At 37.1% G+C, this 72,089-nt stretch overlaps 4 protein-coding genes and 3 pseudogenes across 4 annotated transcripts; all 7 read left to right on the forward strand.

Moving 5' to 3' along the window:
- On the forward strand, positions 3,622–4,536 carry OR5H35P (olfactory receptor family 5 subfamily H member 35, pseudogene; annotated as a pseudogene).
- OR5K20 (olfactory receptor family 5 subfamily K member 20) lies at positions 15,564–16,490 on the forward strand. Its single transcript, NM_001390372.1, has one exon. It carries the CDS (start codon positions 15,564–15,566, stop codon positions 16,488–16,490), a length of 927 nt encoding a protein of 308 aa, NP_001377301.1.
- Positions 16,491–18,890: 2,400 nt separating this feature from the next.
- On the forward strand, positions 18,891–22,134 carry LOC100138923 (olfactory receptor 5H1-like; annotated as a pseudogene).
- A 13,873-nt stretch (positions 22,135–36,007) lies between these two features.
- On the forward strand, positions 36,008–36,946 carry OR5H36 (olfactory receptor family 5 subfamily H member 36). Its single transcript, NM_001390374.1, has one exon. The coding sequence runs from the start codon at positions 36,008–36,010 to the stop codon at positions 36,944–36,946; it is 939 nt and encodes a 312-aa protein (NP_001377303.1).
- Positions 36,947–41,740: 4,794 nt separating this feature from the next.
- On the forward strand, positions 41,741–42,670 carry OR5H30 (olfactory receptor family 5 subfamily H member 30). Its single transcript, NM_001390375.1, has one exon. The coding sequence runs from the start codon at positions 41,741–41,743 to the stop codon at positions 42,668–42,670; it is 930 nt and encodes a 309-aa protein (NP_001377304.1).
- On the forward strand, positions 47,419–47,940 carry OR5H50P (olfactory receptor family 5 subfamily H member 50, pseudogene; annotated as a pseudogene).
- Positions 65,342–66,271, forward strand: OR5H32 (olfactory receptor family 5 subfamily H member 32). The gene has a single exon (XM_002684675.1). It carries the CDS (start codon positions 65,342–65,344, stop codon positions 66,269–66,271), a length of 930 nt encoding a protein of 309 aa, XP_002684721.1.
- Positions 66,272–72,089: the final 5,818 nt, after the last annotated feature.

A 72,089-nucleotide genomic window follows, 5' to 3' on the forward strand; every position in this document is an offset into this window, starting at 1 on the left:
CCACTCAAATTTCCCATTCCACTTCTCTACCCACTCTCAATTCCCTCCTCTCTCTCTCTTTTCAAAACTTTCATAATATTGCTCTATAAGGAAAAAATGCATTTGCCTGTGGGTGGTAAACAAATGTCAACTGTTGTCCACATCTTAAATACTTTATTCCATTCTCTTCACTGCTGTGTCACTTGCTTCCCATTCCCTTCTTATTATTCTCTGATCTCAACTCTATCCCCGAATGGAGACTGCTCCCACTAAAAATCTCTTAATTCTCACACTCAGTGACTTCTGTTCACTCCCTATCCTCCCAGAGAAGTTGTTTTGCTTTAGACACTCTATTTTGCTTTGTCCTTCTTGAGTATTTTCCTCTCTCTAAGTTCCCAACACTCAGCTTTCCAATTCCCACCTTCTCTGTTCACTCTGCTCAGCATCCTTTTCTTGTCTTTCCTTTTCTCCTCCTTTGTGAGTCAGAGCTCTTGGTTGCAAGATGAAATGAGTTAACTGAATAAAAACTGGCTTAAACACAGAAATGTTAGGGGAATTGGAGAAATCCACTGGAGAAATTGGCAAGATACAAAGAAAGAAGTCAGACAGTCAACAGCCAAAAACATGTCCCAGCTCTAGCTCAATAAGATCACTTGTCATTGCCGCTGAACTTGAATTCCACGACTCACTATCGATGGCACTGCTATGTGCACAGGATTCATGTTCTGGTTCCTCAGTTGATTTTGCAATCAAAGCAACCAAAATTCTCTCTGTCCCATGTTTGACCTCTGTCTCCCCTCTCCAAATCCCAAACCCAGGGTAAATGAGTTGTTTTTTTTTTTTTCCCCAGCTATACCAAGTCCCCTCCCTCTAGGTGCCATGGATGGGAAAGTTAGTTTCCAGAAATTTTGGCTTCTAGAAAGGATGAGAGCTTTAGTCTCCACCAAGACTAATTTGGTAGAAAAGAGAATCAGATGTCATCCATCCAATAAATTATGTATATTCATATTTAATCTCTTTATATAACTTCTTCAAATTTATTTTCATTCCTTCCATTTTTTACTTTATGCACACTGTTCAACATATCAGCCATAGTAACTGCTTTCATTCACCTCAATGACACCCAAGTCACTATTTCTATTAAACACTTGTAGAATCACACTATGTTTATCTCACTCAGATGTTCAGAAGATGCCCCTTGCAAAAACTAGCTACTGCATCTGAGTCTTCAGTCTCAGTTTTTAATGAACACCTAATCAGTCACCAAGTGACTCTCTTACTAACCACTCCTTCACATTTAATCTGTCACCAAATCTCATTGATTCTATATTCTGATTTATTTTTAATAATTGTATTTACTTATTTATTTTTGGCTGTCCTGGTTCTTTGTTGATGTGTGGGCTTTTCTCTAGTTGCAGAGAGCAGAGGCTGCTCTGTAGTTGCAGCGTGTGGGCTTCTCATTGAGGGGGCTTCAGTAGCTGTGGTTCCTGGCCTCAGTAGCTGTGGTTCCCAGGCTCTAGAACACAGGCCCAACAGTGGTGGGTCATGGGCTTAGTTACTTGGTGGCACGTGGTATCTTCCTGGCCCAGAGATTGAACCAAGGTTTTCTGCATTGGCAGGTGGATTCTTTACCGCTGAGCCACCAGGGAAGCCGTGGTTTATTTTGATCTATGTTCCTGTCAGATGTTCAAGTTGGATTTAGAAAAGGCAGAGGAACCAGAGATCAAATTACCAACATCCATTGTATCATCAAAAAAGCAAGAGAGTTTCAGAAAAACATCTACTTCTGCTTTATTGACTATGCCAAAGCCTTTGATTGTGTGGGTCACAACAAACTGTGGAAAATTCTTAAAGACATGGGAATACCAGACCACCTTCCCTGACTCCTGAGAAATATGTATGCAGGTCAAGAAGCAACAGTTAGAACTGGACATGGAACAAAAGACTGGTTCCAAATCAGGAAAGGAGTATGTCAAGGCTGTATATTGTCACCCTGATTATTTAACTTATATGCAGAGTACATCATGAGAAATGCTAAACTGGATGAAGCACAAGCTGGAGTGCTTGTTCAAGATTACTGGGAGAAATATCAATAATCTCAGATATGCAGATGACACCATGCTTATGGCAGAAAGAGAAAAAGAACTAAAGAGCCTCTTCATGAAAGTGCAAGAGGAGAGTGAAAAAGTTGGCTTAAAACTTGTTGATTCAGGAAACTAAGATCATGGCATCCAGTCCCATCACTCTTGGCAAATAGATGGGGAAACAATGGAAACAGTGACAAAGTTTATTTTTGGGGGGCCCCCAAATCACTGCATATAGTGATTGCAGCCATGAAATAAAAAGATGCTTGCTCCTTGGAAGGAAAGTTATGACCAATCTAGACAGCATATTAAAAAGCAGAGACATTATTTTGCCAAGAAAGGTCTGTCTAGTCAAAGCTATGGTTTTTCCAATAGTCATGCATGGATATGAGAGTTGGACGGTAAAGAAGGCTGAGTGCCAAAGAACTGATGCTTTTGAACTGTGGTGTTGGAGAAGACTCTTGAGAGTCACATGGACAACAAGGAGATCCAACCAGTTCATCCTAAGGGAAATCAGTCCTGAATATTCATTGGAAGGACTTATGCTGAAGCTGAAACTCCAATACTTTGGCCACATGATGTGAAAAATTGACTCATTTGCAAAGACCCTGATGCTGGGAAAGATAGAGGGTGGGAGGAGAAGGGGACGACAGAAGATGAGATGGTTGGATGGCCTCACCAACTCAATGGACATGAGTTTGAGTAAGCTCTGGGAGTTGGTGATGGACAGGGAAGCCTGGCATTCTGCAGTCCACTGTGTTGCAAAGAGTTGGACACAACTGGGCTACTGAACTGAACTGAACTGACATCTCTGTCTTCTCCCTCATCACCCCAATCACATCACACATGAACAAGAACTTCACATACTTTTAATCACCTGGGGAGTACTGAAAAATACATGTTATTTGACCACATTCATGATCTTTTGGATCAATTTCTAAAATAGTGTCTCAGACAATATTCTGCATGAAAAATTACCCCAAACAATTTGGACATGTAATCTAATTTGGGAATAACTGGACAAGAGTCATAGCTTACTAAAGAGTATTTATGACCCAAGATTCTTCTTCCTACATTCTGTTTTCTGCAACCAAATATTTAATTTCAAAAATAACCATTGATGACACGCCACATCTTAAAAGTTTTCAGTGCTTGCCTAATGATTAATGAATAAAATTGAAGATTATTCTTATGATATTCAATTCACTTGATAACCTAGGCCTTTCCAACATTTTTAAAACCTGCATTTATCTCAAACACACAGAATTTCCATATCTCATTAAATAGTTTCCCCATACATTTGTTCATGTTCAGAATTTCCTTTTTCTAAATAAGTTTATTCCTGTACATATTTTGAACTAAAATAATCACATTTTCCAAATATAACAATTTTCCCCAATACTTTTCTCATATTAAAGTACAAGTAAATAAAATCATATTCAGGCTAGTTTATGGTTTTGTTTATATTAGCCTAACTGTTTTTTTAATCTTCCGATATATAATCTTCTTTTCACATTTATTGCATTGTTTTTCGAGGCCATCTATTAAGGATACGGAAATGAAAAAAGCAACATTGCTGACGGAGTTTTTTCTCACAGGACTTAAGTATCAACCATAGTGGTAAATCCCCTTGTTCTTGTTCTTGGTGATATACTTCATCACCATTGTAGGAAATCTTGGTCTGATTGTTCTCTTCTGCAATGACCCTAACCTTTACATTCCCGTCTTAATCCTTGGAAAATTGGCCTTTGTTGATGCCTGGATATCCTCCGTAGTGACTCCAAAGATGCTGGTCAACTTCTGTACCAAGAGCAAAATTATCTCTCTCACTGAATGCAAGTTACACATTTTTTCCCCTTGCAATCAGTGTAACCACAGAATGCTTTTTGCTGGCAACAATGGCATATGATTGCTATGTGGCCATAGGTAAACTATTATATTATCCAGTGATTATGACAGATAGACTGTGCATCTGGCTACTAGCTTTGTCATTTTTAGGTGGCCTTTCTCATGCCACACTTGATAACACTTTTTAATTCAAATTAACCTTTTGTAATTCCATCATAGTATAGCACTTTTACTGTGATATTATACCATTGTTTCAGATGTCCTGTACTGACCCTTCCATTAATTTTCTGATAGTATTTATTTTCTCTGGATCAATACATGTATTCACCTTTCTCATGTTCTTGTGTCTTATTTGCTTGTTCTCTTTACAATTTTAAAAAAGAAGTCTGTTGAAGGCGTGAGGAAGACCTTCTCCACCTGTGGCACCCACCTGCTATCTGTCTCTTTATATTATGTGCCTCTTTTCATGTATGTGTGCCGTGGATCTGCACAAGCAGATGATCAGGATATGATGGATTCTCTATTTTACACTGTTATAATTCCTTTGTTAAATCCAATTATCTACAGATTGAGAAATAAAAAAGTCATAGATTCACTGACAAAAATGTTAAAAAGAAAAGAGTAGATATCATACTAATAAATGTTCTTTTTTCATTAAAACAACACAAAATGTTACAGGTTAGATGTTGTGACATGCTGATTAGTGTTCAAAGTTTTCTACATTTATAATTGTCCTATTATTTTAATAACTTAAGATGTTAGTGCCTAATAAATTCTTTAAAGCATTTGTTCATCTTATTCTAAAATATATAAGGTAGTTAATTGTTTATGTCATATAAAAGTAATTAAAGTAGAAAACAAATGGAAATATTTCATGTTTGAATGTTCTTCAATGTGTGACTTTATAAATGCATTAAGTACTAAGCTAGTGGAGTTCCTCTGAATAGTTTATCATGTATTTGATACTCACACAACTGTAGAGCCTCATATCACATGTAACTCCACAAGTAGGCAGGTTTGTGTTTGAATGAACAGAAGTATTCCCAGAATTCTGCCTGCCATCAAAAGGTATTACTTTCTACTTTATCTGACTCATCACAAATCTTTAGTAGGGATGAACTCTCATATAACATAGAGAAATAAACAGAAATTAGAAAATAATGAGGAAAAATGGCATTAGAAGTAAGATATTAAGTCAGAGCTACAGTGTAAAAGATGCCCTTAGCTAGTATGCTTTTTAGAGAAAGGCAAAGAGGCAAGTTGTGTCTCACTGTCTATGATGCTTTCTAAGGACCTTTCTAGCTTTGTTTGTATTTGAAGGTCAATCTGAAAAACTTCACTAATTTAGAAAACCAACAGATTACAATGATGATTTAAATTGGATAGGCATAGAAAAGGAGAAAAAAATGGAAAAATAGAAAGAAAATGGTCAATTTTTCTAGAATTAAAAATAGGCAAAAGATTAAGATTTGAAGAACAGTGGTATATTGTTAACAGTTAACAATAACAGTAATTGTTGTTGGAGTGTGTTGTTGACAATGAGGGGCTTTAAATGTATATTTGTTGTTGTCATTGTTCAGGTGCTAAGTCGTATCTGAATCTTTGTGACCCCATGGACTGAAGCATGCCAGGGTTCCCTGTCCTTCACTATCTCCTAGGCATGTTCACTGAATTGGTGATGCTATCTAATCATCTCATCCTCTGTTGCCCTCTTCTCCTTTTGCCTTCAATCATTCCCAGCATCAGGGTCTTTTTCAATGAGTCGGGTCTTCGCATCAAGTGGCCAAAATACTGGAACTTCAGCTTCAGCATTAGTCCTTCCAATGAATATTCAGGATTGATTTCCTTTAGGATTGACTGGTTTGGTCTCCATGCAGTCCAAGGGACTCTCAAGAGTCTTCTCCAGCATCACAATTCAAAAGCATCAATTCTTCGGTGCTCAGCTTCTTTATGGCCCAACTCTGGCATCCAGACATGATTACTGGAAAAACCATAGCTTTGGTTATATGGACCTCTGTCGGCAAAGTGATGTCTCTGCTTTTAAATATGCTGTCTAGGTTTGTCAAGCACCTTTTAATTTCATGGCTTCAGTAATCATGTGCAGTGATTTTGGAGCCCAAGAAAATCAAATCTGTTACTGCTTTTACTTCTTCCCTTTTATTTGCCACAAATGATTGTATCAGATGTAATTATCTTAGTTTTCAGAATTTTGAGTTTTAAGCCAGCTTTTCACTCTTCTCTTTTAGCTTCATCAAGAGGCTCTTTAGTCCCTTTTTAGTTTCTGCCATTAGAGTGGTATCATCTACATATCTGAGGTTGTTGCTATTTCTCCAAGCAATCCTGATCCCAGCTTGTGAGTCATCCAGCCTGGCATTTCACATGATGTACTCTGGCTTCTCTGATGGCTCAGATGGTAAAGAAACTTCCTGCAGTGCAGGAGACCCAAGTTCTATCCCTGGGTTGGGAAGATTCCCTGGAGAAGGGGATGGCTACTGGCTCCAGTATTCTTGTCTGGAGAATTCCATGGACAGAGGGGCCTGGTGGGCTACAGTCTGCAGGGTCACAAAGAGCTGGATATGACTGAGAAATTAACACACACTCTGTGTATAGGTTAAATAAACAGGGTGACAATATATGGTCTTGTTGCACTCCTTTCCCAATTGTGAACCACTCAGTTGTTCCATGTAAGGTTCTAACCATTGCTTTTTGACATGCATACAGGTTTCTCAGAAGAAGGTAAGGTGGTCTGGTATTCCCATGTCTTTAAGAATTTTCCACAGTTTGCTGTGATCCACACAGTAAAAGCCTTTCATGTAGTCAATGAAGCAGAAGTAGATGTTTTTCTGGAATTCCTTGCTTTCTCTATGATCCAATGAATGTCAAAGATCAAATAACTTTGAGATGATACAAGGTTATGTAGCTCAGTGAGCAGATGGGAAGAACATGGAAATAAACAAGAATTTGGATGTTTGTGCCTTCAAGTCCTTAAATGTCCATTTTATCCCACTACATACTCTAAGAATAATAAGTTATTCATCTTCAGCTCCACCTTTCTCTTCATCTCACCACTGACTCTATGTATATTCTTTCTGATACCACTGAGACCTTCACCTTCATAACTACATATCTTTTTGATTTACAAAACTCAAGTTACTTTTCCTCCCATTCTGGGGATCCTGTCTTACTTCCCGAACACAGCTGCCAAATTATTCTTTGTATGCAGAACTCGGAGCAAATCATATATTAGACATTATAAATGTTGTCAGAATATGATTTTTTTAACTTCTGAGAAGATATTAATACCATTTAAATGACACTTATTTGAATGAAATGATTAACAGATTGTCATGATATTTCCTTCTACTTTTCGATATAAAGCAAGAAACTTGCTAAATGTACTGTGAGTATTTGTGTTAACATAGGGTTTTCCAGTTAACAGAACCAATATGATATAAATATATAATTTATATATACATATAGATATCTATCTAAATGTTTATCATATAAAGAGTTTTATTATAAGATATTGGCACATATAATTATAGAGACTGAGAATCTGCCCTCTGCAAGCAGGAGACCCAAGGCAATAGATGTTCATAGTTCAAAGGCCCGAGACAGTAGAATCAATGGTATAGATTTCTGTCCGAGTCTGAAATCTTAAGAACCAAAACCATCAAAGACATGAAAGAGCAATGTCTGAGACAAGTAGAGAGAAAATTCAAATGATCCACTGCTTTTTTTGCTGTTGTTGTTAAATTAGGGAGAGGCATCTGCTTTACTCAGTCTATTGCTGCTGCTGCTAAGTTGCTTCAGTCGTGTCTGACTCTGTAAGACCCCACAGACAGCAGACCACCAGGCTCCTCCATCCATGGGATTTTCCAGGCAAGAGTACTGGAGTGGGGTGACACTGCCTTCTCTACTCAGTCTACTAACTCCAAACTAATCAGGTCTGGAAACACCCTCACAGACACACATCCATAGGTAATATTTTTCAAGATATCTGGATATCCCATGGCCCAGAGAAGCTGATACATAAAGTGAGCCATCACAAGTTTACCTGTTATCAATTTGGCACCTATACTTAATTCCTTACCATATTTAATCTTCAAATAAAGACAACAAGGTCATAATTCTGCCTAACATGATACAACTATGCTGTGTACAACTGAAAATGCACTAAGTCTTTCCCCAGATAAGAAGGTAAAATCCTTAAGTGATGTTTACTCTTCTCCTCAATATCTGGGGACTTAATACTATGATGTCTAATTAACAATGCTTAATTACAATGATATATAGTTAATACATCTTATGTTATGTGACAAGGGATAGGGAATAATAGTGGAAAGAAAACAAATATATTATCTGTATATGTATAAACATACACACACACGTATTCTTACCAAAACAGAAAGAAAATACATACATGCCAGAGTCCAGCTCCAGCAGCCAGGGGATCAGCCTGAAGGGATGAGGTGTTGGCAGGAAACGATATAGCCTCTGACAGGAGGTAGGGGACTACATGTTTATTTCAGGCATCAGGTTCTCTTTTATACTTTTTCAAAAGCATTAGGTCAGATGTTTGACATTTTCAGTTCCCCCTCACCCAGATTATTGTTTCATTGTTGCCCTTCCTGCTTCAGCGATTCTCTCAGAATCCTGTTTACTTGTGATTACATTGTAACTCATGCTTATGTCTGGGCTGCATACCACATTCCTCAGTTTATTTCTTATCTTTCTAAATCCTGCTTGCCCCTAGTATCTGAAGCTCACTATCTCCTAAAAAGGCTTCTAGCTATTCTTAATTATTCCTAAACCAAGCTCAGCAAACTTCCTTTGCCATAAACATATCCCTCACAAACAGGTCTTAGATAATAGTCCTTCCCATGGCCTCAAGCTGTGGCCTACCTGCTCATTCTGGGACATTCTTTGTAAAAATTCTTAAACAAATGTCAATGGTTACTTTATAGATTATTTTCTGGGCACAACTGCAGAAGGCTTTGTGCTTTCTCAAGCTTCTCTCAAGAACAATAAGCATCTTAACATTCTTTCCAACCAACTCAACTGAAGAAAGGAAGAAACAAGTCAGAATCACAAGAGCTAACTCCTTCATCCCAGTCTGTGCCTGCGGAATGAGGAGAGTAGGCTGGGGCCGTGCCTCCATTTTGTCAGTAATGCCTAAGGTGGCTCCTGACACATACAGCAGCATTACTGTCTTCATATCTGTAACTAATGACATGGCATTTAAAACTTTATACATTTATACATTCTTCCACTACCAGTCATATTCCCATTGACTTCAGGAAGTACTGAAGCTAATTATTGCTATTTACCTGGTGGGGTGACACAAATCTAATGACCCAAAGTAGCCTGAGGCATTAGAACTCCTGCCCAACTGGTTTGTTAAAGTTTGCCACTGAGCTTAATCATAGGAAAGAACCTCTAAGAGAGGTGCTATAAAATTTTTTATAAGAGCAATAATAATTTAAAAGAAATTTCAATATCTAATATGATCTAAAATCTTAAAATCTAGTATCATTTCTATCATTTAGTCTTATTGTTTTGATTTCCATTTTTATGTTTTATAATATGCATAATATTTTAGCAGTGTGGTATGTCTATCTAATTTATAAATAAAATTTTTATGTTTAGAAATATACCAAATGACTTTACTGACATGAATGTACACCAAAAATGGTTTGGAATCTCTCGTATTGTGAAGCAACCAGCAGTTGGAAAATAGGTGAAATACACGAGGAGATGAGACAATCTGGGGGAAATTCTAGAATGAAAGAAGAATGAGATCAAGTATAGAACTCAGGGGAACATTAATATAATTAAGGAAAAAGAAAGAACCACAACTCAGCATATAATCTGTTCCAGCAGATGGAACAATCAGGAAGATTGAAGCAGTGAGTCTTATCACAGAAGCCAAAAGTTAAGATTTTCAATAGAGTCAAAGCCTACAGTTTGGTTAGAAAGGTAATTAGATGTTCTTTGGAGCAGGCATTTAGAGTTAGTTGTGACTTTACTGAGAAACAGGGTTTGGTAAATTGGAAAGGACAGAAAAAATCAATGGAAAGGAACCAAAACTTCCAATCTAATTCTCCATTCCCTTTATATTACCTGTTCTCTTTATATTATGTATAAGTAAACTTCTACCACTCTAGTTTGCTATTAATCTTTTAATTAGGTCTTGCTTTTTCAAGTTTCTAGGCTTTTAACATTTGATTCCCTCATGCTAATTCTTTCCTCATGTGCTTTGCTTATAAAATCCTAATTTATCTTCAAGGTTCATCAGGAATGACAATTCCACTTAGAAATCTTTTTTTTTTTTTTTAATTTGTCCAGGTCACAGTTAACTTTGTTCACTATATTTTAATACAGCTTATTTATACTTTTTTATATCACAACCTAAATTGCATGGTAGTTAGCAATGTAAGTGTCTCTGTCATCACTAGGAGATTCTTATCAGAAGCATTTGTAAAACTTGAGAAAGTCTTATCCCCCATGCTCATATTCTGTGCTCACTTTACCCACCATTTTTTCCAACACCATGTCTATTGCAAGCACTTGATTAAGGTTAAACTGAACTGAAATTTTAAAAATAAAAAAACACATACTGAGGATCTAGCTCAGTTTGTGAATGCAGGTTCCAATTACATATGACACAGTCAGTGACTTGCTGACTTAAGCATATATAGTCAAGACTTAAAATCAAGACACATACAAGTCGTACTTGATCAAGTAGCAAATGCAAAATAAAAACAAGTATCATGTATACTTTGGTCACCTGATATGAAGAGCCAACTCATTAGAAAATACTCTGATGCTGGGAAAGATTGAAGGCAGGAAGAGAAGCAAATGACAGAGGACGAGATGGTTGGTTGGCATCACCAACTCAATGGACATGAGTTTGAGCAAGCTCTGGGAGATGGTAGAGGACAAGGAAGCCTGGCGTGCTGCAGTCCATGGGGTTGCAAAGAGTGGAAAAGACTGAGAGACTGAACAGCAACATTCTTGTATATTAGGAAAAGAAAAAATAAATTTAAGGACCTAGGAAAGTCCTTAAGGAGGAGATTTGATTTGAGATGAGGATGGTGTAGTTCTTGGAGTAGAGAGGAAGACAGTGTTTTAGATGAGGGAAGCATAAGCAAATTAATTAAACAGGTGCACAGAACAATGAAGGGAGGCACATGGCCGAATGCCCTGAGGTGAGAGGAATAAAGAAAGGTGACAGGGAAAATACAGACAGACTGTGTAGCCTCTGAAAAGACAAAAATTAAAAAAAAATGGACTTGTGTGAAAAACCAATGGAAGACCTTGCAAATTCTTGAGTAGGAGAGTATAATTTTTTCATTCACTGGACAAATATTTGTTGAACACCACAAAATGTCACATATTGTTTAAGATGTTAGAAATATACAGGGGTGAACATAACAGAGAAATCCCTTTCCTTTTAAGTCTATATGCTAATGGTGATTGGGTGGAAGGAGTGACCGGCTGACTCCTTGTGATACAATAACAAATAAATACGTAGCATATCGAAGGTAATTAATGGAATGAAGGTTCTTGAGAGTCCCTTGGACTGCAAGGAGATCAAACGAGTCAATCCTAAAGGAAATTAACGCTGAATACTCATTGGTAGGACTGATGCTGAAGCTGAAGCTCCAATACTTTGGGCACGTGATGTGAAGAACCAACTCATTGGAAAAGACCCCGATGTTGGGAAAAACTGAAGGCAGGAGGAGAAGGGGATGAGATAGGATGAGATGGCTGGATGGCATCACTGACTCAATGGACATGAGTTTGAGCAAACTCTGGGAAATAGTTAAGGACAGGGAAGACTGGTATGCTGCAGTCCATGGGGCTCGCAAAGAGTCGACACAATTTAGTGACTGAACAACAGCAAAGTGGAAGGAAGGGGAAAAAATAAGGTAAAAAAGATAATAGCAGCTGAGGGAAACTGAAAAGGTAGGAGAAACATCTAAGTAATTCATATGTAGGAATAAATAATGATATTACAGTTTTCAAAGAGGTTTTTAAAAGATATTGGGACAAATGTAAATAACAGAGTAAAGTTAATGACCCTGGCTGAACCTATCACATCTTTTAGTCTCCTTTCAAAATTCTAATAATCTTTCATAAGGCATATTAATTGTTTCAGTAAAAGGTAAAATTAATATTAGATTGTTTTCAGCTCATTTAAAATTTATGCAGATAATAAACAGCATTTAATAAGAATATATATAATAATTATCAAGGTGATCATCAAACAACTTTAGTCTTATAAGGCATCTATTTATGTGTAGGGGATTGAATCTCCCCACAGAAATACTCTCATGTCTGCAAGGAAATCCCTTAGGATTTGATGGAAAATTTTAACTTTGCATTGTAAGGAACATAATTATTGACTCTGACCTCTTTGCAGTATCCTGACTTTCATTCTTTTAATCCCAAATGTTTTAGAGACCAAAGTTTATATTCTGAAATTCTGTAAGACCTAAGCCAAGAAGGAAACGTGAGGTGCTACAAAACATTCTTAGTGAAATTTAGGTAAGGGGGATATTCTAATTTATTTTTACTTTTAGTATTAACATCCATTTATATATTTATCTGCAATTATTAAGCATTTTTGGTTGTTATTAGGTTTCAACTATGCCATTATCTTTCCAGCTCTTTTCAAAACTGAATTGTGGAAAATTCAGGATGAGATTCAAACTGTTATTCACAATGACTTTTTCAGACTCAGGTAGAACTTCAAAATATACAGGTAAAGATAAGAACTCTATTAAATAATTCAGGCACTCACACTGAACACTTCTAACTTAGCTGAATAATTAAGTGGATTATTTTTAGTACTTTAAAACAAATAACCAAAATTTTCAGTTGGTGTTTTTACTTTGATGTTTTGATTATGGAAAAATAAAACTATTTTGACCAAAGAATTCATATTAGTAAACCTAACAGTTAACAGTGTTAGTGGATCACTAAATGATAGCTTTTTAAGAAGAAAACAAAATTTGTCCTCAAAAATTACATTAAGATTTAAAGGGTTTTCTCTTCTAAGTTTTTGAAAAACTAAAGTATAAAAGCAAGCTTACTATTATTTATTAGCTTTTATTCCACTGTGATATACTTTAGAAAATCTTACACAGTTTTTTTAGAGTCCGAAAAATAGCTGATGAGTAGATTCAAATGAAAGGATACCTTCTTTTAAATTAAATATGTATATGGTATTTATCATAAAAACATTATTTAACATATATAACATGCTGATTTGATACGTTTGTATATGGTAATATGATTGTCACTGTAACATTTAGGACTCTGTCATGTCACATAATTGTCATTTCTGTGGTGGGAATAATTAAGATCTAGTCTCAGTACTTTTGATGATTATGGTAAATATTTTTGTCTACATTCACTATACTGTGTATTAGATTCCAGGATTTATTTATCTATTAGTTGCAAATTTGTACCCTTAAACATTACTCCTATTCTATTACTCCTTATCCCCTAGTAATACCATTTTACTCTGTTTTATAAGTTTTGCTTTTTTAGATCCACATGTGAATTATACCATGCAGTATTTGTCTTTCTAATCACTTAGCATAAGGTCCTCCAGGTCCGTTCATGTTTTCACAAATGGCAGAGTATCATTCTTCCTTGTGGCTGAATAATATTCAATTGTGTGTGTGTGTGGGTGTATGTACACATACATACACACACCACACTATCCACCTTGTCTTCTTTATCCATCCATCCTATGATGGACACTAGGTGTCTTGTCTATTGTGGATAATGTTGCAATAAATATTACAGTGCTGCTGCTGCTAAGTCACTTCAGTCGTGTCCAACTCTGTGCTACCCCATAGACGGCAGCCCACCAGGGTCCCCCATCCCTGGGATTCTCCAAGCAAGAACACTGGAGTGGGTTGCCATTTCCTTCTCCAATGCATCAAAGTGAAAAGTGAAAGTGAAGTCGCTCAATTGTGTCTGACCCTTAGCGACCCCATGGACTTCAGCCTTCCAGGCTCCTCCATCCATGGGATTTTCCAGGCAAGAGTACTGGAGTGGGGTGCCATTGCCTTCTCCGATTACAGTGCAGATATCCCTTTTATAACTTGTTTTCATTTCCTTTTGATTATACACCCGGATGTGGAACTTAGGGATCATATGACAGTTTTATTTTTAATTTTTTGAGGAAAATCAATCTTATTTGTAATGGTTGAACCAATTTACATTCCCACCAATAGTGCATAATGGTTCTCTTTTCTTCACATCTTTGCCAATACTTCTTATTTCTTGCCTTCTTGATGACAGGCATTCTGAGAGGTATAGGGTAATTTCTTGTGTTTTTGACTTGCATTTTCCTAAGGATTAGTGATACTAAATACCCTTTCATGTGCTGTTGATTACTTGAATGTCTTCTGGAAGAATACCCTTTTAGTTCCTCTGCCCACTTTTAAATCAGATTTACTTTTACTATTGAGTTGTGTGAGTTCCTTATATATTTTGGATATTATTCCCCAATTTTTGAATGATGAGGTTTGAAAATTTTTCTTTGTAGACTCTTCTTCAAAATTAATAGACTCAACTTGCAGGAGAGGTCACTAAGGATCACTGATAGGATTCTGAAAACAACTTCACCCCTTCTAGGTCACTGGGATGGAGGTAGGGCTGAAATCAATACTGTTTTCTCCTTGTAGCACAGCACAGCTGTCATAAGTACAAGTCACAGTTAACTTCAAAATGTCTATAATTTAATAAGCAAATTGTGCCTTCAAATATAAAAAGGTAGATTATACATAAGACATTCTAGATTGTGTTGCATATACAAGACATGCTTGAGAGCAGACAAAATGGAGATCAGTGTGATCTGGGTCATTTAGTTAAAACTTTCTTAAATAGCCTTACATGTAAATTATGCTTTATATAAAAAGAGTAAATGATTCAGATACATGGGTAAAAGCACCAGAAATAATCATGGACAGAGTCAGTATTTATGGAAATAGGTATGACACTGGGAAAAGGAATAAAAGATATGCTAATCAATGGATATATAATTCCTTAGCTACCAAAGAATACTGTTTTTTTTTTTTTTTAAGAATACTGTTTTTAAAACTGAATAGGGAATAGTCCTCCCCTTAATCTTAGTAATCTTCATGCAACTCCTAAGGCAAAACTTTAACCTGTCTATTGTATTTTTTTTTCCAAACAGGCACTCCATGGGGAGATTGTATGAAAACTTTTGCTCAATGAAAAACATATATATAAAGAAAAATTGATTTAAAATTTATTCTAAAAAATTTTAAATACTGACATTGAACTTATTTGAGGACACTGAAGCAAATATGGATACTTTAAATTTGCACACTGTACTTGTACAATTTCATAAAGACAAACTTTTCCCACTGTAAGCATCCTCCCTGGAATTATCAAAACATTCTCATGAACCTGAGGTTTAGATTTGAGGTCATAGAGGCTGACATGTTAGAAGTCTGTGTGCCTGTATCACAGAGACAGTAGGAGAATCTGAAGAAGAAGCTCTTCTCTTTGTTGTAAAAATAAAAATTTTGAAGATAAAATAATACATGCTCTAAATTAGAATCTTATATTTCCATAATTCTTATCTCAACAAATAAGGTAGAGATGGCTGAGAATAACTGCTCCTTGGCAACTGAATTTATCCTCATAGGATTTACAGAACACCCAGATCTGAGGATTCTTCTGTTTCTGGTGTTCTTTATCATCTTTCTGATCACCATGGTGGGGAATCTTGGTCTCGTGGCATTGATAGTAACAGAGCAATGTCTTCATACACCAATGTACATCTTCTTGGGTAATCTTGCTCTCATGGATTCCTGTTGTTCCTGTGCCATCACCCCCAAAATGTTGGAGAACTTCTTTTCTAAGGACAAGATGATTTCTCTCTATGAATGCATGGTACAATTTTATTTTCTCTGTCTTGCTGAAAGTGCAGACTCCTTTCTCCTGGCAGCAATGGCTTGTGATTGCTTTGTGGCCATCTGCAAACCACTGCAGTACCACATCATGATGTCACAGAAACTCTGCATTCAGATGACCACAGGGGCATACGTAGCTGGAAACCTGCATTCCATGATTCACGTAGGGTTTCTGTTTAGGTTAACTTTCCGTGGGTCTCATCAAATCAATCACTTTTTTTGTGATGTTCTTCCATTATACAGACTCTCCTGTGTGGACCCTTATATCAATGAATTAATGATATTTATCTTTGGAGGATCAGTTCAAATATTCACTATTACCATAGTAATAATTTCTTACCTTTATATCATTTTCACAATTTTCAAGATGAAATCTAAAGAAGGAAGAAAGAAAGCTTTATCTACTTGTGCATCCCACTTTCTCTCTGTTTCAATATTCTATGGTTCTCTTCTCTTCACGTACATTCGACCGAATTCAGTTAATGAAGAAGACAAAGATTTACCTGTTGCTATTTTTTATACTCTAGTGATTCCTTTATTAAACCCTTTTATTTATAGTTTAAGAAATAAAGAAGTAATAAATGTTATGAAAAAAATTATGAACATATCATAACATTCTGAAACAATTACCATGCCATGTGGACAGCTGATTGCAATTTGAGAAAACTTTTTTCAAAATCAAAGAATATTGAGAAAATGGGAAATGACAACTTTCAATATAAAATATTAAATTAGTAAAACATGATTAGTTTCTGAGCTGAATAAACAAGTTCAGAAACAAGACTTTCTGCTAAAATGCACTCCAAAATATAAGCTACTAGTTTTCATCAGGGATAAACTAAATAATTGCTCCTGAGTAACACAAAACTGTGTTCCATTATGATTAGTTCCAACAGTTACGATTAGTTTCAGAGTATAATAGTTACAATATTGCTGGCAAATTTCTGCAATTGGAAGCCATAATCTAACGAACTCCTCATACCTCAAGTTCTCAAAAATTAATTCCTTCTTAGGCAATACTGTGTGACAGAAGTAAGCTATATATTTCCATTTGAATATAAATTTTGAATTTAAGATATTATATTTGAATATGAATTCACATAAAACATGCAATTCATGGGGTCGCAAAGAGTCAGACACAACTGAGCAACTGAACTGAATTGAACTGAACACATATATATGGAATCTAGAAAGATGGTACTAATGAAATTATTTGCAGGGCAGCAGTGGATACATAGACATAGAGAACAGACTTATGGGCGTGGAGGTGGTGGAGAAAGGAGAGGGTGAGATGTATGGAGAGACTAACATGGAAACCTTCATTATCATATGTAAAATAGATAGACATATAGTAAACAGGAATTTGCTGTATGACTCAGGAAACTCAAACAGGGGCTCTATAAAAGCCTATAGGGGATGGGATGGGAGGGAGATGGGAGGGAGGTTCAAGAGGGAGGAACATAAGTGAATCTATAGTTGATTACCAACAAAATTCTGTAAAGCAATTATTATTCAATTAAAAAATAAATTGAAAAAAAGAGGGACAGACTCAGCTCAAAGCCCAGTCCTCCTGGTTCTGATTCAGCAACTTGGGATTGTATACCCCTCCCTACCTCCAGAAATTGAGCAAAGAGCAAGTTCAATCTCACAACCAGTGTAGGCTCTAGAAACTACATCTTTAGCCCCACCTTGTACAAAATTACTACTCTGCTTATTTAATTATATGCAGAGTTCATCATATGAAACGCTGGGCTGGATGAATCACAAGATGGAATCAAGATGGCTAGGAGAAATATCAACAGCCTCAGATATGTAGATAATATCATTCTAATGGCAGAAAGTGAAGAGGAACTAAAAAGCCTCCTGATGAGACTCAGAGAGGAGAGTGAAAAAGCTGGCTTAAAACTCAACATTCAAAAAACAAAGATCATGGCATGTGATCCCATCACCTCATGGTAAATAGCAAAAAAGTGGAAACAGTAACAGATTTTATTTTCTTGGACTCCAAAAAACAGAAGACTGTGATTGCAGCCATGAAATGAAAAGATGCTTGCTCCTTGGAAGGAAAGCTATGATAAACCTAGACAGTGTATGAAAAACCAGAAACATCATTTTGCTAACAATAGTCAAAGCTACGTTTTTTCCAATAGTCACGTATGGATGTGACAGTAGGACCATAAAGAAGACTGAGTGCTTAAGAATTGATGCTTTCAAATTGTGGTCCTGGAGAAGTCTCTTGAAAGTCCCTAGGACTGCAAGAAGATCAAACCGGTCAATCCTAAAGGAAATCGATCCTGATTATTCACTGGAAGGATTGTCGCTGAAGCTGAAGCTCCAATACTATGGCTAGCTGATGTGAAAAGTCGACTCACTAGAAAAGACCCTGATGTTGGGAAAGACTGAGGAGAGGTGGGGAAGGGGGCAACAGAGGATGAGATGGCTGGATAGCATCACCAATTCAATGGACATGAATTTGAGCAAACGCCAGGAGATAGTTGGAGGACAGAGGAACCTGGCATGTTACAGTCCCTGGAGTCTCAAAGGGTTAGACAGAACTTAGTGACTGAACACCAATAGCAAAATTTATTTCCACCCTCCAAAACAGACCCCTTTTATTATATTAAGGAGGAAATAAAATTAAGAGAACTCTTAAGTGCAAGGTTTCATTTCAACTCTCTTCCCCCATAATATCACTTTATAATTTCTGACTGCTAGAAGGCAATGGCACCCCACTCCAGTACTCTTGCCTGGAAAAGCCCATGGATGGAGGAGCCTGGTAGGCTTCAGTCCGTGGGGTCACTGAGTCGGACATGACTGAGCGACTTCACTTTCACTTTTCACTTTCATGCATTGGAGAAGGAAATGGCAACCCACTCCAATGTTCTTGCCTGGAGAATCCCAGAAACAGGGGAGCCTGCTGGGCTGCTGTCTATGGGGTCGCACAGAGTCGGACACAACTGACGTGACTTAGCAGTAGTAGCAGCATTCTTTTCATTTACTCCATGGATCAGGCACCACCCAGTGAGGATATGGAAAAAGAAAATGCAATATTACTGACAGTTTATTTTTATTTTCACAGGGCTTACATACCAACCAAATGGCAGATCCTCTTGTCATTGGTGTTCTTTGTGATATATCTCGCCACTATTGTGAGGACCTTTGATCTGACTGCTCTGTTATGGAATGACCCCCCACCTTCACGTGCCTATGTACTTATTCCTTGAGAATCAGGCCTTTGCAGATTTCTAGATATCATCCACAGTGACCATCCTGCCCCCAGCCAGTTGCTAGAGAATCTCTTTGCCAAGAGCAAAATGATCTCTCTCACTTAATGCAAGATACAATTTTTTCCTTTGCAATCAGAGCAACCACAAAATGGTTTTTGCAAGCAACTATGACGTATGATCACTACGTGGCCATATGCAAACCATTACTTTATGCAGTAAATATGATCAATAGACTATGCAACCGGCTGCTACTTCTGTCATTTTTAGGTTCATGCCATACTTCATCATGTTTTTAAATTCAGATTGTGTGTGTTAGTTGCTCAGTTGTGTCTTGACTCTTTGCAACCCCATGGGACTGTAGCCCACCAGGCTCTTCTGTTCATGGGACTCTCCAAGAAGACTGGAGTGGGTTGCCATTTCCTCCACCAGGGAATCTTCCTGACCCAGGGATCAATGTCTCCTGCATTGACAGGCAGATTTTTACCATTAGCACCGAAGTCAGATTAACCTTCTGTAATTCTATAATGTAGTACATATACTGTGACATTGTTTAAGATTTCATGTACTGACCTCTGCATTAATTTTCTGATTGTATTTATTTTCTCTGGATCAATACAGGTGTGCATCATTCTGACTGTTCTTTTCCCTTATAAAGTTGTTCTGTTTATGATATTAAAGAAGAATTCTGTACAATGCATGTGTGAGTCTGTGTGAGTGCACACTCAGTTGTGTCTGACTCTGCGACCCCATGGACAGTAGCCTGCCAGGCTCTTCTGTCCATGGAATTTTTGCTGTTTCCTTCTCCAGGGGATCTTCCTGAACCAGAAATCCAATGAGCATCTGTTGCATCTCCTGCATTGGCAGGCAGGTTCTTAACCAGCTGAGCCACGAGGGAAGCCTGTACAAAGCATAATGAAAGCCTTTTACACATCTCTTAACTATCTCTTTATACTCTGACCCTCTATTCTCCATGTGTGTGCTCCCTGGATCTGCAGAAGCAGATGTTCAAGATACCATGGACACTCTATTTGTGAACTGTCATAATTCCTTTGTTAAATACAGTCATCTAGTCTGAGCAATAAGAAAATCATAGATTCTCTGGCAAAATGTTAAAGAAAAATGTTTAGATCTCATACTAACGTGTTCTTCATTCATTAGAAGTCACATAAGTGTGCAGATTAGATATGTATTGATTAGTGTTCAAAGTTTTTCATTTATAATTGCCCTAGAATTTTAATGACTGAAAGATAGAGTATTAATAAATATATTAAAATATATGAATGTGTGCATGCGTGCATGCTAAGTTGCTTCAGTAGTGTCCGTCGGTTTGCAACCCTAGGGACCATAGCCCCCCAGGCTCCTCTGTTTACGGAATTCTCCAGGTGAGAATACTGGAGTGAGTTGCCATGCCCTTCTCTAGGGGATCTTCCCGACCCAGGAATTGAACCTGAGTCTCTTACATCTAACCTGCATTGGTCGGCAGGTTCTTTACCACTAGTGCCACCCGGAAAGACCAAATTATCCCAAAATATCAAAGCCATAGAAAAACTTAATTGAGTGTTCGGGTTAAATTAAAGTAATTAAAGAGGAAAACAACATATTATACACAGATGTTCTCAATGTGGCTTCATAAATGCGTTATGCACTACAATAGTGCAATTGCTCTAGACTCAATTCTCATATTACACAGAGAAATCAGCAGAAATGAGAAGATAAAAAGAAAAAATGAGAAAGGAGTTAAATAAATGAAAGTCAGAACAAATTATAAGAGGATGTTTTTAGCCCAGTGGGTGTCCATAAATAATGAGAAGATGGGAGCTGCCTCTCATTGTCCATGATACCTTGAAAGACACTGTCTAGTTTTCTTGTGTATTATACAGTAATCTGAAAAGCTTCACTAATTCAGAAAGCTAAGAGTTGAGGTTTCAGATTTAATTGGGATGGGCATAGAGAAGAAAAGTGAAGTGGCAGAATAGGAAGGAAATGGGCTCAACCTTCCTACAATTTAGAAATGATGAAACTGATAAGAAAAAGGAAGTAATATGGAAAAGCTATTGGAATATATTGTTGAGTAATAGAGGCTTCAAATGCATATTACCGAAGTTCAAATAATTGTAAGATGATATGATATCATCTTATCATATCATATGAGTAGCTGGGAAAGATAAAATGAACCAGGAGCTTGCATGATTTGTGCCCCTGAAATGCTTAAATGTCATCTTTTGTCCGACTTTATACTCTGATAATATGTGATTTATCTTCAGGTCCATTTCTTTCCTTCCAATCTCACCACTGAATCCATACACATTCCTATTGACACCACTGAGGACCTAAAATTACTCACATTTGTCATTTGTAATAGTTTGTTACTTCTTTTATGTCATGTTGATATTCTCTTACTTCCCAAACATTACTGTTAGATTATTCTTTATAAACAGAATTCTGATTAAATAATATTCCTCTTCAATAACTTTTGATGGATTGCCATTACCACCAGACTATGCATGTATATATGGTATACATATGCAGAACTTCATATATGAATATACGTGTGTTCAATTTGTTAAGATCTATGCAAAGAGTCAGACATGACTGAGCGACTGAACTGAACTGAACTGAATGTATAGATAACATGATAAACACACACACACACACACACACACTACTCTGAATTTGCTGATATTATTTGAGCACTTTTCTTCCAAATTTAACTCTGAAATCTCTGCTTCCACAATTTTCCTAATGGACCATATGTTATACCAAAATTAATTATTGAAAGCCTCAGGACAAAACTTTCTTTCTGGTACATGTTTTATTTTCATACAGGTCTCTCCACTGAGAATGATCCCTCTAGGTATCTATCTTCATCTCCAATTGAAATGGTCCTTCCTTCAAAGTTTAAATGTTACAGTTTTGTTTCCACAAATGATCTTGTGTAATAGTGTAATACTTATTTTTAGCCTATATGTTTTTTTTTAGATTACAGTTTACAAGTCTCGCTATTCTTTAATCTTTTGTGGTGCTTATTAGCACAACTGTTTACATACATGAAGTCCTAAATAAGCATTTAAGAAATATATGTAAAATTGAAATAAATATTACTTTCAGTTCAGTTCAGTCACTCAGTCCTGTCTGACTCTGCGACTCCATGAACTGCAGCACGCCAGACCTCCCTGTCCATCACCAAATCCCAGAGTCCACCCAAATCCATGCCCATTGAGTCAGTGATGCCATCCAACCATCTCATCCTTTGTTGTCCCCTTCTCCTCCTGTCCTCAATCTTTACCAGCATCAGGGTCTTTTCCAATGAGTCAGCTCTTTGCATCAGGTAGCCAAAGTATTAGAGTTTCAGCTTCAACATCAGTCCTTCCAATGAATACCCAGGGCTGATCTCCTTTAGGATGGACAAGTTGGATCTCCTTGCAGTCCAAGGGACTCTCAAGAGTCTTCTCCAACACCACAGTTCAAAAGCATCAGTTCTTTGAAACTCAGCTTTCTTTATAGTCCAACTCTCACATCCATACATGACCACTGGAAAAACCATAGCCTTGACTAGACGGACCTTTGTTGGCAAAGTGTCTCTGCTTTTGAATATGCTGTCTAGGTTGGTCATAACTTTCCTTCCAAGGAGTAAGCATCTTTTAATTTCATGACTGCAATCACCACCTGTAGTGATTTTGGAGCCCAAAAAAATAAAGTCAGCCACTGTTCCCACTGTTTCCCCATCTATTTCCCATGAAGTGATGGGCCTGGATACCATGATTTAGTTTTCTGAATGTTGAGCTTTAAGCCAACTTTTTCACTCTCCTCTTTCACTCTCATCAAGAGGCTCTTTAGTTCTTCTTCACTTTCTGCCATAAAGGTGGTGTCATCTGCATATCTGAGGTTATTGATATTTCTCCCGGCAATCTTGATTCCAGCTTGTGCTTCCTCCAGCCTAGAGTTTCTCATGATGTACTCTGCATATAAGTTAAATAAGCAGGGTGACAATATACAGCCTTGACGTACTCCTTTCCCAATTTGGAACCAGCCTGTTGTTCCATGTCTAGTCCTAACTGCTGCTTCCTGGCCTGCATACAGGTTTCTCAAGAGGCAGGTCAGGTGGTCTGGTATTCCCATCTCTTTCAGAATTTTCCACAGTTTATTGTGATCCACACAGTCAAAGGCTTTGGTATAGTCAAAAAAGCAGAAATAGATGTTTTTCTGGAACTCTCTTGGTTTTTCAATGATCCAGCAGATGTTGGCAATTTGATCTCTGGTTCCTCTGCCTTTTCTAAAACTAGCTTGAACATCTGGAAGTTCACGGTTCATGTATTGCTGAAGCCTGGCTTGGAGAATTTTGAGCATTACTTTACTAGCATGTGAGATGAGTGCAATTGTGCGGTAGTTTGAGCATTCTTTTGCATTGCCTTTCTTTGTGGTTGGAATGAAAACTGACCTTTTCCAGTCCTGTTTTCCAAATTCGCTGACATATTGAGTGCAGCACTTTCACAGCATCATCTTTAAAATACTTCAAATGAAGTTAGAGTCTTTTACTTGATATCAATTTTGTAACGAGTTCAGGGGGATCACTTGCCCTGGGATGACTACTGCATGTCAGTTTACCACTCTAAGTTTCTTTCAAGACAGTCACAAGTATCATACACCTAAAGTGAATTAAATATTTTTCTTTTTATCATGAGGATTATTTCCTGGGATGTATCAGGAGAAGCTCTTAAGTTAGATGTTTGCATCAAAATATTTACAATAATATTATTGTTACATATTTCTGGAGGTACTCGCAAAGTTAAACCAGGTCAACTTCCAAGAGAGATACATTTGTTGTCACTGGAAAAAAATTACTTGTCAGGATTATATGATTTTTGGACCATAATTCTCAAAGAAATTTCATATGCAAGCTATTCCTTACGCTGTAATAATATGATGAGAAGGGATGTAAGTCAGCCTCATTTGAGGGTTACAGTTAACAACTGTATTATGATATTTCCATTTATTTTTCAGTATAAAGGAAGAGGTTCACTAAATATACAGTCTTTATATCAATCAGAATTATCCAGGGTAGTACCAACGGTAGGTACACATATATGAAGACAAATATAGAAATGACCTTATATCACTCTCTTCGTAAACCTATATCTACACATACATCTATATCTACGTATATATATTATTAGATTTTGGTCACCATATTATGGAGGCTGAGAATACCTGTGATCTGTTATCTGCATGGTAGAAATCCAGGAAAGCTGAGGCAGTTATCAGGTTTGAAATCAAAGAACTGATAGTATACATTCTAGACCACGTATGAAAAGCTGAGAACCAATAGCATGGAGGGCAAAATAAGATTCATGTTCTGTCATGAATCAGATTCAGTCAGCCTTCCTCTGCCTTTCTGTTCCATACAGGCCCAGAATGGATGAGATTTCACTCACATAGAAAGGGTGCTGTAATCCACTTTACTAAGTCTACTAAGTCAATACTAATCTCTTCTAGAAACACACAGACACACACAAAAATAATGATAACTGGATATCTGGGCAATCTAGATCAAGTCAACGTGACACAAAATATGAACCACCACAAGTTCACCTGTTGTCAGCTTAGTTACCACACATAGCTGATGGTAAAGAATCCGACTGCCAATGCAGGAGATGCAAGAGAAACAGGTATGATCTACAGGTTGAGAAGATTCTTTGGAGAAAAAATGGCAACCCACAACAAACTGTGGAAAATTCTGAGAGAGATGGGAATACCAGACCACCTGACCTGCCTCCTGAGAAATCTGTATGCAGGTTAAGAAGCAACAGTTAGAACTGGACATGGAACAATAGACTGGTTTCAAATTGTGAAAGGAGTACATCAAGGCTGTATATTGTCACCATGCTTATTTAATTTATATGCAGAATACATCATGTGAAATGTCAGGCTGAATGAAGCACAAGCTGGAATTAAGATTACAGGGAGAAATACCAATAATCTCAGATATGCAGATGACACCACCCTATGACAGAAAGCAAAGAGGAACTAAGGAGCCTCTTGATGAAAGTGAAAGAGAAGAGTGAAAAAGCTGGATTAAAACTCAACATTAAAAAAAAAAAAGATCATGGCATTGGTCCCATCACTTCATGGCAGAGAGTTGGGGAAACAATGGAAATAGTGACAGACTTTATTTTTTGGGGCTCCCAAATCACTGCAGAAGGTGATGGCAGCCATGAAATTAAAAGACATTTGCTCCTTGGAAGAAAAGCTATGACAAAACTAGACAGCATATTAAAAAGAGGAGATGTTACTCTGCCAACAAAGGTCTATATAGTCAAAGTTATGGTTTTCCCAGGAGTCATATAGATTTGTAAGAGCTGGACCATAAAGAAAGCTGAGCACCAAAAAATTGATGCTTCTGAACTGTGGTGTTGGAGAACACTCTTGAGAGCTCCTTGGCTGCAAGGAGATAAAACCAATTATCCTAAAGAAAATCAATCCTGAATATTCACTGGAAGCTCTGATACTTTGGTCACCTGATGCGAAGAACTGACTCATTAGAAAAGACCCTGATTCTGGGAAAGACTGAAGGCAGGAGGAGAATGTGACGACAGAGGATGAGATGGTCAGATGGCATCACCCACTTGATGGACATGAGTTTGAGCAAACTCTGGGAGTAGGTGATGGATGGGGAAGCCCAGCGTGCTGCAGTCCATGGGGTCACAGACTCAGATACGACTGAGCATCTGAACTAATATTCCAATATAGACTGCTATGTATAAACCTAATGGCAACCACAAACCAAAAATCATAATAGATACAACACATAAAAAGTAGAAAGAAATACAAGCCATAAGGTTATCAAGTCAGACGGGAAGAAATCAAAGAAGAAGAAAACATAAAAAAAGAAGTACAAAACAACTAATAAAATGGCAGTAAGTACATACTATCAATAATTATTTTAAATGTAAAAAGACTAAATGCTTCAACCAAAACATACAGAAAGGCTGAAGGGATACAAAAATAATACCCATATTTATCCCACAGATACTCACTTCAGATCTAAAGACCCACAGAGACTGAAAATGGAGGGATGAAAGTTATTCCATATAAATGGAAATCAGAATAAAGCTAGGGTGAAGTGAAAGTGAAAGTTGCTCAATTGTGTCTGCCTCTTTGCTACCTGGACTATAAAGTCCATGGAATTCTCTAGGCCAGATTACTGGAGTGGGTAGCCTTTCCCTTCTCCAGGGATCAAACCCATGTCTCTAACACTGCAGGCAGATTCTTTACCAGCTGAGCCACAAGGTAGCAATACTTATATCAAATGAAATAGACTTTAGAACAAAGACAGGAACAGGAGACATAGAAACACACTACATAATGATCAAGGGATCATCCAAGAAGATATAACCATTGTAAATATTTATATACTCCACATAGAAGCACAATACAGAAAGCAAATATTGATGAACATAAAGGAAGATGTTGACAATAATGCAATCATAGTAGGGGACATTAACACTCCTCTTACATCAGTGGATGGATCATCCACACAGAAAATCAGTAAGGAAACTGATTTTCAAGGATTCTTTAAATCAAATGGGCTTAATAGATATGTATACAGGACATTCCGCCCCACAACAGCAAGAGCACACTGTTTCAAATGCACATGGAACACTCTCCAGGATACATCACGAATGGCAGCACCCAAAAACAAGCCTTAGGAAATTTAAGAAAATTAAAATCAGATCAAGTATTCTGACCACAATGTTTTGAGACTAAAAATCAATAATGAGAAAAACAAATCCCTGCAGAAAACACAAACACGTGGAAGCTAAATAACACACTACTAAAAATTCAATGGATCAATGAAGAAATCAAAGAAGACATTTTTTTAAAAAAGGGGAAAAAATGAAAACACAATGATCCTGTAAAGGCAGTTATTAGACGAAAGTTTACAGCTAAACAAGTCTACCTCAGAAATAAGAAAAATCTCATTCCTGAGTAAAAGGAAATAAAACATACAGGTCAAAGCAGAAATAAATGAAAGAGATTAAAAGAAAAAAATATAAAAGATTAATGAAACTAAGAACTGGTTCTTTGAAAGATAAACAAAACTGTTAAAACTTTAGCCAGACTCATCAAAAGAAAGAGGATCTGAATCAAAAAAATAAGAAATGGAAAAGAATAAATGACAACCAGCACTACAGAATTACAAAGGATCATAAGAGATTACTATGAACAAACTATATGTCAATAAAAGGGACAACCTAGAAGAAAAGGATAAATAACAAGATATGTACAGTCTCTCAAGACAGACCAGAAAGAAATAGAAAATATGAACAGACCGATTACCAGCAGAAAAATTGAATCAGTAAAGTAACAACAACAACAAACACAATAAAACCCCCAACAAGCAAAAGTCCAATACAAGGTAGCGTCACAGGTGAATTCTATCCAACATTTAGAGAAAAGTTAACACCCATCCTTCTCAAAGTATTCTAAAAATTACAGAGGAAGGAAAGCTTCCAAACTCATTTTACATTGCCAGGGTTACCCTGATATAAAAGCTAGAAATACATATATCACAAAAAATTATAGGCCAATATCTATGATGAACACCAAGGCAAAAGTCTTCAAATGAATATTAGCAAACCAATTTCAACAATATATTTAAAAGATCACACATGATTAAGTGGGTTTTATACCAAGTATGCAAAGATGGTTCTACAAGTCAATCAATGTGATACACCACAGGAAAAAAACTGAAGAATAAAAATCTTATGATCATTTCAATACATGCAGAAAAACCTTTTGAAAAAATTCAACATCAATAAAGTTGCAAGATACAAAATTAATATGCAGAAATCTGATGCATTTCTATGAATTAACAATGAACTATCAGAAACAGATATTAAGGAGACATCTCATTTATAATTAGATTAAAAAATAAAATACCTAGCAATAAACCTACCTAAGGACATAGAATAACTAAGAAAAGTATAAGACACTGATAATAGACATGAAAGCATACACAAATAGATGAAAAGACACTGTGTTCTCTGATTGGAAGAATCAACCTTGTTATAATGACATACTACCCAAGGTAATCTACAAATTCAGTTCAATCCCTGTCAAAGTATCATGACATTTTTCATGATAGAACAAATAGTACTAAAATTTGAATTGAAAAACAAAATAATTCAAATAGCCAAAACAATCCTGAGACAAAATCACAGAGCTGGAGGTATATATACTCCCTGATTTGAGAATATACTACAAATTAAAGTCATCAAGACAATATGGCACTGGGACAAAAACAGGTGTATAGATTAACGGAACACAAAGGAGAGCCCGGACATAAACCCATAAACTTATCATTATTTAATCTACAGTAAAAGAGGAATGGCATACAATGAGAAAATTCAGTCTCTTCAGTAAGTGCTGCTGGCCATAAACAGGAGTGAATTTGAGTTAGGTGAACTGAGGTGGATGAACCTAGAGCCTGTTATACAGGGTGAAGTAAATTAAAAAGAGAAAAACAAATATCATGTATGAACACGTATTTATGGAATCTAGAAAAATGGTACTGATGTACCTATTTGTACGGCAGGAATAGAGATGTAGACATAGAGAGTGGACTTGTGGGCACAGCAGGGAAAAGAGAGGGTAGGACAAATTGAGAGAACAGCATTGAAACATATACATTATCATGTGTAAAATAGATAGCTAGTGAGAAGCTGCTGTATAACACAGGAAGCTCAATCTGCTGCTCTGTGATGACCTAGAGAAGTGGGAGGTCCAAGAGGGAGGAGACAAGTGTGTACCCATGACTGATTCATATTATTGTATGGCAGAAACTAATACAACATTGCAATTATCCAGCAATTCAAAATAAATTAAAAAAATAAGTGCTGCTGGGAAAACTGGATGCTACATATAAAAAATGAAATTAGAACACTTTCTCACACCATATACAAAAATAAACTCAAAATGGCTTAAAGACCAAAATGTAAGACCATAAATCCTTAAAGTGGCTTCCCAGGTAGCACTGCTGCTGCTGCTGCTGCTAAGTCACTTCAGTCGTGTCCAACTCTGTGTGACCCCATAGACGGCAGCCCACCAGGCTCCGCCATCCCTAGGATTCTCCAGGCAAGAATACTGGAGTGGGTTGCCATTGCCGTCTCTAATGCATGAAAGCAAAAAGTGAAATTGAAGTCACTCAGTCGTGTCCGACTCTTTGCGACCCCATGGACTGCAGCCTACCAGGCTCCTCTGCCTATGGGATTTCCTAGGCAAGAGTACTGGAGTGGATCACCATTGCCTAATCCTCAGGTAGCACTAGTGGTAAATAATTCACCTGCTAATGCAGCAGACATAAGAGATGTAGGTTTGATCCCTGGGTTGAGAATATCCCCTGGAGTAGGAAATTGGACACCAAACCAAAATTCTTGCCTGGAGAATCCCATGGACAGAGAACCTAGTAAGCCCCAGTCTATAGGGTTGCAAAGAGTCAGACACAACTGAAGTGACTTAGCATGCACAAATCCTTACAAGAAAACATACTTGAACATTATTTGACATAAATCATAGTAATATCTTTTTGGATTTGTTTCGTAAGACAGAATAAACATTTTCAATATAATTTGTCATTGGAGGAAATGCAAATTAAGACCATAGTGAGATATCATGACCTACCTACTGAAATGATAAAATTGGAAAGACTGCTTATACTGGAAGCAACAATGCAGACACCTGTTACATTTAAAAGAAAAAAAAAAAAAAACCAAACTGATAGATTAAAAAAAAAAAAAAAGAGTGAAAAGATAGTTACACAGTATTGAAGTGGGCAGTATGTTTAAGGCAAGGGTGGGTTATCTTGAGGCTACATATTGTGTGTTGATGCACATTTGTTACTTCATCTGTCTGCTGAGTTTTCACAGTGACTTCTCTTTATCTATATTTTCTTTTTCACCCCCTTTTTAGCTTTCACTAGCAGAATTCGACTGAAGTGACTTTGCAGTAGCAGCAGCAGAATTCTAATTACATAGAAGAATTGAAAAATGACCCAAAAAGTGTCCTTTGCTTTACCTCTAATTTCCAATCAAATCCCAAGTAGAGGTTAAACATGCCTTGTATACTTCAGATATAAAAACACATCACCTTGCTAATAGTTTCCTTTGATGTGCAGAAGCTTTTAAGTTTAATTAGGTCCCATTTGTTTATTTTTGCTTTTATTTCCAACATTCTGGGAGGTGGGTCATAGAGGATCCTGCTGTGATGTATGTCAGAGAGTGTTTTGCCTATGTTCTCCTCTAGGAGTTTTATAGTTTCTGGTCTTACATTTAGATCTTTAATCCATTTTGAGTTTATTTTTGTATATGGTGTTAGAAAGTGTTCTAGTTTCATTCTTTTACATGTGGTTGACCAGATTTCCCAGCACCACTTGTTAAAGAGATTGTCTTTAATCCATTGTATATTCTTGCCTCCTTTGTCAAAGATAAGGTGTCCATATGTGCGTGGATTTATCTCTGGGCTTTCTATTTTGTTCCATTGATCTATATTTCTGTCTTTGTGCCAGTACCATACTGTCTTGATAACTGTGGCTTTGTAGTAGAGCCTGAAGTCAGGTAGGTTGATTCCTCCAGTTCCATTTTTCTTTCTCAAGATCGCTTTGGCTATTCGAGGTTTTTTGTATTTCCATACAAATTGTGAAATTATTTGTTCTAGCTCTGTGAAGAATACTGTTGGTAGCTTGATAGGGATTGCATTGAATCTATAAATTGCTTTGGGTAGTATACTCATTTTAAACTTAAAAGCTTCTGCACATCAAAGGAAACTATTAGCAAGGTGAAAAGACAGCCTTCAGAATGGGAGAAAATAATAGCAAATGAAGCAACTGACAAACAACTAATCTCAAAAATATACAAGCAACTCCTACAGCTCAACTCCAGAAAAATAAATGACCCAATCAAAAAATGGGCCAAAGATCTAAATAGACATTTCTCCAAAGAAGACATACAGATGGCTAACAAACACATGAAAAGATGCTCAACATCACTCATTATCAGAGAAATGCAAATCAAAACCACTATGAGGTACCATTTCACACCAGTCAGAATGGCTGCGATCCAAAAGTCTACAAATAATAAATGCTGGAGAGGGTGTGGAGAAAAGGGAACCCTCTTACACTGTTGGTGGGAATGCAAACTAGTACAGCCACTATGGAGAACAGTGTGGAGATTCCTTAAAAAACTGGAAATAGAACTGCCTTATGATCCAGCAATCCCACTGCTGGGCATACACACTGAGGAAACCAGAAGGGAAAGAGACACGTGTACCCCAATGTTCATCGCAGCACTGTTTATAATAGCCAGGACATGGAAGCAACCTAGATGTCCATCAGCAGATGAATGGGTAAGAAAGCAATGGTACATATACACAATGGAGTATTACTCAGCCATTAAAAAGAATACATTTGAATCAGTTCTAATGAGATGGATGAAACTGGAGCCTATTATACAGAGTGAAGTAAGCCAGAAGGACAAACACCAATACAGTATACTAACGCATATATATGGAATTTAGAAAGATGGTAACAATAACCCTGTGTACGAGACAGCAAAAGAGACACTGATGTATAGAACAGTCTTATGGACTCTGTGGGAGAGGGAGAGGGTGGGAAGATTTGGGAGAATGGCATTGAAACATGTGAAATGTCATGTATGAAACGAGATGCCAGTCCAGGTTCAATGCACGATGCTGGATGCTTGGGACTGGTGCACTGGCACGACCCAGAGGGATGGTATGGGGAGGGAGGAGGGAGGAGGGTTCAGGATGGGGAACACATGTATACCTGTGGTGGATTAATTTTGATATTTGGCAAAACTAATACAATTATGTAAGGTTTAAAAATAAAATAAAATTAATTAAAAAAAATATCTATTTAAAAAAAAACACATCACAATTGTCATATTATAATATTTTGATGTAAATAATACCATTATTTTCTTCAGTGATGCTCAATGGCAACTTTGTTTATACTTAAAGGCAAATCTGAACATGTGACCACCATGTTCAAAATCCCTCAACAGTTTTCATTTAAGTTGGGGTATAGAACAAAATCTCACCTACCATGAGATCTGATGTGACCCCACCAATGCTGGCTTCCCTTGACCACTCTGACTCCTCTTTGCTTTTCTTTTTATATTTCTGCTACATCTGCAAAATTTTTTGGTTTATTTCTCTAATTATCTGGTTTTTTGATAAGGTAGGTCTGCAGATGATGAAACTGAAGAAGGCAAATGTCTGGAGATAACCCCGTATTAGAAATGTAGACACACAGTCATCACTACTTAAACAGAATTTGCATTTTAAAATAACCTCTGGAATATTCATAGGGATTAATGTTTGAGAAGCACTAACCTAGGCCACTTCCCACAGTGGTCCTCGGTTTTCTTTTTCCCTTTTCTCCTCCTGCGAATTTTGCCTAGTAAGGTGTCTCACTAGTTTTCAGCTTAAAATAGGAAGTCAGGTGTAGTTGTGGAATGTGAGCCATGGTCTGCACAAGAAGGAAAAATTTAGGAGTTGACTGCTAAAGAGAATCTGTAACTTTGGCCTGACTGAAATCATGTGTGATGAGCTCAGACAATACTGTACTCAGCAAAGAAGTAAGACTATCAAATTTATAGATAAACTGGAGTCTGCATAAACATTTCAGAAGTGCCTGTGGTGGAAAGAAGTGGTATGAAGTGCAATTTCAATTGATATACCTGGCAACTGTCTACAATGATTTGATGTTTATGATTTCAGTCTGTAATGCCCAATGAGACAACCTGGATTTCTCATACATGTCCAAGTCCCAAATGCCCAGTAGACCAGCTTAGCTTTGTCCTAAAGGGAATCTTTGGGCATTATCAGGGGAATTTGAGTTCTAAGCTCTTTCCTCTTCTGACAAAAGCACACAACTGTACAACTTATTGACTCTGTGTTAAAGACAAATTCATATAAACAACAGTTTCCTGAACTTGGGAAATGAAGCCTTCAAAATGAAACAGTGTACAAAGAACTGTTGCCTGTGTTATTGTCATTGCAGTGCTCTTGTATTATTTTCTACTTCAGAAAGCTAAACTGTAAAAGGATCTTGAAAACTTCTTAGTAGATATTGGTAAGAGAGAATGATTTCTATAATATCATTATGTTTTTACTGAAAACAAAGAGTCGGACACGACTGAGCAACTGAATTGAACCGAAAGTTAAAAATACTATAAAATTTATAATTTGATTTGGTTTACAAGATATCAAAATAGCCAGGTGAAAATGAAAAACAAATAGTGAATAATCTGTATATTTTATTACTGCGAGTAAATATGGTTAAGCAAGATAGCTCTAAGGCCACATTGTAATCCTTAATGATATTTAATTATTTGGTTACTATAAGTATCATATAATTATTCCATAAGATTAGCTTTGGTAAACTGGAACATTAAATAAATTAACAGTGGGTTGAAATATTTAGGCCACAATGTTTCCCATGCAAGATCTTCCTGACAATTGTATTCAAAATATTTATTCTATTTAGTTAACCTACATTCACTACTTTTCCATGTATTTCTTAGGTTATTTCACTGAATATGTAAATATATCATCTATCTATCTATTTATATATCTTCTGAAATGGTAAAAATACCCCTCTAGTCTCTTTTGATCTTTAGTAAAATGTAGGCCTTAAGTCCGGAGAAGGCAATGGCACCCCACTCCAGTACTCTTGCCTGGAAAATCCCATGGACAGGGGAGCCTGGTAGGCTGCAGTCCATGGGGTCGTGAAGAGTCAGACACGACTGAGCCACTTCACTCTCACTTTTCACTTTCATGCATTGAAGAAGGAAATGGCAACCCACTCCAGTGTTCTTGCCTGGAAAATCCCAGGGATGGCGGAGACTGGTGAGCTGCTGTCTATGGGGTCGCACAGAGTCGGACACGACTGAAGCGACTTAACAGCAGCAGCAACAGGCCTTAAGTACCCACACACTGAATTAAGAATTTCTGATTATTTATTAATTTGGGATTGCATGGAAGAACTGCAATTACAGGTACATTGCCTTTATTCAGTTTTAGTTTTTAGCTCAATTTGATTCTGCTACTAAAAGTTGTGGAGAAGCAAATGCTATAAAGAAAAGCTGAATTTCTAGATAAATTCAGCTTTGACTACAGTAATAACAATGATAAAGCATCTTTTAAATATGAAAAGAACTTTGAGGCAATGCTAGTATATTTATGAACAATTTTAAAATAAATTGAAAATGCAATACTATTTCATATATTAATTCCATACGAAAATAAACTTGGAATTTTGAATAAAAGTAAAAGAAAGGTTTCCCAGTGCTGCCAACTTTTGATGAAACCAGAGTTAAGACAAATATTTGCCACCACTAAGCCCCCAAACTCTGAGACTTTTATTTCATCTTCAGCCTTTCTAATACTTTTCTCTCTCCATTTCCTGATCTTTCCTATGTTTATCCATGGTCCTTAGTCTCTTTCTGCTTTTTGTTCCTTTTTGTTTTCGTTTTACTCAATCAAATTTTCCACTTCACTTCTCTACCCATTCTTATCTCAATATCCTTGAAAAACTACATGATATTGTTCTACAGGAAAAAAAAAATTCACATCTGTCTTCCGGTGGTTCAGTTCAGGTTCAGTCAGTTGCTCAGTCGTGTCTAACTCTTTGCGACCCCACGAATCGCAGCATGCCAGGCCTCCCTGTCCATCACCAACTCCCGGAGTTTACCCAAACTCATGTCCATCGAGTCGGTGATGCCATCCAACCATCTCATCCTCTGTCGTCCCCATCTCCTCCTGCCCCCAATCCCTCCTAGCATCACAGTCTTTTCCAATGAGTCAACTCTTGGCATGAGGTGGCCAAAGTATTGGAGTTTCAGCATCAGTCCTTCCAATGAATATCCAGGACTGATCTCCTTTAGGATGGACTAGTTGGATCTCCTTGCAGTCCAAGGGACTCTCAAGAGTCTTCTCCAGCACCACAGTTCAAAAGCATCAATTCTTCAGTGCTCAGCTTTCTTCACAGTCCAACTCTCACATCCATACATGACTACTGGAAAAATCATAGCCTTGACTAGACGGACCTTTGTTGGCAAAGTAATGTCTGTGCTTTTTAATATGCTATCTAGGTTGGTCAAGAAATGTAAACTGTTCTCAACATATTAGATACTTTCTTTCATTCTTCTCACTGCTGTGCCACTTCTCATTGTTCTCTAACTCAACTCTGTTTCAATATGAAAACTGCTCTCACTAAAGCCACTGCTGCTGCTGCTAAGTCACTTCAGTCGTGTCCCACTCTGTGCGACCCCATAGACGGCAGCCCACCAGGGTCCCCCGTCCCTGGGATTCTCCAGGCAAGAACACTGGAGTGGGTTGCCATTTCCTTCTCCAATGCATGAAAGTGAAAAGTGAAAGTGAAGTCACTCAGTCGTGTCTGACTCTTCGAGACCCCATGGACTGCAGCCTACCAAGCTCCTCGGTCCATGGAAGTTTCCAGACAAGAGTACTGGAGTGGCGTGCCATTGAGGTTATTTAGTATCCCCTAAGTTTGCTCATCTTCAGAATGTCTTTCTTCTCTTCTAAATTTTCTTCTTTCTGTGCAAAGTTTTAAATGACATAATGCTTTTCTGTGTTCTAAATCTGCTCACTTCTGAAAAAAATTTTAAATGATGAAATTGCATTATTCTAATATAACTTTTCCACTACTAATTTTCATGTATCATAGTAAGAGTAAATAAAATAAAAAATATTCAGGTTAGTATATGTTTTTATTTCAACTACACTCAGCAGATTCTGTTTTAAAAATAAATGATATCCTTTTTCCATTTACTACATTGCATTTCAGAGGTCATCTATTAAGGATATGGAAACAAAAAATGCAACGGAGGTGAGAGAGTTCATTCTCACAGGACTTACACATCAACCAGAGTGGCAAATTCCCCTGTTTCTGCTGTTCTTTATGATATATCTCATCACCGTCATGGGAAACACTGGTTTGATTGCGCTCATCTACAATGACCCTCAACTTCATATCCCAATGTACTCTTTTCTTGGGAATTTGGCCTTTGTGGATACTTGGTTATCATCCACAGTGACCCCCAAGATGCTAGTCAACTTCCTGGGCAAGAGTAAGACAATCTCTCTCTCTGAATGCAAGGTACAATTCTTTTCCTTTGCAATCAGTGTAACCACAGAATGTTTTTTGCTGGCAACAATGGCATATGATCGCTATGCAGCCATTTGCAAACCGTTACTTTATCCAGTGATTATGACCAATAGACTATGCATGCAGCTGCTAGTCTCATCATTTGTAGGTGGCCTTATTCATGCCTTAATTCATACAGGTTTTTTATTCAGATTAACCTTTTGTAACTCTAACATAATACTTCATTTTTACTGTGATGTCATGCCACTGATTAAAATTTCTTGTACTGATCCTTCTATTAATGTTCTGATGATATTTATTTTCTCTGGCTCAATACAGGTGTTCACCATTCTGATAGTTCTTGTCTCATATACACTTGTTCTCTTTACAATATTAAAAAAGAAATCTTTGCAAGGCTTAAGGAAGGCCTTCTCCACCTGTGGGGCCCACCTCCTGTCTGTCTCTTTATACTATGGGCCTCTTCTTTTCATGTATGTGCGACCTGGATCCACACAAGCAGATGACCAAGATATGATGGACTCTTTATTTTACACTGTAATAATTCCTTTCTTAAATCCAATTATTTACAGCCTGAGAAATAAGAAAGTTATAGATTCCCTGACAAAAATGTTAAAGAGAGATGGTTGTATCTCATAGTATTATCGGTACTCTTTTCATTTAAATATTAACAAAATTATGTGGTTTAGATGTTGCTATGTGATAGTGTTCAGTTTTTTTTTTTGGATGTATAATTGTTCTATTATTTTAGTGACTTAAGACCTTAGTAACTAATAAATCTCATAAAATAGATTTATATTTTTATTCAAAACACATAAAAATTTAATCCTCTTTATAGAATACTAAAATAAAGCAAAAAAACCCCAAATATTTTCTATGCCTGTATGTTCTTCAATGTGGTTTTAAAATGCATTAAATATTAAAACAGAGCAGTTCCTCTGAAGGAGACTTGTTTATGATGTCTTTGACACTTATAAGTCAATCGCATTTAACTCCAAAGTGGAGGCAGATTGGTACTTGAATGAAGAGAGGCAAACCCTAGGAATTCTGCTGGCCATCAAAAGGTCTTACATTCCATTTTATTTGGTGCATGGTGAATTTCATGTCTCATGGGAATCAACTCTCATATCACAGAAAGAAATAGGAAAGCAATGAGAAAAAAAAATGACAGGGCATCTAAGATAATGAAGACGAAGAGCTAGACTATGAGAGATGCTTTTACCTTAGTGTGCTCCAAGAGAGACACAAAAGGCAAGTTATCTCTCACTATCTATGGTGATTTCTAAAGTCCTTTCTAGCTGTGTATGTATTTGTAGGTCAATTTGGAAAACTTTTCTAAGAAAGTTAATAGATAAGCTAAAGGTTTAGGATGGATTAGAATGAAGAGGCAGAATTGGAAAATAATGGTCAATATTCCTACAATTTTTTTTAAGTGACATTAATTAGAAAAAGAAATAGTCACATGTAAAGGTTATTGGAATGTGTGGATGACAATGAGAAGTTTTGCATACTAACATGCATACTAACAAAGTTCAAATAATGTTAAGATATGATACCATACTGCCCAGTGAGTGGCTAGCAAAGACATGAACAAGAGTTTGGATGTGTGTGCTCCAGATGTTCATTTTCATTCCATACTCTAAGACTAATGAGTGATTCACCGTCAGGTCCACCCCTTGTCTTCCTCTCACTATTGATTCTAGGTATATTCTTGCTGATACCACTGTGACCCTCACCTTCATAACCACCTACCTCTAAAACTCTAATTACTTGTTGCCTCCATTCTGCTGATTCTCTCTTATGTCCCAAACATATCTGCCAGATTTTTCTTTGTAAAAAAAACTGAGATTAAATCATATAACTCCTCAAGGATTTTTAATGGACTCTCGTTATTACTGAGTTTTCCAAATTTGCTGACATACTGAGTGCAACACTTTAACATCATATTAGGTAGTCATTAAGGGAATCAATGGTGTTATCAGGGGAATTTTATTTTATTATTCCTTCCTCTTCTGGCAAGTGCACATAGTTAAAATGTATATAAGCAGCATTTTCCTGGGCCTGGAAAATTAAGCCTCCAAAGTGAATCTGTGGAAAGAACTGTCACGTTACTGTCATTCTGGTGCTCTTGTATTATTTTTTGCTTCTGAAAGCCAAACTCTCAAAGAATCTCAACAATTTCTTAACAGATATAGGTAAGAGAGGATGACTCTTATAATATTCATTTTAAATAGAAATTTAAAATACTTTTAAATTTATAATAATTTTGATTTGGTTTACAAGATACCTGAACAGTCAGTTGAAAATTGAAAGTAAATAGTGAATAATCTGTTTATTACTGTGAGTAAATATGAATAAGCAGAATAGTTCTAAGGCTACATTTTACCATTTAATCATACTTAATTATCTACTTAGCATAATCACAAGACTCCACAGGATAAGAGTTGGTAAACTAGAACATTAAATTAAAAGTTGATTTAAATATTTAGGTCACAATGTTTCCTGTGTAAGTAATCTTTCTGATAATTGTGTTCAAAATATCTATTCCATTTAATTAACTACACTGGTGGATTAAATTTTAAGTTATATCACCTAAATAGTAACCCCTCTATCCTTTCATCCACTCCTTAATTATTTCATTGAATATATCTGTGTACATATATATGCAAAAGTGCTGGAAACGGCCCTCAATCATTTTGACCTTTATTACTTCATAAGTACCCATACACTGAATTGAGAATTTTTCATTATTTACTGATTTGGGACTGACTGGAAGGAAAGCATATTTCAAATAAATACACAGTTAACAGCTGCAGTTATTGGCACTGGTTATTTATATGACCTTTATTCAGTTCCAGTCTTTGGCTCAATTTTATTCTGCTAATAAAACCTGTGGATAAGCAAATACTGTGACGGAAAACCAGAAGGATTTCTAGAGAAAGTCAGCTCTAATCTCTAATAGCAAAGGTAAAGTATCTTTCAAACATGAAAAGAAGTTTGATGCAGTGTTAGTATATTTATAGGCAATATACATTTCTGAAGTCAATTTATTTCAATTAAACACTGTCATACACAAATTCCGTAGGAATAAAAACTTGGATATTTGAAGGAAAAAAAAAAGGAAAGTTTCCCAGAGTTGAAAAATTTCAAGGAAAACTACGGTTAATATAAACATAAACCCCCAAACCGTTGAGACTTTCCCCTTATTTAATCTTCAGCCTTTCCCTGATACTTCCTCTCCCTCCTCATTTCTTTCTCTTTTTACACTTATCCATCTATGCTCCTCCCTCTCTTCCTGCTTTTTGTTGTTTCATGTTTTCTTTCCACCCACCTACACTTCTCATTCTACTTCTCTACCCACTGTCATCTCAATGCCCTCCTCTATCTCTTTTGAAAAATTTCATGACATTTTTCTACAAGGAAAAAAAAAATCTCATCTGTTCTTCACATCTCAGATACTCTGTTTCATTCTCCTCACTGCTGTGCCATTGGCTTCCATTCACTTTCCAGTGTTCTTTGATTCAGTTCTATGACAAAATGGAAACTGCCCTCACTAAAGCCACTAAGAATCTCTTAATTCCCACACTCAGTTATCTCTGTTAACTCCTTATCTTACAAGAGCGGTCACTTCACTTTGGGCACTCTACTTTCCTTTGTGCTTTTAAAGTATTTTCCTCTCTTTGAGTTCCCTACATTCAGCTTTCCAACTCCTTCCCTCTTCTCTGATCACTCTGCTCAGTAGCCTTTTCTGGTCTTTCCTTTTCTCTTTTTTTGGGTGAGCTAGTACTCTTGGTTCCAAGAGGAAAACAGTTAATTTAATGAAAACTGAATCCAACAATGAAATGCTAGGAAAGTTGGAGAAATCCATTGGAGAAATGGGTAGTCAACACTCCAAATCATGTTCTAGCTCTAGCTGAATAGCCCTGATGTCATTGTTGCTGAACTTAAATACCACAAATCACACTGAAAATGCCATTGTGATGGGCACAGGATTCATTTTCTGAGGACATGATACTGTTCCCCTGGTTGAATTGGCAACCAAAATTCTCTTCTGCACACATCAAGTCTTTGTCATTCTCTCTATATATTCCAAATTCAGTGTATGTGCAGTAGCATTACTAGCAGTAGATCAAGCTCCTTTACATTAGGTTCAGGAAAAAGTCAGTTTCTAGAAGTTTGGTTTCTAGACTTACTAGATAGAAAATAGGATCAGGTGCTATGTATCTTAAATTATGTATATACTTATACACACACACACACACACATCCACTTTTAAATCTCTTTAAATTTCCTCAAATTTATTTTCATGCTTTATTTCCCTTTACCTTATACACATTTTCCAATGAATAGATCATACTATATTTTAGCCACTTCTATGACTCCCAAGTCATTGTTTTTTATTTTTATTAAGGTTTTGTAGAATTATATTTGTAAAATTATATACCTGGGTGTTCAGAGGATGCTCATTGCAAAAACTGGCCATTTCATCTGAGCTTTCAAACATCAATTTTTGAAAACTGTTGGTGAGTTAGGATTTTTTGAGCTGAAGCCACCCATTCTCCTTGTTAGTCCTTGCATTATACCCTTCTCTACTCCAAACTAAGATATTTTGGTTTGTTTGACCTCACACTACATCAGGGACACAAACCTGCATTCAGCAACACAAAGGAGTCTTCATTCTGATTTATTTCGGTCTCTCACTTTGTCTTCTTTGTCACTCCTAATGTCATATCACACATGAAATAAGAACTTCCCATACATTTAAATCACCTGGGGAATATTTATACAATATATATTATTAGACTTCATTCAAGATCCAAGTCTACAGTAATACTTCAGAATCTATAATTTGAACAAAATTTTCTCAGACAATTCAGATGTGTAATCTAGTTTGAGAGTCACTGGACAATAGCCACAACTTCCTGATTAGTATTCATGACACAAGTTTCTCTCCCTGCAGTCTATTTTCTGCAGTCAAATATTTAATTTCAAAAATAACAGATGTTGTCACTTCCTGTTTTATATGTTTCCATTTCTTGCTTATTTCTTGAAGAATATAGCTCAAGATCATTCATATGGCATTCAATTCATTTTACAAACTGGGTCCTTCTAACATCTGTACTTAGATGCTGCATCCATGTCCTACACATAGAATTTTTTGACCTCCTTCTATAGCATCCCCTAACTTTGCCCAGAAAGTCGTCTTCTCTTCTAAATCTGTTCATTTTGGTGCAAATTTTTAAATGTTGTAATTGCACTGTCTTAACATAATTTATACAAGTAATTTTTATGTATGATGTAGTAAGATTAATAAAAAGCATTTAGATAGTATATGGGTTTATTTCAATTACATTCAACAAATATTGGTTTTAAAATTCTTGATAACTTTTTTTCCATTTACTGCACTTGTTTCAGAGGCTATCTATCAAGGATATGGAAACAAAAAATGCAACAGAGCTGACAGAGTTCATTCTCACAGGTCTCATACATCAACCAGAGTGGCAAATCCCCCTGTTCCTTCTGTTCTTGATGATATATCTCATCACCATCATGGGGAACCTTGGTCTGATTGCTCTCATCTACAATGACCCTCACCTTCACATCCCCATGTACTTATTCCTTGGGAGTTTAGCATTTGTGGATGCCTGGGTATCATCTACAGTGACCCCCAAAATGCTGGTCAACTTCCTGGGCAAGAGTAAGATGACCTCTCTCTCTGAATGCAGGGCACAATTCTTTTCCTTTGTCATCAGTGTAACCACAGAATGTTTTCTTCTGTCAACAATGGCATATGATCGCTATGTAGCTATTTGCAAACCATTACTTTATCCAGTGATTATGACCGATAGACTATGCATGCAACTAGTAGTCTTATCATTTTTAGGTGGCCTTATACATTCCACAATTCACACAGGTTTGTTATTCAGAGTAACGTTTTGTAACTCTAATATAATACATCACTTTTATTGTGACATTATGCCACTGATTAAAATTTCTTGTACTGATCCTTCTATTAATGTTCTGATGGTATCCATTTTCTCTGGTTCAATTCAGGTGTTTACCATTCTCATTGTTCTTATCTCTTACTCACTTATTCTCTTTACAATATTAAAAAAGAAGTCTATACAAGGAATAAGGAAGGCCTTCTCCACCTGTGGAGCCCACCTTCTGTCTGTCTCTTTATACTATGGGCCTCTTCTCTTCATGTATGTGCACCCTGGATCTGAACAAGCAGATGATCAAGATATGATAGACTCTCTATTTTACACTGTCATAATTCCTTTCTTAAATCCAATTATCTACAGCCTGAGAAATAAGAAAGTCATAGATTCACTAACAAAAGTGTTAAAGAGATATTCTTAGATCTCATAGTAATATCTGTTTTTACTAAAGCATTAAGTAAATTGTATAGTTTTGATCTTGCTATGTAATGATTAGTAGTCAAAATTTTTTGTACTTATAATTTCCTATAATTTTAGGACTTATGTTAGTACCTAATAAATTCCCTAAATAATTTTTACTTCTTATTACAAAAATTTTAATTAACTGTTTATAGAATACCAAAACAAAGCAAAAAACAAAGGCAAACAATCATTTTATATGCTTTTATGTTCTAGAACATGACTAAAAATGCATAAAGTACTAAAATAGTAAAGATCCTCTAAGGGGGAATTGTTTATGATATCTTTGATACTTATAAACCATAGACCTAGAGACAGAGAGTCTTATTACTTTTAACTCCACAGTGGAGGCAGGTTGGTATTTGATTGAACAGAGGCACATCCCAGGAATTTTGTCTGCCATCAAAGGTCCCATATTCCACTTTATTCAGGCTATGGTAACTTTCATCACAAGAAACACTGGACTGGAGGAAACACAAGCTGGAATCAAGATTGCTGGGAGAAATATCAATCACCTCAGATATGCAGATGACACCACCCTTATGGCAGAAAGTGAAGAGGAACTAAAAAGCCTCTTGATGAAAGTGAAAGAGGAGAGTGAAAAATTTGGTTTAAAGCTCAACATTCAGAAAACTAAGATCATGGCATCCGGGCCCATCACTTCATGGCAAATAGATGAGGAAACAGTGGAAACAGTGTCAGACTTTATTTTTATGGGCTCCAAAAATCACTGAAGATGGTGATTGCAGCCACGAAATGAAAAGACGCTTACTCCTTGGAAGGAAAGTTATGACCAATCTAGACAGCATATTAAAAAGCAGAGACATTACTTTGCCAACAAAGGTCAGTCTAGCCAAGGCTATGGTTTTTCCAGTGGTCATGTATGGGTGTGAGAGTTGGACTATAAAGAAAGCTGAGCACTGAAGAACTGATGCTTTTGAACTGTGGTGTTGGAGAAGACTCTTGAGAGTCCCTTGGACTGCAAGGAGATCCAACCAGTCCATCCTAAAGGAGATCAGTCCTGGGTGTTCATTGGAGGGACTGATGTTGAAGCTGAAACTCCAATACTTTGGCCACCTGATGTGAAGAGCTGACTCATTGGAAAGACCTTGATGCTGGTAAAGATTGAGGGCAGGAGGAGAAGGGGACGACAGAGGACGAGATGGTTGGATGGCATCACCGACTCACTGGACATGGGTTTGGGTGGAGTCTGGGAGTTGGTGATGGACAGGGAGGCCTGGTGTGCTGTGGTTCATGGGGTCACAAGGAGTCGGACACGACTGAGTGACTGAACTGAACTGAACTGAACTTTCATTTCTTGTGGTAATCACCTGTCATATCACAGAAAGAAAAGGAAAACAAGGAGGAAAAAAATGGCATGGGAGTAAGACAGTGAAAACAGAGCTACACTGCAAGAGATGCTCTTAGCTTAGAGTGATGCTTAGAAAAGGCAAAGAGGCATGTTTCCTTTCATTGTCTATGACTTCTACAGTCCTTTTTGTGTCTGTATTCTATTGATCAACTTGAAAAGCTTCATTAACTAAGAAAGCTAGGAGATTAGATTGAAGATTTATGCTGTATTGCCTAATAGAAGAAGAATGAAGGGGTAGGATAGAAAAAAATGGATCAATATTCTTTGAATTTTTAAAAAGTGAACCTAGTAAGAAACTAGAAACATGTAAAGATTATCAGATTATCAGGATGTGTAGTGGAGAATGAGGAGATCTAAATGCATCTCATCAAAGTTCAGATAATGTTAAGATATGATATCGTGATGCCTGTGGGGTGGCTGAGAAAGAAATGAAAATGAACAAGAGTTTGCATGTTTTCGCCCCAAAGTCCTTAAATGTTCGTTTTCATCACACTCCATACTCTAAGAATAATGAGTGATTCACCTTCAGGTCCACCCCTTCTCTGCCTCCATCACTCATCCTAGGTACATTCTTACTGATACCACTGTGACCCTCACTTTCATAACCACCTACCTCTGTGATTTACAAAATCCCAGTTACTTATCCACTTCATTCTGCTCATTTTCTCTTATTTTCCAAACATATCTTCCAGATATTTCTTTGTAAAAAGAAGTCAGATTAAATCATATTACTCTTCAAAGCTCTATAATGGATTGCCATTACCAGGTTTTTTGTGTGGTGTGTGTGTATGTATACACACAACATACATACTTTAGCATATATTTATTTATACATGTGCATGTTCAGACTATATGATGTCTATATATGCATATATCTATATATCTATCTATATCTATATATCTATATATATCTTTCTATCTCTATCTTCCTTACCCTGCATTTGTTCACTGTGGTATAAGTTGAGGTCCTTTCAATTATACTATGGTTGAACTCCAAGTTCTTTCCTTCACAATTCTCCTGTGGACTCTCTTTTATATCAACAATAAGTTACTGAAAGACTCTGAATACACTTCCCTCCTCAGTTATGTCCTTTTGCTCTTACTGGTTTCCCCACAGAGAATCCACCTCCCCAGCCCCCAACTGCTCCTTCATAATTTCCATGGTGTCTTTCTTCAAGGTCTGTCTTGTACCTTAGAGTGTATGAGATCCACTTTCAGATTGCCCTAAAGAGGATGGCAATGTCCACTCATTTGAAACACTGTTAGTTTATTTACTCTTCTTAGACCACCCTTGGGCATGGATATTACTTATTTGGGGCCTAAAAACTCTTTTAGATAGCAACTTAGAAGTCTTAACACTCTGTATTTTTTGCAGTGAATGGCAGAATAGCTTGCACATATGAATTTCTAAACAAGTGTTTGTGAAATATTTATGAAACTAAAAAAAAATCACAGTACAAATATATAGAATGCAATAAGAGTGCACCACTCTTTTTGAATCTTGTAACAAAGCACAAGAAGATTCCTTGGTTTGAGATGGTTACTGCATGCAGCTTGGCTTCTGTTATCATATTTCCTTTTAGTTTTCAAAATAAAGCAAAAATTCATTAAAGGAACAGCGCATTTTTATATTAGTATAGGGTTTTCCAGAATAACAGAACCAAAATATATATTTAGTTGACCATTATATCTAGTACTGTGGGCAAGAATCCCTTAGAAGAAATGGAGTAGCTCTCATGGTCAACAAAAGCGTATGAAATGCAGAACTTGGGTGAAATCTCAAAAATGTCAGGATGATCTCAGTTCATTGCCAAGGCAAAGCATTCAACATCACAGTCATCCAAGTCTATGTCCCAGCAACTAGTGCTGAAGAAGCTGAAGTCAAATGGTTCTTTGAATACCTACAAGACTTTCTAGAACTAACAGCAAAAAAAGATGTCCTTTTCAGCATAAGGGATTGAAAGGCAAAAGTAGAGAGTCTAGAGATACCCAGAATAGCAGGCAAGTTTGGCCTTGGAGTGCAAAATTGTTGTTGTTCAGTCGTTCAGTCATGTCTGACTCTGCAGCTCCATGGACTGCAGCACACCAGGTTTCCCTGTCCTTTACTATCTCCTGCCATTTGCTCAAACTCATGTCCATTGAGCTGATGATGCCATCCAACCATCTCATCCTCTGTTGTCCCCTTCTCCTCAGGTCCTCAATCATTCCCAGCATCAGAGTCTTTTCCAATGAGTCAGCTCTTCGCATCAGGTGGCCAAAGTATTGGAGCTTCAGCTTCAGCATCAGTCCTGCCAATGAATATTCAGACTTGATTTCCTTTAGGATTGACTGGCTTGATCTCCTTGCAGTCCAAGGGACTCTGAAAAATCTTCTCCAGCACCACAACTCGAGAGCATCAATTCTTCAGTGCTCAGTTTTCTTTATGGTCCAACTCTCACATTTGTACATGACTACTGGAAAAACCATAGCTTTGACTATACAGACCTTTGTCAGCAAAGTGATGACTCTGCTTTTTTAATATGTTGTCTAGTTTTGTCATAACTTTTCTTCCAAGGAGCAAGTGCCTTTAAATTTCGTGGCTGTAGTCATGGTTCACTGTGATTTTGGAGCCCTAGAAAAAAAAATCTGCCACTGTTTCCATTTTTTCCCCCATCTATTTGCCATGAAGTGATGGGACAATGATCTGAGTTTTTTGAATCCTGAGTTTTAAGCCAAGAGTTTTAATAACTTGAGTTTCTTTAATTACTTGAGGGACAATTTAAAAATACAGATTATTAGACTTTATTATTAACCCACTAAATCAATATGCACATTAAACCTCATAACCCATGTTTTACACAAAAAGTTCCTTAGCCAATTCTAATGTGTAATCTGGTTTGGAAACCACTGGACAATGTAACAGTTTCCTGACTAGCATTCCTGACTGTAATTTCCACTCCCTGTAGATTATTTTCTATACTACCTCATACAAATTTCTTAAAATATCTTACAGTGCCACTTGTATCTCTTATTTTCAGTGTATACGTACTAGATGATGAGTAATGTTCAAGATACTTTGCAAGCCATTCAATTTATTTCATTATCTAAGTCTTTCAAACTTCTTTTCCCTAGACCCTATATCCATGTCCTATATACAATTCCCTATCACACTCCACCCTGCTTCCCCAAATTTCACACGTGTTTAGAATGTCTTTCATTTTTCTAAATCTGTTCATTGCTTCACATTTTTTGAATTTAAATAAGAATTTATTTCCATTCCCCCCCAAAAGATCCATATTAAATGGTAATAAATATTTATCCCATTGATTTCAGAAAATATACAGTGAGGACATGGAAGAGCAACATTGCTGACAGAGCTTGTTCTCACAGGACTTAAGTATCAACCACAGTGGCAAATCCCCTTGTTCTTGGTGATATACCTCATCACCATTGTGGGAAACCTTGGACTGATTGCTCTCATCTGCAATGACCCTCACCTTCACATTCCCACGTACTTATTCCTTGGAAAATTGGCCTTTGTGGATGCCTGGATATCCTCCACAATGACTCCCAAGATGATGGTCAACTTCCGTGCCAAGAACAAAATGATCTCTCTCACTGAAAGCAAGATACGTTATTTTTCCTTTTGCAGTCAGTGTAATCACAGAACATTTTCTGCTGGCAACAATGGCATATGATCACTAAATGCTATTTGCAACCCATTAATTTATCCAATGGTCATGACCAGTAGGCTATGCATCTGGCTGTTTGTTTTGGCATTTTTAGGTGGCCTTTTCCATTCTGTAATTCATAATGCTTTTTAAATTCAAATTCAGTTCAGTTCAGTGGCTCAGTCATGTCCAACTCTTTCAATCCCATGAACTGGAGCATGCCAAGCTTCCCTGTCCATTACCAACTCCCGGAGTTTACTAAAACTCATGTCCATCAAGTCGGTGATGCCATCCAGCCATGTCATCCTCTGTTGTCCCCTTCTCCTCCTTCCCCCAATCCCTCCCAGCATCAGGGTCTTTTCCAATGAGTCAACACTTCACATGATGTGGCCAGAGTATTGGAGTTTCAGCTTTAGCATCATTCCTTCCAAAGAAATCCCAGGGCTGATCTCCTTCAGAATGGACTGGTTGGATCTCCATGCAGTCCAAGGGACTCTCAAGAGTCTTCTCCAGCACCACAGTTCAAAAGCATCAATTCTTTGGTGCTCAGCTTTCTTCACAGTCCAACTCTCACATCCATACATGACCACTGGAAAAACCATAGCCTTGACTAGACAGACCTTTGTTGGCAAAGTAATGTCTCTGCTTTTCAACATGCTATCAGGTTGGTCATAACTTTCCATCCAAGGAGTAAGCATCTTTTAATTTCATGGCTGCAGTCACCATCTTCAGTGATTTTTGGAGCCCCCCAAAAATAAAGTCTGACACTGTTTCCACTGTTTCCGCATCTATTCCCCATGAAGTGATGGGACTAGATGCCATGATCTTAGTTTTTTGAATGTTGAGCTTTTAAGCCAACTTTTTCACTCTCCTCTTTCACTCTCATCAAGAGGCTTTTTAGTTCCTCTTCACTTTCTGCCATAAGGGTGGTATCATCTGCATATCTGAGGTTATTGATATTTCTCCCAGCAATCTTGATTCCAGCTTGTGCTTCTTCCAGCCCAGCATTTCTCATGATGTACTCTGCATATAAGCAAAATAAGCAGGGTGACAGTAGACAGCCTCGACGTACTCCTTTTCCTAGTCTGTTGTTCCATGTCCAGTTCTAACTGTTGCTTCCTGGCCTGCATACAGGTTTCTCAAGAGGCAGGTCAGGTGGTCTGGTATTACCATCTCTTTCAGAATTTTCCACAGTTTATTGTCATCCACACAGTCAAAGGCTTTGGCATAGTCAATAAAGCAGAAATAGATGTTTTTTCTGGAACTCTCTTGCTTTTTCAATGATCCAGCGGATGTTGGCAATTTGATCTCTGGTTCCTCTGTCTTTTTTAAAACCAGCTTGAACATCAGGAAGTTCACGGTTCACGTATTGCTGAAGCCTGGCTTGGAGAATTTTGAGCATTACTTTACTAGCGTGTGAGATGAGTGCACTTGTGTGGTAGTTTGAGCATTTTTTGGCATTGCCTTTCTTTGGGATTGGAATGAAAACTAACCTTTTCCAGTTCTGTGGCCACTGATGAGTTTTCTAAATTTGCTGGCATATTAAGTGCAGCACTTTCATAGCATCATCTTTCAGGATTTGAAATAGCTCAATTGGAGTTCTGTCACCTCCACTGACTTTGCTCGTAGTGATGCTTTCTAAGGCCCGCTTGACTTCACATTCCAGGGTGTCTGGCTCTAGGTGAGTGATCACACCATCGTGATTATCTTGGTCATGAAGATCTTTTTTGTACAGTTCTTCTGTGTATTCTTGCCACCTCTTCTTATTATCTTCTGCTTCTGTTAAGTCCATACCACTTCTGTCCTTTATCGAGCCCATCTTTGCATGAAATGTTCCCTTGGTATCTCTCATTTTCTTGAAGAGATCTCTAGTCTTTCCTATTCTGTTGTTTTCCTCTATTTCTTTGCATTGATCACTGAGGAAGGCTTTCTTGTCTCTCCTTGCTATTCTTTGGAACTCTGCATTGAGATGCTTATATCTTTCCTTTTCTCCCTTGCCTTTCTCTTCTCTTCTTTTCACAGCTATTTGTAAGGCCTCCTCAGACAGCCATTTTGCTTTTTTGCATTTCTTTCCCATGGGATGGTCTTGATCCCTGTCCTGTACAATGTCAAGAGCCTCCATCCATAATCAGGCACTCTGTCTATCAGATCTAGTCCCTTAAATTTATTGCTCACTTCCACTGTATAGTCATAAGGGATTTGATTTAGGTCATACCTGAATGGTCTAATGGTTTTCCCCACTTTCTTCAATATAAGTCTGAATTTGACAATAAGAAGTTCATAATCTGAGCCACAGTCAGATCCCAGTCTTGTTTTTGCTGACTTTATAGAGCTTCTCCATCTTTGGCTGCAAAGAATGTAATCAATCTGATTTCGGTGTTGACCATCTAGTGATGTCCATCTGTAGAGTCTTCCCTTCTGTTGTTGGAAGAGGGTGTTTGCTATGACCAGTGTGTTCTCTTGGCAAAACTCTATTAGCATTTGCTCTGCTTCATTTGGTATTCCAAGGCCAAATTTGACTGTTACCCCAGGAACAATAGGAAGTTTCTTGACTTCCTACTTTTGCATTCCAGTTTCCTATAATGAAAAGGACATCTTTTTTGGGTGTTAGTTCTAAAAGGTCTTGTAGGTCTTCATAGAACCGTTCAGCTTCTTCAGCATTACTGGTTGGGGCATAGACTTAGATTACTGTGATATTGAATGGTTTGCCTTGGAAATGAACAGAGATCATTCTGTCATTTTTGAGATTGCACCCAAGTACTGAATTTTGGACTCTTTTGTTGACCATGATGGCTACTCCATTTCTTCTAAGGGATTCCTGCCCACAGTAGTGGATATAATGGTCATCTGAGTTAAATTCATCCATTCCAGTCCATTTTAGTTCGCTGATTCCTAGAATGTTGATGTTCAGTCTTGCCATCTCCTGTTTGACCACTTCCAGTTTGCCTTAATTCATGGACCTAGCATTCCAAGTTTCTATGCAATATTGCTCTTTACAGCATTGGACCTTGCTTCTATCACCAGTCCCATCCCCAACAGGGTGTTGTTTTTGCTTTGGCTCCATCCCTTCATTCTTTCTGGAGTTACTTCTCCACTGATTTCCAGTAGCATATTGGGCACCTACCGACCTGGGAAGTTCCTCTTTCAGTATCCTATCATTTTGCCTTTTCATACTGTTCATGGGGTTCTCAAGGCAAGAATACTGAAGTGGTTTGCCATTTCCTTCTCCAGTGGACCACATTCTGTCAGACTTCTCCAACATGACCCACCCGTCTTGGGTGGCCCCATACGGTATGGCTTAGTTTCATTTAGTTAGACAAGGCTTCTGTCCATGTGATCAGATTGACTAGTTTTCTGTGATTATGGTTTCAGTGTGTCTGCCCTCTGATGCCCTCTGGCAACACCTACCATCTTACTTGGGTTTCTCTTACCTTGGACGTGGGGTATCTCTTCATGGCTGCTCCAGCAAAGCGCAGCTGCTGCTCCTTACCTTGGACGAGGGGTATCTCCTCACGGCTGCCCCTCCTAACGAACTTTCTGCAATTCCATCATAGTACATCAATTTTACTGTGATATTATACTATTGTTTAAGATTTCCTGCACTGGTCCTTCCATTAAATATCTGTTGATATTTATTTTCTCTGGGTTTATACAGGTATTCACTATTCTCATTGTTCTTGCCTCTTTTACACTTGTTCTCTTTAGAATTTTGAAAAAGAAGTCTCTACAATGCATAAGGAGGACCTTCTCCATTTGGCAGCCCATCTGATATCTGTCTGTTTATACTATGGGGCTTTTCTCTTCATGTATATGCACCCTGGATCTGCACAAGCAGATGATGAGGATATGATGGACTCTGTTTTACATTGGCATAATCCCTTTGTTAAATCCAGTTATATACAGCCTAAGAAATAAGAGAGTTGTAGACTCACTGGCAAAAATAGTACAGAGAAATGCTTAGAATTCATACTAGTATCAGTCCTCCTTTACTAATACAAGTCATATAATAATACAGGTTAGATGGTGCTATATGACAGTTAATGTTCAAAATTCTTTGCACTTATAATCACCCTAGAGTTTTAATGACTTAAGGTAGGAGTGCTAGTAAATATGTGCATATGCCATTAAAATTTTAGAAAACACAGAATAGTATTTAATCAAGTATTCATGTCATATTAGAATAATTAAAGAAAACATTAAAATATTTTATACATATGTTCTCAATATGGCTTCATAAATGCATTAAGCACTACAATACTGTAATCACTCTGAAAAAATATGAATATGATGCATTTGCTAGTAGTAGAGCTGTGCAATCTGGAGACTCATAGTATACTTAACTCTACAATGGAGACAGGATTGTGTTTGAGTGAACAGAGGCCAATCCTGAGAGAGTAAGAGGGTACTTACTTGCCATGTTGCCATGTCACTAATTCAGAAAGCTAAGAGAAGAGATGCAGATTTAACTGAGATGGGAATAGGAAGGAAAAGAGAACCAGCAGAATAGGAAGGTAATGGTTTGGACCATCCAACACTTTAAAAATAATGAAACTGATAGAAAAAAAAATAATATGTTAAGTTTACAGGATTGTGTTGATGAAAGCAAGAGTCTTCAATTGCATATTGCCAAAGTTCAAATAACATTAAGATGATAGGATATCAGAGTGTACAGTGACTAGCTGGGAAAAGACATGGAAATGAGCAAGAGTTTGAACGTTTTGTGCCCCCACACTTTTTAAATGTTATGGTAGCTTTTGTCGTTTTCTAGACTGTATGAAAAAGAAGTGATTCATGTTCAGATTCATTCCTGACCTTCCAATCTCCTCATTGTTCTACATATATTTAGAGTGAGTTCCTCACCCTAGAACTACTCACATCTGTCTGTCATTTGAAATAATCTTGTTTTCAAGTGATGAGTCCAGGGAGATTACTGGGCTTGGGATAGCTACTAAGTGCCAGATCACCTTCCTAGGTTTTTTCAAGACAATCTCAAGGATCATACACCTAAAGTGAATTAATCATGTTCTTTTTATCATAAAGATTAGCTCATGGGATATATCAGGAGAAGAATGTTAATTAGATGTTTGGATTAAAGATACAAACTATAAATATTTATAGAATATATCACTATTACATATTTATAAAGTACAGGTCACAAGATTAGAACAAATCTTCTGCTCTCTTTTGTATCCTGAAGGATATTCCCAAGCCCCGGAGAGAAAGTAAATGATTCACAGTCCAGGAACTTTTACTATTTCTCCTTATACAATCTATGCTATTGCATATATCCCTCTTTGGCCAATTTTTGTTGCTTCATAACATTCCCATTGTTTTGATTTTTCCTGTGAGTTGTCTAAATATTTGTTTGTTCATACACTGTTATGACTAAAAGGCTATGATGCCAATACAAGCAACTGATACGTATTTCTTTGAAATGATAAAGGCTTGTTTTCCTAGTCGGCCTTTTGTTTGAATGAAAAGGTTGACATCAAAGTATGAGTCTACCAGCCCGTGTATTACCTGTGTTGTCCTTCTTAAGCTTGGTGGGTATGAAGTAGGCAATGGGGGGGTCTGTCAGAAACTCAGGCTTCCTGTCTAACCTTCTCTCAAACATGTCTAAACTAGAGATTCTGTTGCTTTGATATGTCTTCAGAAAATCCAACTTAATGCTTTTTAAAAATTCACTCAAATACCCTCTTCATTGATGTTCTCCTACTTGCACTTGGGTTACAGATTTTTTTTTTCATTTTTGTATATTATATATGCCATTTCAGCTGCATTTGGGAAAGATGTAAAAAAAAAAACACTACAAAGCCCACATTTTAGAAGACATTTTGCAGATTTATTTAAAAAGAAACTATGATGTATGTACATTACTTCATGGTCTTTATACAAAAATATAATATCACAATTTTGTTCAGTTAATTCACTCTCTGGAACACTTCTGATATTGGATGAAACCACCTTAATAAACACTGATAACATAATAGAAATACTATTTATTATCAAGGTATACATATTTTCTAAACCTGGAGATTTAAAAGAATTTATAGTTCCTCTTTCTTTATACATAAGGATTAAAATGTTTTTCTCATCATTTTATAATACCTTGTGCTGCTGACAAGTTGCTGACAACATTATCCTACAACCATGTTCAAAGAATCAACACAAACATTAGGTAAAAACAAACACCATCAAATCTAGGATAGTATTTTTCATTCTGAGTTGTGAACTACTTAGGACAGAATTTTATTAGTATACATTAGGTAAGTATGAACACCAGACTTTTGTTGTTGTTGTTTCTCTCTAATATAGTGGCTCTCAAACTATAGTGGCCTCATAATCACCTGGAGGGCTTGTGGAAACATAGATTAATGGGTTTTGTCAGGAGAATGTCTGTTTCAAATGCTATTGCTTTTGGTTTGGGACCCTATGAGATGACTGCTCTTTTACATAATCAGTGAAGTAAACATTTTAAAATCAAGATATTAAAGGCAAATCAAAATGGAGTTTCTGTACTTCTGTTCTCTACTTAAACAGCATGATGTAAATATTCTGAAGATTTCCACTCTAGGTTTTATACTTTCCTTCCCTTGTTGGGCAGCTGGATCCAGATTTTAACGGGGCATCTTTTCCAAAGGATGAAATACTGTGGACGTTTTTATAAACTTTTCTTTGAAAACATAACTGACAGTGTTGCTATCCAATCAAAATCCAATTGCATCATGTCAGTAAGGTTAATGGGAGATACATTTGTTAATTCGAAAAATGAGTTGTCAGAATGGATCAACTTTTAAGGCTTCATCTTATTTGAGATAGTATCTTCTAAGTCAGTCTTATTTGAGGGTAACAGTTAACAATTGCAAGATGATATTTCCCTTTATTTTTTAATACTACAATGTACAATGAGTATTATATATATATATATACACACACACACTGTACATAATATATATATATATATACACATACTATATAGATAGATAGATCAATCTAGATCAATGTAGATCTAAATCTATCTATATCTACATCTAAACATATATCAATATCTGTAACTAAAGACATTTGTTGTAAGATATTGGCTCACATGTTTATTGATTCTAAGAAGTTTCATCATCTGCTTTCTGCAAAATAGAGACCCAAAAATGCTGATGGTAGTTTCAAGGCTTAAGAATACAAGTGTTGAAGGTATAGATTCCAACTCACAAATGGTTGGCCATCAACTTTATTCAGCTCACTAATTTAACACTTTTCCAAAACACCAACTGTCAAAAGACACAAACAAAAATAATGTTTAACCAAATATTTGGGCTTCCCTAGATCAGGTCAGCTTAATCCATAAAATGAATCATTACAAGCCTACTCATTGTCAACTTGGTGTCCATACACAATTCCTTAAACTGTACTTAAACTTTAAATGAATACAATAGCACCCCTGGGCCAAGTTGGCAGAGTAGGAAGACTATGAGCTTACCTCCTCTCAAAGGCACACCAACATTACAATTATTTACAGAACAACTATTGATGAGAAAGACCAGAATCAATCAGAATAGATCTTCCAAAACTGAAGATATAAAGAAGGAACCACAATGAGATAGGTAGGAAGTAAGTCAAGTTGCAGTAAAGTTAAGACATACACCCATTGTGAGTGATCCACTACTGGGAGAATAATTACAATTGCAAAGGTTCTCTGAAAGGAGTGAGGGGCAAGCCCCACATCAGGCTCCTCTCCTTGGGGGTTCTGCACCAGAAAGATGAGCTCCCAGAACATTCATCTTCGAAGGCCACTGGGGCTGACTTCTGGATGATCCAGAGGACTGTGGGATATAGAGACTCTATTCCTAAATACAGCTCCCCACATCTCCCCTCACCCCACAAAATGTCATAGAGGCCTGTTCACCAGAGGGCTTAGGACATGGCCCCATATCAGCATGTAGACACTGAACCTCAGAACCCCAGGCTCCTGCAGCCAGAGACCCCAGGCCCTAGCTCTACTCATCAGTGAGCAGACATCAGCCCTAGGACACCCTGGCCCAGGCCCAGGCCCAGGTCCTGCCAAGCAGCAGACTAAGAATTAATATTGGTAAACTGACCATACTATCCAAGTCAATCTATATATTCAAGGCACTCTTGATCAAAATGCTAATGACATTTTTCATAGAACTGGAGCAAATAATGTAAAAATTTGTATGGAAAAACAAAAGACCTTTACTAACCAAAACAATCTTAAGAAAGAAGAACAACCTGGAGGTATCAAACTCCCTGACTTCATTCTATATTACAAAGCTATAGTAATCAAAATAGTATGGTACTGGCACAAAACAGACACATAAAGCAACTGAATAGAATAGAAAGCCCAACAATAAGCCATGTAGTTATGGTCAAGTAATCTACCACAAAGGAGGCAAGAACATAAAGTGAGAAAAAGACAGTCTTTTCAATAAGTTTTGCTCACAAAACTGATAGCTACATACAAAAGAGTGAAATTAGAATATTTCTGCACATCATATACAAAAATAAACTCAAAATGGAAAATAAACATCTAAGTGGAAAATTAGAAAGCATAAAATTTCTAGAAGAAAATATAGACAGAACACTCTTGGTCCTAAATCATAGTAATATATTTTGTCTCCAAAGGCAAAGGAAACAAAAGCAAAAATAAACAAATAGGGTTTAATTAAACTTAAATGCCTTTAAAAAACAAAGGAAAACATTAACAAAATAAAAAGGCAAACTAACGAATAGTAGAAAATATTTGCAAACAATATGAAAAATAAATGGTTAATATATGAAATATACAAACAGGTCATAAACTCAACATGTAACAATCAAATAGCATGATTAAAAAAATATACAGAGGACATGAATAGACATTTTTCCAAAGAAGGCATACAAATGGCCAACAGGCAAATGAAAAGATGCTCAACATCGCTAATCATCAGAGAAACGCAAATCAAAAGCATAATGAAATATCACCCCATACCTCTTAGACTGACTGTCATCAATGAGATAGCAAAAACCAAATGCTGGTGAGAACGTGAAGAAAAGGGAACCCTTTTACACTGCTGATGGGAGTGTAATTTGGTAAAGTGACTGTGGAAAACAGTATGCAGCTTTCTCAAAAAACTAAAAGTAGACTACTATATGAACCAGCAAATCCACTTCCAGGTATATATCTGAGGAAAATGAAAATGCTAATTTGAAAAGAAACATGCACCCCAATATAGTCACAGCAGCATTATTTACAATAACAAAGATACAAAAGCAGTCTGAGTCCATCAACAGATAGAATAGATAAAGAAGATTAAGTATGTGTGTGTGTGTATATATATGTGTATATACTGCCTTCAATGCAAGAGACCTAGGTTCAATCCCTGGATTGGGAAGATTCCCTGGAGAAGGAAATGGCAGCCCACTCCAATACTCTTGCCTGGAGAATCCCATGGACAGAGAAGCCTGGTAGGCTACAGTCTATGGGGTCGCAAAGAGGTGGACATGACTGAGCGACTAACACATGCACATAAATAAATGTACATACATACAATGGAACACTACTTAGCCAAGAAAAATAATTAATTTTTTTCATTTGCAATGACAGTGAAATAAATCAGCTAGAGAAAGAAAAATAACATATGTTATCACGTGTATGTGGAATCTAAAAATAAAACAAAGGAATAAATATAACAAAACATAAACAGACTTACAGATACAGAGAACAAATTAGTGTTTACCAGTGGGGATAGGGAAAAAAGGAAGGGAAAGACAGTGTTGGGAACTTAAGAGGTACAAACTAAAATGCATAAAATAAGTGCACTATAATGATCTATTGTATAGCACAGGCAATATAACCAACGTTTTATAATCACTTTAAATGGAGCATAATCTATAAGAATTTTGAGTCACTATGTTGTATACCTGAAACTAATATGTGAAAGTGAAAGCCGCTCAGTCGTGTCCAACTCTTTGCGACCCCATGGACTATATAATCCACGGAATTCTCCAGGCCAGAATACTGGAGTGGGTAGCCGTTCCCTTCTCCAAGGGATCTTCCCAACCCAGGGATTGAAACTAATATATTATATATCATCGTGTGTGCGTTCTAGGTTGCTTCAGTCATGTCTCACTCTGTGAGACCCTATGAACTGTAGCCCTATAGGCTCCTCTGCCCATGGGATTCTCTAGGCAAGAATACTGGAATCGGTTGCCATTTCCTTTCCTGGGGAATCTTCCTGAACCAGGAACTGAACCTGTGTCTCTTATGTCTCCTGCATCGGCAGGTGGGTTCTTTACCGCTAGCACCACCTGGGAAGCCCAGATCATGATAAATCTGGCCATTTCTCCTTCCAGGAAACCAAGATGGTAGACTGCTCCAAGTTTTGCCACTGGGAGGATATTCCATCACTACTATCCTACAGGGATGTCAAGGACAGTGTCAGTAGTGCGGTAGTTGTCCACTCTCAGATGGTGTCTTCATGTGGTACAGAATCATTGTTAAATCAGCTCCAGGTAATCTCTTCCTCTTTCCATGCATTATAGAGACCAACCCACAAGACCATAGTGCAGGCTGGGCTAGAGAAGTCACTGAAGCAGGTATGGGGATCATGTTTCTTCAAGAAACATACTGGTGTCCTCAGGGCTTGCTCAGGCCAGAGTGGGTACATTACTCTTCCATTTGACAAAGTTATGGCAGTGTACTGCCAATTTTATGGCTTGGTGGGTCATATAACATCAAGTTTATGAAAAGCTGCTCTGGTCTCATGGAAAACTGACATTTTAAACAGCATTTTATTTTTTTTTTAATTTTTTAATGTAAATTTATTTATTTTAATTGGAGGTTAATTACTTTACAATATTATATTGGTTTTGCCATACATCAACATGAATCTGCCACGGGTGTACACGTGTTCCCCATCCTGAACCCTCCTCTCCCCTCCCTCCCCGTACCATCCCTCTGGGTCATCCCAGTGCACCAGCCCCAAGCATCCTATATCCTGCATCAAACCTGGACTGGTGATTCATTTCATATATGATATTATACATGTTTCAATGCCATTCTCCCAAATCATCCCACCCTCTCCCTCTCCCACAGAGCCCAAAAGACTGTTCTATACATCTGTGTCTCTTTTGTTATCTTGCATACACGGTTATTGTTACCATCTTTCTAAATTCCATATATATGTGTTAGTATACTGTATTGGTGTTTTTCTTTCTGGCTTACTTCACTCTGTATAATAGGCTCCAGTTTCATCCACCTCATTAGAACTGATTCAAATGTATTCTTTTTAATGGCTGAGTAATACTCCATTGTGTATATGTACCACAGCTTTCTTATCCATTCATCTGCTGATGGACATCTAGGTTGCTTCCATATCCTGGTTATTATAAACAGTGCTGCGATGAAACAGCATTTTAAATGTTTAAGCATTCAGCCTCTAAAAATGCTTAGACACAGGCCAACAGCTATATGTCACAAGGAGAGTAGTTATTTGCCGTGGATGCAGGCCTTTGCTCCAGAACCAAGGGTCTGCTCTACTTTCTACCTATGTGTGTGCTAGTCACTCAGTCATGTCCAATTTTTTGCAATCCTGTGAACTGTAGACTGCCAGGTTCCTCTGTCCATGGAATTCTCCAGGCAAGAATACTGCAGTGGGAAGCCATTCCCTTCTCCAGGGGATCTTCCTCACCCTGGGATCGAACCTGGTTCTCCTCCACTGAAGGCAGATTCTTTACCTTCTGAGCTACCAGGGATGCCCAAGAGGCCTGCGAAAGACTCCCAACTGCATCCTTGTCTGCCACTGCCACTCCAAGCACCATAATTTCTGTGAGATCATGTGGTTCATTTGGCTGAGCAGTTTGCACAGTAGCCTGGACCTTTTGTAAACTTTCTCCTGTTCTGAGCCACACCCAAAGCTAGCAGCTTTGGCTGGAATGGGCTGGAATAACACACCCAAATGACAATGGTGTTGTTTCTAAAATCCACAGGGTCCCACTAGGTGTTGTGCCTTTTTTTTTTTTTTTTTTCCTTTGGTAGGAGGTGCCAGATACAACAACTTATCCTTCACATAACTAAAATTGAAAAGACTATTCATACTAAAAGCAGCAATGCAGACCTTTGTACTCATTCATAGGCAACAAAATGAGTTAAAAGGTAATTTTACAAAACTTGCTGCTGCTGCTGCTGCTGCTGCTGCTGCTGCTGCTAAGTCGCTTCAGTCGTGTCCGACTCTGTGCAACCCCATAGACGGCAGCCCACCAGGCTCCCCTGTCCCGGGGATTCTCCAGGCAAGAAACTGGAGTGGGTTGCCATTTCCTTCACCAATGCATGAAATTGAAAGTCAAAGTGAAGTCGCTCAGTCATGTCCGACTCTTAGCGACCTCATGGATTGCAGCCTACCAGGCTCCTCCGTCCATGGGATTTTCCAGGCAAAAGTACTGGAATTTATGGAGAAGTAAATGGGAACCCACTCCAGTCTTCTTGCCTGGAAAATCCCATGGGCAGGGGAGCCTGGTGGACTACAGTTCATGGGGTCGCAAAGAGTCAGATATGACTGTGTGACTGAACATGTACACAAATGAAGTGGGCAGTAAATTGTTGCGTTTGAGTTATGCTGAAGCTACTGATGCACATTATACTGCTTACTCCGTCCTTCGCTGAGTTTGCATCCTGACTTCTATTTGGTCTATGGTGTTTTTTTTTCATGCCTTTTTCTGCTTTCACTAGCATACTTCTAAGAACACAGGATAACTGATTAATGAGTCTACCAAAGTCTATGCCCTTTGTTTTGTTTTTTTTCCTAGCTACTAAGTTGGTCCCTAGTGGAGGTTAAGCATTTTTCTATTTTTCAGATATCAAAACTAAATATTATCATTTTCATATTATACTACTTTGACATAAATAATGTCACTATATTTATAAATAAATGTTCAATGGCAACTTCTCTGTTAATAATTAAAGGCAAATCTGAACATGTAACCCTCATGTTCAAAATCCCTCAATATTTTCCCTTTCAATTGAGATAAAGAATGAAGTTCCCAACCCAGACTCCAGATCTTCTGTGATCCTACCTGTGCTGGCCTCCCAAAAAAGCTCCTCTTTGCTCTCTATGAATGCCAACTCCATTTGCAATTTTTTTTTTCTTTCTATAATGGTCCAGCTCCCTGAAAAGCTAGACCTGCAAATGAAGGAAGACCTTGAGGAGTGAAAATGTTCAGAGGTATAACCGTGTTAGAAATGAAGACACTCAGGACCCAGTTCTAACCTATTGAAACAGAATGTGCATTTTAAGAAACTCACCAGGAGATTCACAGGACCTGAAATCTGAGGAGCACTGATCTAGGCTACTTCCCATACATTCTTTCTTTTTGTTTTTCTTTTGCGCCTCTCCCTGACCTATGCCTAGGAAGATTTCTCATCAAATTTCATTGTAAAGTGGAAAGTTAGAAATTGGCATGGAATATGAGCTACAGTCTTCATGAGGAGGACAACTTACTTGGGGTTGGCTCATAAAGGAGATTTCAAACTTTGGCTTCTGAAAACCAAATGTGATTAGTTAAATCAGACCATACTGACCAAAGCACACAGAGTATCAAAATTCATAGATAAACTGGAGTTTGTATAAACATGTTAAAAATGTCATCTGTGATGTAAGTAGTGCAATTCCAGTTTTAAAAAAAAATCTAGAACTGTCAACACTGATTTGATTTTTATTTCAGAGTCTGTAATGCCCTGAGGTATTGCCTGGATTCCTCATAAATGTCCATGTCCGTAACACCCAGTGGAAAAGCTTAGGACTGTTGTAAAGAGAATCAGTCATTGGGTGTTATCAGGGGAATTGGGGTTTTTCACTTCCTCCTCTGGCAAAAGTGCACAGTTATGTAATTGGTTGATGTGGTTCAAAACAAATTCATATAAACAACATTTTCCTGAGCTTGGAAAATGAGGATTCCAAAATGAATCAGTGTGCAAAATGATGCTGCCTATGTAGAGTCACTGCAGTGTTCTTGTTCTATTTTCTACTTCAGAAAGTAAAAAACTGAAAGGATCTCCACAGTTTCTTAAGAGATAATGGTAAGAGTGAATGATTTCTATAATACTCATTATTTTTTATAAAAAGTTAAAATATTATTAAATTTATAACAATTTTGATTTCATTTATAAGCCAATTCAAGTCAATGTAGAGCCAACTGAAAATGAAAAATGAACAGTGAATAATCTATAACTTTTATTATTGTGAGTAAAATCTGGATGAGCAAAATAGCTCTAAGACTACACTGTATTCCTTAATGATATATAATTACTTAGAATAATTACAATGACTCTGTAGGATAAGTTTTGGTGAAGCAGAACGTCAACAAAATTAAAAGTGAGCTTGGGGATTTAAGTCATAATGTTTCCTGTATAAGAAATCTTTCTAATAATTGTATTCAAAACACTCATTTCATTTTGTTGCTGTTGTTGTTCAGTCACTAAGTTGTATCCAACTCTTTGCGATGCCATGACTGCAGCACTCCAGGCTCCCCTGTCTTCCACTATCTCCTGGAGTTTGCCCAAATTCAAGTTCATTTAACCATTTCATCTTTTGCCACCCCTTTGTCTTTTTGCCTTCAATCTTTCCCAGCATCATGGTCTTTTCCAATGAGTTGGCTCTTCACGTCAGGTGGCCAAAGTATTGGAGTTTCAGCTTCAGCATCAGTCCTTCCAATAAATATTCATTTAATTAACCACATTAACAAATTAAATTTTAAGTTGATTTGCTTAAACCATAACCTCTCTATCCTTTCACCAACTTCTGACAATAATTTCATTGAAAAAAAATATATCTGGAAAAATTCAGAAAATATTTCCCAGCGCTCTTTTCTGCCTTATGACTTAATAATTACCCACACATTGAATTGAAAATTTGATTCTCATTAGTTATTGAGGACTGCATGGAACAAAACCCATTCCGAATATACATTGAACAAATTCAAATTTTTGGATTGGTTATTTATGTTGCCTGTGTTAAGTTTCAGTACTTGGCTCAATTTTTTCTGCTATCAAGCTGGTAGAAAAACAGAATCTGTCAGGTAAACCCAGCAGGATTTCTAGGCAAAGTCAGCTGTAGTCATAATAATAACAAAGATACTGTGCAGTGGTAGAATATTTAACAGCAATACAAATTTGTAAAGTAAAATTAAAATGAAAGTCTCTGTTCCATAAGAAATAAACAGAGTTTTGAATAAAAGAAAAAGGATTTATAGTACTGACAGCTTTTAACAAAAATCAAATTTAAGACAAATATTTAAGCCATACCTCTAGCCTTTCCTTATTTCATCTAAGCTTTTCTCTGATACTTCCTCATTCCCTCTTCAATGCTTTGTCTGTCCTACACTTATCTATCTATATCCCTTCTCCTCTTTTGCTTCTTGTTTCCTTTTCATCTCCCCCTCCAAATTTCCCATTCTATTCCTTTATCCTCTTTCTTCTCAATGCCTGCCTCTCTTTCTTTTGAAAATTTAATGACATTGTTTCTCAAGGCAAAAAATAATTTGCATCTGTCTCCACATCTCAGATAGTCTCCTTCATTCTCCTCACTGCTGTGCCACTTGCTTCCCATTCATTACTTATTATTATCTGACATTTGTTTTGTCACAAATGAAAACTCATCTCACTAAAGCCATTACAAATCTCTTAAACCCTATTCAGTGATTTCAGTTCACTCTTTTTCTTACCAAATAAATTGTACTTTCCTTTGTCTTTTTTGTGCTTTCCACTCTTTAGGCTCATAAAACTACCTTTCTAATTCCCTCCTGCTTCTCTAGTCACTGTTCAGTAGCCTTTTCTGGTCTTTTCTTTTCCCTCCTTGTGTGAGCCAATGTTCCTGGTTGCAACATGAAATGAGTTAATTCAATGGAAATTGGCTCTAACAAGTAAGTGCTAGGAAAGTTACATAAATCCACTGGACAAATGGGCAGGAACACACAAAAAAAGAAGTTGAACAGTTAACCACCAAAATCATATTGCAGCTCTACCTCAGTGAGACCTGTTGCCATTGCTGCTGCATTTGAATTTGAATTTGAATGCTGAATTTGAAGCTCACAATGAAAATGCCATTGTTGTGGGTGCAGGATGCATTTTGGCGTCATGATATTGCAATTTCGTTGACTTGGAAAATCTCTTTTCTCAACATTTGACCTCTTTCTCCCCTCTTCATATCCAAATTCAGTGTAGATGAGTTTGAGTGGCTAATGTTAGATCTGGTCCCCTCACTCTAGGTTCAGGGGGAAAAGAAGGTCAGTTTTTAGAATTTTGACTTCTAGAGTGAATGCTTATTTTTGTCTAACACCAAGAGTCAATCATATGGAAGAAAAGAGAATACAATATTATTAACTAATACATGATGGGTATCTATTTTAATTTAATATAACAGCTCCATATGTATTTTCTTTTACCTTATCCACACTGTCCACTGTCTTCTGGATAGGCCATACATACTATACTTTCTGCCACCTCAATGTCTCGTAAGTCATTATTTCTTTTAAGCTCGTATAGATTATTATCGCTAAATTTATGTCACTTTGATATTCAGAAGTTTCTTGCAAAAACTGGCCTCTGCATCTGAAGTTTCCTTAATTTTCCATTATCACCTAGTAAAATACCAAGTGACTTTCATCTTTCCTAACCCACTCTTCCAGCTTTCCTGATAGCTCAGTTGGTAAAGAATCTGCCTGCAATGCAGGAGACCCTGGTTTGATTCTTGGGTCAGGAAGATCCGCTGGAGAAGGGATAGGCTACCCACTCCAGTATTCTTGGGCTTCCCTTGTAGTTCAGCTTGTAAAGAATCTGCTGCAATGCAGGAGACCCTGGTTCTATTCCTGGATCAGGAAGATGCCCCTGGAGAAGGGAAAGGCTACCCACTCCAGTATTCTGGCCTGGAGAATTCCATGGACTGTATAGTCCATAGGGTGGCAAAGAGTCAGATGACTGAGCAACTTTCACTAGCCCACTCTTTGTATATCATGTGTCACGAAGTCCCAGTAACTCTATACTGTGATTTATTTTGATCTGTTTCTTTGCCTTCTCAAAACTCCCAATGTCATATCACATATGAACAAAAAACTTCAGATACATTTAAATCACTTGGGGAGCATTTATAAAATGCATATTATTAGATGCCATTTATGATGTGCATGGCATTGAATTCAGTTGTTAAACCAGGCCCTTGTAACATTTTTACTTCTGATGCTGCATCCATGACTAAAACACAGAATTTCTCTACCTTAGCAGTTTTCCCATAAATTTGCCTCATGTTCAGAATGTCTTTCCTCTATTCTACATCTGCTCACTCCCATATACATTTTGAGATACAATAGGTGGTTGGTCAAAAAGTTTGTTTGGGTTTTTCCATAAGACCACACAGAACAATTGAGCAAAGTTTTTGGCCAACGTGATAGTTGTTTTTTTCCAGCACAATAATTTCCACCAAATACTTTTCATGTATTTCAATAAGAGTAAATAAAATAAAGTGTATGTTTGTATTTGTATTGTCTTCCTGAAATTTTCTTTTTAATGACTGGTGACTGTCCTTTTTCCATCTACTGCACTGAATTTCAGAGGCCATCTATAAAGGATATGGAAACAAAAAATGCAACAGAGCTGACAGAGTTTGTTCTCACAGGACTTACGTATGAACCAGTATGGCAAGTCCCCCTGTTCCTGCTGTTCTTGATAATATACCTCATCACTATCACGGGAAACCTTGGTCTGATTGTTCTCATCTGGAATGACCCTCATCTTCAAATTCCCATGTACTTATTCCTAGGGAATTTGGCCTTAGTGGATATTTGGTTATCCTCCACAGTGACTCCCAAGATGCTGGTCAACATTATCAACCAGAATAAGAGGATATCTCTCTCTGAATGCATGGTGCAATTTTTTTTGTTTGTAGTCAGTGCGACTACGGAATGTTTTCTGCTGGCGATGATGTCGTATGATCGTTATCTAGCCATATGCAACCCACTACTTTATCCAGCGATTATGACTCATAGACAATGCATGGGAATGTTAGTTTCATCATTTGTTGGTGGCCTTTTTCATGCCTTAATTCATACGGGCTTTTTATTCAGATTAACCTTTTGTAATGACAACATAATACATCACTTTTATTGTGACATCATGCCCTTGTTTAAAATTTCTTGCACTGACCCTTCTATTAACGTTCTGATGATATTTATTTTCTCTGGTTCAATACAGGTGTTCACCATTCTTATTGTTCTTATCTCTTATACACTAGTTCTCTTCACAATTTTAAAAAAGAAGTCTGCACAAGGCATAAGGAAGGCCTTCTCCACCTGTGGGGCCCACCTTCTATCTGTCTCTTTATACTATGGTCCTCTTCTTTTTATGTATGTGCGCCCTGGATCCACACAAGCAGATGATCAGGATATGATGGACTCTCTGTTTTACACTGTCATAATTCCTTTCCTAAATCCCATTATCTACAGCCTGAGAAATAAAAAAGTCATATATTCACTGCTAAAAATATTAAAAAGAAACATTTAGATTTAATACTAATATGTGTTCTCTTATATAAAAACAATATAAAATTATGTAAATTAAATGTTTAATTGTGTTTAATGTTCAAAGTTTTTTGCATTCATAACTGTTCTATTATTTTAATGACTTAAGATTTTAGTACCTAATAAGTTATTTTAAATATTTGTATATATTATTTAAACACACAGGAAATTTTAATCAAATATTCATATCATACTAAAATAAACAGAAATGAAAATATTTTACATGCTTGCATATTCTTCATTGTGGTTTTATAACTGTATTTACTAAACATATATTAAGCACTAAAATTGTGCTTTAACTCTGAAAAGAACTCAAATATGAGGCCTTTGATCATAATCAACCATATAGTTTGGAGACTCATATTACATGTAACTCCACATAGTAAGCATGTTGTGTTTGCGTGAACAGAGGTAGATCCCAGGAACGCTGCTGACCATCAAAAGGTCTTCTATTCTACTTTATTTAGGACATGGTGAGCTCACTTCTTGTGTATTCAACTCTCATTGGACACAGAAGAATAAACACAATGGGAAAGCAATGAAGAAAACATGAGAAAGGATTCAAGGATTTTGACCTGACCTTCACCACTGAAGGATTCTCTTAACTCAGCCTGCTTCTATGAGGACCAAAAAGGAATGTTGCCTCTCACTGTCCATAATGCTTTCTAAGGCCCCTTCTAGTTATACTTGTTATTGTGTAGTCTGAAAAGCTTCACTGTGTCAGAAAGCTAATAGTTTAGATTGAGGACCTATTTTGAAATGGGCATAGGGAATAAATAACTGGCAGAATAGGAAGTAAATGGTCTCAATCTTGGAAATCTGCCAAATGGCACAGTGGTAAGGAATCTGCCTGCCAATGCAGGAGGCACAAGACATGCGGGTTTGATCCCTGGGCCAGGGAGATCCCCTAGAGGAGGAAATGGCAACCCCCTCCAGTATTCCTACCTGGAAGATTCCATGAACAGAGGAGCCAGGTGGAACAGTCCACAGGGTCACAAAGAGTCAGACAAAATGAGCACACAAGTGCAAACTACTGTAGGGACTGAATGTCAGTTTTCCCCCAAATTCATATGTTGAAGCACCAACCCCTTAATATGGTGGTATTAGAGTAGACTCTTTGGCAGGTAATTAGTCTTAGATGAAATCATAAGATCATGAACTCCTTGTTTCAAAATTCAGGCTTAAATTGAAGAAAATAGGGAAAACCACTAAACCAATCAGGTATGACCTAAATGAAATCCCTTATGATTATACAGTAGAATGAGAAACAGATTTCAGGGATTAGATTTGATAGACAGAGTGCCTGAAAAAATATGGACAAAGGTCCATGACATTGTACAGGAAGCAGTGATCAAGATCATTCCCAAGGAAAATGAAACGCAAAAAGGCAAAATGGTTGTCGGAAGAGGCCTTACAAATAGCTGAGAAAAGAAGAGAAGTTAAAGGCAAAGGAGAAAAGGAAAGATATACGCATTTAATTGTAGAGTTCCAAAGAATAGCAAGGAGAGATAAGAAAGCCTCCTCAGTGATCAATGCAAAAAAATAGAGGAAAACAACAGAATGGGAAAGACCAGAGATCTCTTCAAGAAAATTAGAGATACTGAGGGAACATTTCATGCAAAGATGGGCTCAATAAAAGACAGAAATGGTATGGACCTAACAGAAGCAAAAGATATTAAGAAGAGGTGGCAAGAATACACAGAAGAACTATACAAAAAAGATCTTCATGACCCAGATAACCACGATGGTCTGATAAGTCATTTAGAGCAAACATCCTGGAATGTGAAATCAAGTGGGCTTTAGGAAACATCACTATGAATAAAGCTAGTGGAGGCAATGGAATTCGTTAAGCTACTTCAAATCCTAAATGATGATGCTGTGAAAGTGCTGCACTCAATATGCCCACAAATTTGGAAAACTCAGCATTGGCCACAGGACTGGAAAATGTCACATTTCATTCCAATCCCAAAGAGGGGCAATGCCAAAAAATGTTCAAACTATCATACAACTACACTCATCTCACACGCTAGGAAAGTAATGCTCAAAATTCTCCAAGCTGGGCTTGAATAGTACATGAACCATGAACTTCCAGATGTTCAAGTGGATTTAGAAAAAGCATAAGAATAAGAGATCAAATTACCAACATCTGTTGGATCATAGGAAAAGCAAGAGAATTCCAGAAAAAAACATCTACTTCTGCTTCATTGACTATGCTGAAGCCTTTGACTGTATATGGATCACAACAAACTGTGGAAAATTCTGAAAGAGATGGGAATACCAGACCACCTTACTTGCCTCCTGAGAAAGCTGCATGCAGGTCAAGAAGCAACAGTTAGAACTGGACATGGAACAACAGACTGGTTCCAAATTGGGAAAGGAGTACATCAAGGCTGTATGTTGTCACCCTGCTTATTTAACTTATATGCAGAGTACATCATGCAGAATGCCAGACTGGATGAAGCACATACTGGAATCAAGATTGTCAGGAGAAATATCAATATCCTCGGATATGCAGATGATACCACCCTTATGGCAGAGATCAAAGAACTAAAGAGCCACTTGATGAAAGTGAAAGAGGAGAGTGAAAAAGTTGGCTTAAAATTCAACATTCAGGAAACTAAGATCATGGCATCTGGTCCCATAAATTCATGGCAAATAGATGGGGAAATAACAGAAACAGTGAGAGACTTTATTTTGGGGGGCTCCAAAATCACTGCAGATGGTGACTGCAGCCATGAAATTAAAAGACGCTTGCTCCCTGGAAGAAAAGCTATGACAAACCTAGACAGCATATTAAAAAGCAGAGACATAACTTTACCAACAAAGGTCCATCTAGTCAAGGCTATGGTTTTTCCAATAGTCATGTATGGATGTGAGAGTTGGACTGTGAAGAAGGCTGAGCGCTGAAGAATAGATGCTTTTGAACTGTGGTGTTGGAGAAGACTCTTGAGAGTCCCTTGGACTGCAAAGAGATCCAACCTGTCAATCCTAAAGGAAATCAGTCTTGAATATTCTTTGGTAGGACTGATGCTGAAGCTGAAACTCCAATAGTTTGGCCACCTGATGCGAAGAACTGACTTCTTGGAAAAGACCCTGATGCTGGGAAAGATTGAAGGCAGGAGAAGCGGATGACAGAGGATGACATGGTTTGATGGCATCACTGACTTGATGGACATGAGTTTGAGCAAGCTCTGGGATTTGGTGCTGGACAGGGAAGCCTGGTGTGCTGCGATTCATGGGTTGTAAAGAGTCAGACACGACTGAGTGACTGAACTGACTAATTAAGGTCATAAAGATAAGGCTTTTCATGATGGGATTAGTCCCCTTACACGAAGAGAGAGAGACAAGAGAGCTAGGTTTCTCTTCAGGTGTACTCAGCTAGGAAAGGCCATATGAGAAGGCAGCTGTTTGCCAGCCAGAAAGCAAGTTCTCACCAGTACAGTGTTTGTTGGACCCTTGGACTCAGACTTCCAAACCTCAGAATGTAAAAAATAAATGTCTGTGTTATAAGGCTAAAAATCTATGATATTTGATTATAGCAGTGTGAGTTAATAAAAAACCCCACTACTTGGCCACAGCAATCAGAGCAGAAAAAGAAATAAAAGGAATCCAAATTGGAAAAGAAGAAGTAAAACTCTCACTGTTTGCAGATGACATGATCCTCTACATAGAAAACCCTAAAGACTCCACCAGAAAATTACTAGAACTAATCAATGAATATAGTAAAGTTGCAGGATATAAAATCAACACACAGAAATCCCTTGCATTCCTATACACTAATAATGAGAAAATAGAAAGAGAAATTAAGGAAACAATTCCATTTACCATTGCAATGAGAAGAATAAAATACTTAGGAATATATCTATCTAAAGAAACTAAAGACCTATATATAGAAAACTATAAAACACTGATGAAAGAAAACAAAGAGGACACTAATAGATGGAGAAATATACCATGTTCATGGATTGGAAGAATCAGTATAATGAAAATGAGTATACTACCCAAAGCAATTTATAGATTCAATGCAATCCCTATCAAGCTACCAACGGTATTCTTCACGGAGCTAGAACAAAGAATTTCACAATTTGTATGGAAATACAAAAAACCTCGAATAGCCAAAGCTATCTTGAGAAAGAAGAATGGAACTGGAGGAATCAACCTACCTGACTTCAGGCTCTGCTACAAAGCCACAGTCATCAAGACAGTATGGTACTGGCACAAAGACAGAAATATAGATCAATGGAACAGAATAGGAAGCCCAGAGATAAACCCAGGCACCTATGGACACCTTATCTTTGACAAAGGAGGCAAGAATATACAATGGATTAAAGACAATCTCTTTAACAAGTGGTGCTGGGAAATCTGGTCAACCACTTGTAAAAGAATGAAACTAGAACACTTTCTAACACCACACACAAAAATAAACTCAAAATGGATTAAAGATCTCAACGTAAGACCAGAAACTATAAAACTCCTAGAGGAGAACATAAGCAAAACACTCTCCAACATACATCACAGCAGGAACTTCTATGACCCACCTCCCAGAATATTGGAAATAAAAGCAAAAATAAACAAATGGGACCTAATTAAACTTAAAAGCTTCTGCACAACAAAGGAAACTATAAGCAAGGGGAAAAGACAGTCTTCAGAATGGGAGAAAATAATAGCAAATGAAGCAACTGACAGACAACTAATCTCAAAAATATACAAGCAACTCCTACACCTCAATTCCAGAAAAATAAATGACCCAATCAAAAAATGGGCCAAAGAACTAAATAGACAGAATGATTTCTATAACATCTATTTTTAAAACTAATGTTAAAATACTGTTAAATTTTATACTAATTTGATTTGGTTTACAAAATGCCAATATAGACAGTTGAAAATGGAAAACAAACACTGAATAATCTATTTTATTATTATAAGTAAAATCTAGATGAGCAAAATAGATCTACGACTATACTGAACTCTTTAATGGTACATAATTATATGATTAGAGTAATTATAATGATTCCATAGGATATGTTTTGGTGAACTAGAACATTAAACAAATAAATGTGAGTTTACAGAATCATAATGCTTTCTCTGTAAGAAATCCTTCTGATAATTTTGCTCAAAATATATATTCCATTAACTTAACTATATTCTCTGATTGATTTTTAAGTTAAATCACTGAAATAGTAAACTCTCTCTCCTTTAACCCAATTCTGACAGCAATTTCTTTGGAAATTAATTTCATTGAAATATAATTTCATACATATTTATGAAATTGATTGTATACATATATATACACACAAAGATTGTAGGTATGTGTGTGTGTGTGCATGTATATGTATATATGTATATAAAACTGTATGCAGAAAGTGTTTCCTAAGTGCTCTTTCAAATTTATGACTTAAGTACCCATGCATTAAATTGAAATTTTTTGTTTGTTGAATTGTTTAAAATTTTATAGAAGGAAGCACATTCAAACAAATATACATTTAGCAACTGGAGCTGTTACCATTGTTTATTTACATTGCCTGTATTAATATTCCAGGCTGGGGGTTAAATTTTTTTCTGTAAAACTGGTAGGGGAATAAATGCTCTCAATTAAATTCATCAGGATTTCTAGAGAATGTCAGCTCTCTGTGACAACAAAGACTCTAAGTAGAGTTAGCATATTTATTAACAAAAGAAATTTATAAAGTAAATTTTCTTGTCAAATAAGTGAATTAATATATTTCTGGTTTGACATGTTCATAACTAGCTACATAATATGGTTCAAATGATTGTGAAATATATGAATACTTATAATTACT

The sequence above is a fragment of the Bos taurus genome, chromosome 1 (assembly GCF_002263795.3).
Source record: "Bos taurus isolate L1 Dominette 01449 registration number 42190680 breed Hereford chromosome 1, ARS-UCD2.0, whole genome shotgun sequence".
Classification (NCBI taxonomy): domain Eukaryota; kingdom Metazoa; phylum Chordata; class Mammalia; order Artiodactyla; family Bovidae; genus Bos; species Bos taurus.

Excerpts from the sequence above, each read along its gene's own strand:
- OR5H32 (XM_002684675.1), top strand. The coding sequence starts at position 65,342 with ATGGAAACAAAAAATGCAACAGAGCTGACAGAGTTTGTTCTCACAGGA.
- OR5K20 (NM_001390372.1), top strand. The coding sequence starts at position 15,564 with ATGGCTGAGAATAACTGCTCCTTGGCAACTGAATTTATCCTCATAGGA.
- OR5H36 (NM_001390374.1), top strand. The coding sequence starts at position 36,008 with ATGGAAACAAAAAATGCAACGGAGGTGAGAGAGTTCATTCTCACAGGA.
- OR5H30 (NM_001390375.1), top strand. The coding sequence starts at position 41,741 with ATGGAAACAAAAAATGCAACAGAGCTGACAGAGTTCATTCTCACAGGT.